The following is a 72,089-nucleotide window of genomic DNA, read 5'->3' on the forward strand; positions in this document are numbered from 1 at the left end:
GTGACCTCTGGAGCATTCCGTATTTCATGTTCAGGTCCTCATTGTTGACGCGCAAGACGTTGTGCTCAATTTTCTGGGCTTTCACGTTCACATTTTGCCCAGATAGCTCAGCTGCATTCTCTGTATATGCTTTCAGCATCGCTTCTTTCTTCTTAGCGCCTTCAATCTCAAGCTTATTCCTTAAAGTCCTTTCCTGCTCCAGCAACAACTTGATTTCCTGATTTTCTTTTTGCAGAATCTCGAGCTTGACTTCCATCTCATCTCTATTGTTCATCTCCATCTCTACTGCGGTGATGAAATTACCTGTTGTTAAGCAAACTGAATATAATTGTTCAACTGAATTAAAGCCACAAAAATGGAGTTCACTTAGATTATCTCGTTAAAATAGACGTGCAAGTCTACCTAATGTTAGCTTGCTACAAAACCTATTTCTGCAATGATCTGACACTAGCTGGAACAGTTCCTTCTGCCTTCTGACTGATGCTCTGATGCTCTGATGAATTCACCGTCACAGCTGAGACCTGCAAACTTCTAAAGCATCAAGGCAAAGATGATGTCATCAATCTGAAGGTTCCATTTGCTGATGTCAGCGAATGCATCAGCTGACAGGAAGTAAGAATGGACCCATGCTGTTGCCTAGCAACGCAATTCTGTTTAATACATAATATTAAGAAATGTAAACGATCAAAATGCTTTATTAAGTATAATGTATGTTTGTGAAAGAGACAACCAAAGGAAACTGGTGTCATGATTCTGTTCACGTCTCCTCTCTCTGTCCTTCACTTACGTGCTTTCGTTTTTTAACCTCCTCCCATTTACTTCACGGTGGGAGACAGGAGATAATAAGGGGAGAAAGGAAGCGAGCTCATTGAAAACCAACAAGATGCAGCCGTACAGTCAGCCTGGACAGTTTAGTGATTCACTGCCATCCCCTAAAAGCTGTTAAACTTGTCACTTTGTGTTTCACAAATGTAGGGCTTTGTCGCTAATGAGTTGTGGAATGATTAATCCCAGCATTAGAACTTTTACACAAAGTGAGCAATTGATTTGTTATGAATCTAATTAAAAACAGCTTCATCGTAAAATTATATAACAAACAATCTGGTAATGTTAAAACCCTTTTAGTACAAGTAGTGGGGCAGATAACAGCAATGTTTCAGAAGAATCGTGCAAATGATGATACAAACATCAAATTTGGCACACTTGTTCTCCAAGTGGTACTAATCAAATCTGCCTGATTGGCCAATTGAAAATCCAAGATGGCGGCCATTTTCCAAGATGGCCGCCAGATTAGCCACCCGAAAACCGTAATAAATCGGCACATAAAGGGTTAATCAAATTTTAAAGGTCATAAATGGATGCGATAATTTAAGACCTTTAATTTGATACCTATTTTATGGGTCTACGACCACAGGAAATACTTTAACCCATTGGGAACCATTGTCGACTTTTGTCACCATGAGTATTAGTCTCTAGGGGATTGCAGAAAAATATATAACTAACAGTTCCACAGTTACTTGAATGTCACTGTAGCTACTCAACTGTAGTTACTTAAGTATATTATAGTATATTGAAACGCCCTGGTGGCGAAATTCGGTACTGCACCTTTAAGGCACCATTTTGCGCGACATGTGTGTTTTGAGTAGACACAAAATGCAGAGAGCACATGGTGGCAGCCAGTTCTATCAGCCACACATCGTTTTGGTTTAATTCGGAGTAGATATCTGTGACTGTGAGTACTTACAAACTGACTTGTGTGTGCCAAGTGATGTGTTTCAAAATTGTGGTTAATTGTGTGTTATTTCAATGTGTAAGCTAAGCTAAGCTAACTATGCTATCGGAAATTAGCTAATTCATTCAATTACTTTTTACACTATCATACAGGAAAGTGTCTATTATACACGTACAGGGTGGTAAAAGGATAAACCCTCAACCCTGAACGTCATACTGACCATGGACACAAGTGCTACTGTAAAATCGTGGAACACTGACTGGACCAAGTGCTGCCTATGTCAGGAGATTAAGAAAGAAGATCTAAAGTCCCCCCAGGGCAATCCTGCCAGAAGAGGCGATGATGGATATATGAACTTGGCAACGAATATTCCTCTGTTTCACTCACTCAATGCACTACCAATCAAGCTAGACCCTGCAAGACTTGACGAAGGTGGTGGGATAAATGAAACCTTAAGACAAAAGAAGGCAAAATATCATGAGAGTTGTAGGCTTCTATTTAACAACACAAAGTTACACAGAGCTGAACAAAGATCAACCCCTACAGGTACTAGTGATGAGGGCGGTAGAAGTAAGATCCCACGAAAGGTCCAAGAAGCTAAAACACAAGAATGTTTCTTTTGCGAAAAAGGAGGGGAGCTTAGAGAAGCAATGACAATGCAAGTGAATAACAGAATAAACGAATGTGCAAAAACACTCAGTGATAGAAAACTCCTTGCCAAACTAAGTGTAGGAGATGTCATAGCACAAGAACTGAAATATCACCCTGCTTGTTTGGTGGCATTGTATAACCGAGAACGAGCCTACCTAAAGGTGCAGGAGCAAGAGAAAGCACAGGAGCACTGGAAGGAAGCATATCCAATTGCTTTCTCCGAACTAGTCACCTACATTAGTGAGATGAAAAATGCCAGTGATAGTAGTGATCCACTCATATTGAAGCTTGCTAATTTGACCATGCTTTACAAGCAGAGGCTGGAGCAGCTTGGTGTTGAATCGCCTGATGTTCATCCTACTCGACTCAAGGACCAGCTGCTTTTTCACATTCCCAAGCTGCAAGCTCATCACCAAGGACGAGATGTTATGCTGGCTTTTGAAAATGATGTGGGCTCAATCCTCTCACAAGCATCCAAGTACGGTGAAGCGATCCACCAAGCAAAAGCTGCTGGGATAATAAGACGAGATATGCTACATCAAAAGTCAAATTTCAGCAGCACCTTTAACGACACAGACCTAGAACAGGCTGTGTGAAGTAAAAACTTCTTTGCAGCAATGTTGAGCGCATCATCAAATGAGGGAAACTGGATTCACCTGTCATTTACACTGATATTTATTGAGAGACAGACAATTACATACGGCCGGGAGATCATCCTAGTTTCACACTGTCCTTGTGCTCCACCAAGGTAATCTCTGCCCCAAAAGACACAAAACATCTCACCAACACGAGGAGAGGCGGGCTCCCAGAAAGCCCGCGTATACCTAATTAGTAGCAGATGTGAGACAATGGTCTACTTGTCTCAAAGAGATCCAGACAAGCCTCAACCTACACAGGAGTCTTTGACTGACTACAAGCAGATGTTTGCAGTATCACAGATTCTATAAAACAATAAGAAACTCTATAAACAGATCAGATGAAAATATTCTCTTACAGATTCACCCTTTTATCAATCTATTGATAACCAATTAACATTAGTCTAAGAATATTTCAGTCAATACTTAAAATCAATAAGCGTCTTCAGAGTTGGGTGGGCTCAGATACATTCATTACATTAAAAATAGAACAAGATTGAAAAACACTTCAATCACCATGATTGAACACAGTCAATCATAATAAAAATCATCTCTCTTCAGTGCTTGGCATTTTTGTCAAAAGGTACAATAATAAACACATGGGAATACAACAATATTATAGCAAAATATATGTTTCAAAAATAAGATATTTTATCATTTATCACTCAGTTAATCTCATTCATCAAACACAAATTCTAAATCATCTTACATCTCAAAGATTTACTTTAAGGCAATTACTTATTAAAACACAATTAGAATTTAGGATTTATAATAAATCCAATTGAGGTATAAATCAGAATCATGAGAGATCCAGCTAAGGTTCCTAGTTAAGGTATAAATTCACAGTGATGAATCGATCAATCTGTAATCTGTAAAGTTACAGTGTCCTCAATCTTTAACATTACTTTACGTTTACTTCATTACGCTTTATTCAAGAGTAAGGCATGATATTTAATTAATTACATTACTTCAACTATCAATCATTATGTCATTTCAAAATCTGAAGGGAAAACTAAACAATTCTCAAAATGTTTAACAATCTGAAGAATCAAACATTTTATTGTATAACGACCTGAAAAGGAAAAAATCAAAACATCTGTTCTTTATTCAGAGCATCAACTGTAATCAATATCAAAACATCTGTTCTTACCTGGTAATGATTAAGGATAGTAACATTGTCTGTTATAATATTAGAAATATCTTATTGTTCAATACCTTATAAATCTGAAAATATCAATTAATTAATTAGTTTAGTGTGAAAGTGTAATCTGATAAAAATATATTTATCACCACTATTTAACACATATCTGTTCATTGGGAATACAAAAACAATCATTAATTGTACATCTGTAATCATCTGGTCATTCAATTCAAATGTTATCTTTGTACGAGAGCTAGAAGACATGTTTTCCTCCTCTCTTTATGACACAGAATGTCTGGTGTGTAAAGGCATCCTGATACTGTAGATTAGCACTGAGGTGCTGATTGGCTCAAAACTCTTCTTCATCAGAGCGCCATAACTCAATTATCTGTAGATTAGCACTGAGGTGCTGATTGGCTCAAAACTCTTCTTCATCAGAGCGCCATATCTCAATCCCCCCCAATTGCTCTGCTTTTGTGGCTCAATTCAGTGAGCACTTTATGATCTCCCAGTGAAACAGAGGCTCATCTGCCTGTATTCCTTCTGCTATCTGCTTGAGAGCAGTGCACCTGCCTATGCCAAGTGGCACATCCAGATGCCCCCCCCGTGATGGGAGAGGTTATGAAAACATCTGCTCCTCCAATGAAACATGGAAACCTTGTATGACGACCTCTGAAACCATCGCTCGTCCTGCGAGCGAAAATGAAGAAGCATCCCATCTCATCAGAAAGTTGAAGATTAGAATCCTCTCATCTCGAACGACCTCCTTGCCCGTGGATAAGTTGCTCTCTGCAGCCGCAGAGTGTGATCCTCTCTCTCTGACCCTTGGCCTTCAGAGCTCTCCTAGTTATTGGGTTAACACTTGATAGGGATGTTTTCCTGAGTGCAGACAACTCAAGGTAATGGATTAGCACATTATCATTCAATTACAAAAATAGGATAGGCCCCCTCAGAATGATTTGGGAGCCTTCCTGAGACATGCACATTATAAATGTAAGGTTTGTGTTAGTCATTTAACATGCAAGAATCATATACTCATCAGTCCAAAGCAGATAAATGTTATTTTAAGTTAAATGTGAGCTAGTCCCTGTGGAATAACCCTTTCTCAATGATTATAAATGTTATATTAATTCACCATTTACCGTTTGATCAAGGATTAGTTTATCAGAAGTACATTTCCTCTTCCATAAAACATAGGTTTGAGAAATGAATGTTCCAATATGAAATCAATTGCTCAATTTCTCAATATAATTTGACTCTTCCCTCCCTTTTCTTACATATTGTCACATATGAAATAATAACTTAGGAGTCTATCTAAGCATGGTATTGTCTATATAAGCTATTAATCGAGAAAACTCAGTCAGTATGCAACTCGCAAATATCTCTCCTCCTTCCTATCCCTCTTTACTCACTTTCCCATCTCTTTCTCTCTTATTTCTGTTAGATATGAAGGAAAAACATACAAGTCCATGTAAGCATCTGAGTTACCACCGTTACCAAACGGTGTGCCGCGGCACACTGGTGTGCGTGAGGCAAATCCGGGTGTGCCGTGGGATTTTGTGACAACCATACATTATTTTTTTCAATATACAACTACACAAAAATAATCATTTATTTTTTTAATTTACTATATCAGTACTTTGTAGGTTTATGTACGTAATCTGCGCGACTTGCGCGTCCACATCTCCACGTGCAGTGCTGCATAAACATGGCTGAGTCAGCGATAACTATCGAGGGGTGGAGGTATGCCCATTATTTTTATATCACGCAGTCTATTCTTCTTCTCTGTCTTCCGGTTGTTGCCTGTATTAAATGACAAATACACACTACCGCCATGGATTTGATATGAACGAGGCGGCAGTTAGCAGCTAGCGGCTAGCTAGTAATGATCTAGTGATATCGGTAATATTAACTCCATTTAATACAACATTTACGGTACAAGATTCAATCATACAGCCCATGTAGTATGACAATGAATTACAGCAAACATGTGCAATATATCCATTATTACAGCTCCGTGGGATGGCAGTAAGACGATATGGATCCGTTCCCATTGTGCATCCATGGGTAAAGATAAACGCAACTCACATTGGTTCCTCATACAGCATCTCTGTAAACTACGTGTATTCACTGAATTCCACTCTCTGCCTTTAACGCTCGTTGTAGCTCCAAAAGCTCCAGCCAGAGCCTGGCTCCAGCACCCTCCCTGTGAGCACAGTGTGCTCTGATTGGTCGGGACACGTAACATGAACGTGCCGGGCTGCGCGGTCCCGTGGATTAGATGCGCGTTCATAATGCAGAGGGAAATAACTCTCAGAATAACGTTATTAGCAAATGTTTTACAACTTGAGGAACGAATGTTTTTTAATAAGGGCTATACAAGTGTTCATACTGGGTAGTTTATTTAGTTAAAAAAAGTATCCAACGAGTTACAGACCACTCTTTCCCCATGTAAGTCAATGGGAAAAGTGTTTTCGGGCCTGGCAACCAAACCGGAAGTGTAGTACCGCCGTTTGGCCAGCACGAATATGTTCATCTGAGTCCGGCGCACTTCCTGGGGGCTTGTCTACCGCCGCCTGCTGGTAAGGAAAGTTATTGCCACTCACGCATGCGCAGTTTGTACGTGCTCGGCGAGGAAAGTAACGAGTAAAGTACCGAGTTACTTTATGTAGATAGTAACGAAGTAGTGTAATATATTACATTTTTTTTTTTAAAGTAATACATTTATAATTTGTAGTTCCGGACCATGGACAATGCAGCTTCCTTGCATTGACAGTTGTCTGTGTTGAATTTCTGCTGAGTTTCTTTTGCCTCATTTTCTATTTTGTGACCTGTCTGGTGTAAATGAGTGTGTTGCTGCTTTGATGAAGCCTAATTTGATAAAGTTTCAAATTAATTTCGGAAATATTTCGTAATATAGTTGTCTTTGTCACATTTTATTTGGCATTAGTAAATAATTATGCACATTTACAGATACTTTACATAATATGAGTGATAACACGTGTTATAAGGGCTATCTTTTCACAATAGGTGTGCCTTGAGATTTTTTACTTGTCCTTTGGTGTGCCTTGGGCACAACAAAGTTTGGGAACCACTGGCATAAATGATAGTGGGCGTCTGAGGGTGTCATTACTGAGAAATGTCAAAGAAATTCAAAACCTTACATTTTAAAACAGGTTTGCATTCCTCCACTTAAGGTGACGTTATCATTGGAAACAATAAAAACGAACTATTTTGATGTAGAATTTATAAATTGAATCGTTAGAGCAGAACAAAATGGTTGTATTGTAGCCTGAGTTCCGTGCAGCCCTAGTTTCAACAGGTGGAAACATGGTCCATATAATGTGAATACATGCAGAAGTAGACAGTAAGAGGCCCCTGACATCAGGTCTATTTGTTAAAATAGTAGGGGCTCTTCACTCTGCATAGCAGTATGAATAGCCTTAAAAAAACAAACAACCCACTCCGTGGTAACGAGAGTCATATTTCTGACCCATATGCCCTAAGTGAAGCCGTTAGTCTCATCTAACTGACCCAAGGGTTGGTGCTGGTGTGACAGTTCCGAGAGCAGAATTCCAGCTTCCGGTTCATGGCTCGGTGGGGGGGAGCAGACCCACGTGAGACAGTGTCAATGGCTGTATTGTTCAGTGTGAGGAGCGTCCTTCTCTCTGGGAGCAGGAAATGGTGTCCATTCTCGGACCAAACCATTAATGTCATGTAGAGCAGCCATAGCATCTCTGTGACTGCACTCAGCCGGACTGCAGCAGGGTAGAACTGGGTGACTCTTAGTGAAGCTGTCCAACGCCATTAGACAAAATGGAACCACGTGCTAACAAAAAGACACAGGGTCATAAATGTCTCTCTTTACCATTGGCCTGATCATAAACAAATTAGTGGGAAAAATGTGGAACACTAATCCATCATGTGGAATGTTGAGTTAATTTAAATAATTACTTATGGGTTGAAATCAAATTAACATTAACATTAGAACCAAAGTCAGTTAACAAATTTGACTTGCACAGATCAGTAATCAATACACCATTTTTTTTAGCTCCGTGATGAAAACGATAACAGGCAGGGATGCAAACTTGTCATCAATAAAATATTATTGGGGTATGGACAGGGTTGCTAACTTTGGGTACCTGGCTGGAGTGAGATTTTGATATCATGGGTTTAATTACACACATGCGCACGAAGTGACTGCTATCGTGTCCGTAGCGGGACCTTAGCATATATTTAGGATATATATATAATATATATATACAAATACACAATATTGGACACAGACTATAAAGGGCACACAGTTTCATTAAATAATGAAAGTCAAACACATGTTTGTTTCCACTGTTTTATTGTGTGCCTGTCGCGATAAGCAACTTATTGACTTATCGGCTCCCGAGTATTTGTGTTAGATAATCTATGGTAGGGCTAACCCATACAGTGGTGGGGCTCAAATCAGTATTTGAAATGTAATTACATACACGCTATATCGCCCCCCTTGTCAGTGAAACGCCACGCGTGAGGTTTAGAATATTTCCCTGTCTCAATCCAAATTGAACTGTATGAAATTAAAATAAAATAAAAACATTTGTCTTGTAGTAAATAAAAAGGCGACCTGGAGCCAATCCTGCCATTTCCTCACAAGTGAAAGAGTTCACATGCTGAAAACCCAAACCCCGCAGGGGGTCTGGGGGGATTGTCCCCCAGGAGATTTTTTTGAAATACTAACATAAAATACACATTCTCTCTTTTAGAGGAAAAAATAAATCCATCTATAACTACGCGACATATTTAAATGAGGCTGAAACTGCTGCTCCTCCCATAGGGAAGAGGCTGTGTGAATTACTTCGAATTACTTTGAAATTACCCCATTGTTCTTTGTGTCAAAATGGAAGGTTTCTGGCTAACGTTAGCTTAGGTACTCAGATCTTGTTCTTGAGTACAAGTAGAAGTACCAGAGTGTAGGAATACTAAGTTACAGTAAAAGTACTGCATTCAAAATGTTACTCAAGTAAAAGTATAAAAGTATTGTCATCAAAATATAGTGAAAATAGCGACAGTAAAAGTAGTCGTTGTGCAGATTGGTCTATTCCAGAATACTATATATGATATGTTTTATAATGATTGATCATGAAAGTGTTCTCAAAGCTGGTAAAGGAGCAGCTAGTTTGAAGTACTTTGTATACTGCATACGGTAGCTGGTGGATTCACTCCAGGTGGAACTAAAGTCTGATTCAACACTTGATTAGATTTCGCATCATTCATCCACATCTGAAAGTAACTAAAGGTATTAAATACATGTAGTGGAGTAAAAGTACACCATTTACCACTGAACTGTAGTGGAGTAGAAAAATAAAGCAGCAAAACATTTTAGATACTCAAATAAAGTACCAGTATCTCAAAATTGTGCCCAAGTATAGGACTTGTTAAGTTTATGAACTTAGTTACTTTACACCAGTGGCTATACAGATAGAAAGACTAAGCCTTGCACAGAGGCAGGAAAAGACATTTTAAAAATGCTCAAAAGTTCTGCCAAAAAAAAACTGACTGCTGAAATTAGATCTTCCTTTGTGCTGTGGTCATAAAACCTCCAATGGGTCGCGCCGTGGTCTGCTTCAGATTATCTTCTCCTTCCAGAGGTCACGCCTGTCTCTGACCCCGTGTCTTGCGTTTTATTTTATTTTCTTCTTCTGCAGCACCAAGCAGAGTATAGAAAAGGATGTTGAACTATATTTAAAACTGTAATTGAACTTCAACTCATATCCATTATCTGATTCCAGTGGCCAGTTGGAAACAGATAATGACAAAGTTTTCATTTTGCATCAATCGTGCAAAAAGGTTCAATCACCATTGTGTCTAAGTCTTGTCTTATCTGCTTTGTTTCGGAATGTGTTCAATACATTAGGTTATTTTATTTTCATTATTACCATACAATACATAGATTAAGAATAAATGAAACAAATAATACAACATTGACCTATTTGAGCAGACAGATGACCCGCAGTTATGCCTCTGAGGTTCCCGGGTGTAAAACAGAGGCTTTTTGCTATTTATTTTCCTTTTGCGGAAATTTAGATTCATTTTACCTTGGCTGTGGACTGATTAATGTATTAGTTGTTACAAAAACATGCACAAGACGGCAGGTATACAAACAAACACGAAACAATTATACAAACAAACATGAACCCGCAACAAATATCAGGTGACAGCTAAACTCATCCAGTTTAATTTTAATCCGAATTAGGGAAACTTCAGCGGGGGTAGGGAAATATCAGTACTTATTTTTACTTATTGTTTTTGTATTTTAATTTATTTATTTATTTTTTTATTTTTTTAAACAAAATCCAATTCAATAATCCGTAAGTTTATTAAACACAGTGTGAATGTAATATTCTGCCACCACCCTTCCCATTTAATAGCTCAATTTAGTTCTTGAGCTTATGGTGTGATTAACAAAAATACAAGTCTGTGTTGTTAAACATTAATTCAGTTGATGAGAAATAAACTACCTTATTCTCAATCAAAACCACTATGCAAATGTAGTGGTAAAACTGCTCAACCGACCGAGAGCAGAGATATTAATTAATTTAATTAATTCTAAGAACGGAATCTGCTGAAGAGTAATAACCACATTATTCTCAATCAACAACCACTATGCTAATTTAGTGGTGCTCTGCCCTCCCCGATCCGGAGAGCAGAGACTTTTAATGAATTCAGTACCCTTTATTTTAACAACAGCCAAATTCAACAACCCCTCAGTTTATGAAACACAGCGTGACGTAATATTTCGTATCACGTTTCCCGTTAATAAGAGTTCTGTTTAGTTCCAAAACTCATAATGGTGCGATTTAAGAAGATACGACACTGTGCTTTGTTTATCCCCGTGTGTGCTGCTCCCCACAGGGGGGGGGGAGGGGAATTACCCACACCCTGCACCCCACAGCAGCAACAGGAACATTTCGAGGCGAGTTGATTTAACTGGTTAAACCGTTGAAATCTCCAGAATTCGGCGATTCGTTTCAGTACAAATCTTTACATTGCTTTTAAACCGAAGTTCCACATTACTGATGCCCTCTTTAAGGTCTCTCCGAATATTTGCCGTGCACACACACAGAGGAAACCAAAAATATTGCATCTATCTGTTCCACAGGTAATTTTATACCGTCAATCACAGAGTCTGGCGAGGCAATGTCAAAATATAGATTTGAAATTACACTCACCAGCTCGACGATTTGTTGGTAACCGTTCGCGACGCCAATTGTGAAGTAAAAACTTCTTTGCAGCAATGTTGAGCGCATCATCAAATGAGGGAAACTGGATTCACCTGTCATTTACACTGATATTTATTGAGAGACAGACAATTACATACGGCCGGGAGATCATCCTAGTTTCACACTGTCCTTGTGCTCCACCAAGGTAATCTCTGCCCCAAAAGACACAAAACATCTCACCAACACGAGGAGAGGCGGGCTCCCAGAAAGCCCGCGTATACCTAATTAGTAGCAGATGTGAGACAATGGTCTACTTGTCTCAAAGAGATCCAGACAAGCCTCAACCTACACAGGAGTCTTTGACTGACTACAAGCAGATGTTTGCAGTATCACAGATTCTATAAAACAATAAGAAACTCTATAAACAGATCAGATGAAAATATTCTCTTACAGGCTGTACCACCATCACTGCTGCAATTTGTATGTATGATCGAACATGGTGCTGACATCAAGTCCCAACTTGTGCATGGAGCATCGAAATCTGACCTTTCTATATCGCAACTCCTACAGTACAACTGCTTTGCGAAATATAAGGAAGGAACGGATGTCCACAGGCATTCCAAGGACCGTGAGCCACCTTTTGCAGTCTACCTGGGCCTGTATGTGTTTGCCAAGACGAGGAAGAGACAAATCATTGAAATGCTCCATGAGAATGGGCTCAGCATATCATACGACAGAGTCCTAGAAATCTCAGCACAGTTAGGAGAAGCAGTTGTTGCACAGTATGTGCAAGATGGAGTAATCTGTCCCCCAGTCTTGAGAAAGCAGTTGTTCACAACTGCAGCAGTGGACAACATAGATCATAATCCGACTGCGACCACAGCTCAAACATCATTCCATGGTACAAGTGTGTCCATTTTCCAACATCCAAGCACTGAAAATGCTGGCGATGAACGTGAGCCGCTCAAACTAGAGTCAGAAATGAAGGTTAAGAAAGTACCAGAGCTTCCAGAAGCATACACCAATATTCGACCAGCATACATCACGAAAAAACCCAATCCTCCTCCAGTAGCAAACCAATCTTTACCAGCACCCGAGTCGATCTGGTTACACTTGAAGGAAGAATATTCTTGGTTGGAGGAAGTCTTCCTCACTGAGGATGTGGCTGATGCAGTAAGCATCACATGGTCAGCCCACCATGCAACGCAGAAAAGGAGCCATCCATTTGAAGTGAGTATTTCAGCGATGATGCCTCTGTGGCGAGATCAGGCTCACTCTGTTGCAACGATCAAGCATGCCATGGCGAAGGTCCGTGATACAGTGGCTTTTCTGAACCCAGGGCAGACACCTGTCATTGCTGCTGATCAACCGTTATATGCTCTGGCAAAACAAATACAATGGAAGTGGCCCGAATATGGAGAGGACAAGTTTGTGATCATGTTCGGTGGACTTCATATAGAAATGGCTGCACTGAGATCGATAAGAAACATTACTACGGGAGAGTGGCTGGACCAGTGCCATTGTGGAAGCAGAGGTGGCCTCATCTGGTACAGCAGAGTCTTACCTGTCTGCATCCAGTGTCACCAGGACAAGACAAGCACACCAGATCACTGCATGCAGCTTGTACAAACTGATGAAGAAGGCATACCATGATTACCGCTCTGAAGAGTCTTGCATATCAGATATAACCTTTGAGGATTGGTGTGAACAACGGAGGAAAGAGAGTCCGCAGTTCCAGTTCTGGAGTCTGGTGCTGAACATGGAGCTCACCATATTCACCCTGATCCGCTCATTCAGAGAAGGAGACTTCAACTTGTACCGTGAAGCACTTTCAGAACTGGTGCCTTATTTCTTTGCAAATAACAATGTCAACTATGCGCGGTGGATCCCAATTCACCTCCGAGATATGATGTCACTTGATGCCATCCACAAGTCAAGAAGAGAATACTCTGGCCTGGCGATCGACCAAGCACACGAGCAAAATAATGCAGTGATCAAAGGTGACGGAGGAGCAATTGGGTTGACAGAAGACGCGTCAGCACTTCGTAGGTGGATGGTCGCTGGACCCGAAGTTAGTCGTCTCGTAGCTGGATACGAGGCCATGTCTGGTATGAAAGATGCCACATATAGCAGCAGACAACACGAGCAGACAAGGAGTGCCCAGAAATCTTTCTTTGCAAAGGTGAAATCACTCTCTGCAGTGATGCAGGAGATGGGCAACCCATTCCAAGAAGAATCAGCCGACCTGCTGGTGCTAGACACGAAGAACATTGCAGACCCAACTCTAGCTGAAATGGTAGCAACACATCACCGACGGGGCACAGAGCAGTTCCAATCATTCATGGAGGGGCTAGAGGATGAAGGTGAAAGTGCTTTTTATAATCCGATCAAGAAAAACCTTGCTTCTTTCTTCAAACAAGAGCAGGCTAAGGACATTTCTAAGGAGAAAGTCCTGAAAGATGACTGTCAGTTATTCTCGCGACTGTTCATCTCGTGCCAGAACAGGCAGTGTAACTTGCAAGAATTCTTCAAGCACGAAAATCAGTCGCACCCTGCATCTCTCAGTGATAGCGGCAAGCTTCATACGTGTCAGAAGTCACAGCTGGTTGAAATTCTTGAAGCGCAAGTGAACATCCCAGACACAGAACCAAATGGAGATGCAATCATCATTGATGGCTCAGCACTTATCAATGCCTTACCTCCACGTACTTCAAAGACATTTGATGACTATGCTAAAGAAGACATAATCCCAAAGGTTGAATCCTATGGTGCCAGGTACAAGCGGGTGGACGTAGTCTTTGATGTGTACAAGAAGTCAAGTCTGAAATCTGAGACAAGGTCGAAAAGAGGGCAAGGAATCAGAAGAAGAGTGACAGGGACGAGTAAGACACCAGGTAACTGGCAAAGCTTCCTTCGTGACGCCAGCAACAAGACTGAGCTGTTTCACTTCCTTGCGGAAAAGATGTGTGAAGCAGAGACGACAAGCACAGTAATTGTCACAAAAGGAGAAGAAGCCATTAGCAACACAGGGAAGTTGCTGGATGCTGTGTCCCCATGTTCTCATGAAGAAGCTGACAGTCGAATATTTGTGCACGCCAGGGATGCAACGACTGATGGGAGCAAGTCTATTATCATTAAGGCTAATGACACGGACGTGCTAGTCATAGCAATATCTGTACTGCCATCCTTACAGGAACTAGGTCTTGAGAAAATGTGGATTGCCTTTGGCCAAGGAGCCAAGATGCGATGGATTCCAGTCCATGAGGTAGTTTCTGCAATAGGGCTTGAGAAAGCTAGAGGGATCCCATACTTTCATGCGTTCACTGGATGTGATGTCGTGTCTGCCTTCCGTGGGAAAGGGAAGAAATCTGCATGGCAGACTTGGAACGTATTCGATGATGTTTCTGAAACATTCACTAATCTCAGCCAGCATCCAACATTGATTTGTGATCTTGACCTGCAGAAGCTGGAGAGATTCGTTGTCCTCATGTACGACAGATCAAGCGCAACCACTGGTGTGGATGAAGCAAGACTAGATCTCTTTGCCCGCAAGCAGAGGCCGTACAACTCAATTCCACCAACACAGGCAGCGCTCAGAGAACATGCAAAGCGTGCGGCTTATCAGGCTGGGATCATCTGGGGCCAGGCAACCATCTCCAATCCAGACACGAGCAGTCCCGCTGAATGGGGATGGACACAGAAAGGAGAGACATGGCAGATATGTTGGACAACACTACCCCCTATTGCAGCGAGCTGTCGGGAACTGACGAAGTGTTCCTGTAAGAAAGGTTGCACAGGAAGATGCAAATGCTTTCAGTCAGAGCTCCCCTGCACATCACTCTGCAGCTGCATATGTGAACAGTAGCAGCTGGAGGACCAGTGGCATGGTATAAATAACTTTGAACATTTGCTAGCCGGGGTAAAGCTTACGTAATAAAAAACAGGCAATCTGGTGGCCTTCTTGAAAAATGTGTCAGTGTGCTTTATTAAAACCCTTTGAGACCCAAAGTGCAAATAGTACTCATGGTGACAAAAGTCGACAATGGTTCCCAATGGGTTAAAGTATTTCCTGTGGTCGTAGACCCATAAATTAGGTATCAAATTAAAGGTCTTAAATTATCGCGTCCATTTATGACCTTTAAAATTTGATTAACCTTTCTGTGCCGAATTATTACGGTTTTCGGGCGGCTAATCTGGCGGCCATCTTGGAAAATGGCCGCCATCTTGGATTGTCAATTGGCCAATCAGGCAGATTTGATTAGTACCACTTGGAGAACAAGTGTGCCAAATGTGATTCTTGTATCATCATTTGCACGATTTTTCTGCAATCCCCTAGACTATTAGTTCAGTTTCCATTGTCGCATAAGACTGATCCAGATAGCTCCTGAATGTTTTCCTATCTGACCATGGCTGTCCTCTGTCTCTTGCTATCTGTATTTTGCGCAGTATATCTCTGCTCACGCTGTTGCGTCGGCGTGTTCTCCTGCGTGTTGGCCATGTGTTGCACTGGAACACACCGCCAAGACTTCAGCCGAGCATGTACGAACTGCGCATGCGTGAGTGGCAATAACTCTCCTTACCAGCAGGCGGCGGTAGTGTGTATTCGTCATTCAAAACAGGCAACAACCGGAAAACAGAGCAGAAGAACAGACTACGTGATATAAACAAACAACAAATAGCTGTGCTTTAGCTTCACCTTAGCATGTGTTCTTTGCAGGTGTTTGTTGAGGTTTGATTATGGCTGATTTTAGTAAGTAACGAAGTAACGCGTGTCGGGGCAATGTTAGTAACTGTAGTGTGATTACTGAATTATAAAAGTAGCGCGTTACACTACTCCGTTACTGACAAAAGTAATATTATTATTACTGTAATAATATTACTTTTGTCAGTAGTAGTGTAACGCGCTACTTTGACTACTTTTACTACTTTGTAACGCGTTACACCCAACTCTGTATATATATATATATATATATATATATATAAATGCAAGCTAGTGTTTATAATGCTGCTGAACTTGTTGCTGCTAGCTACAGTACAGTACAGTACAGGTTAATTAAATGGTTCGCTCGTCACGCCAGGTATCACATGACATGAAATGGAGCAAGGTCATTGGACAGACAAATTACAAATTAATTTAGGTTGCTTGGTTACTTTGAAGACTGCGTGAACCGGTCAATACCATTGGGTCCCCAACAAAAACAATTTTTTTTTTGCATGGGCCCCTGGCCGGCTGCACTGTCGATAGTTACGCCACTGACACTGTACCACACGCACCTACATTTCTATTTCGTATAAGGCTTCGCCCTCTAAGGCTTTCTCTATTGGGTAATCCCTCTGCACGTGTGCAGCACTGACAGACTTAATCCACGCCCACCTATGACGTGGGCCCCACCTACGGACCCACTTCCGTATTTAGGAATTAGTCCCTACAATAGGCGCATTCACACTGCGGTACTTTTCCCACAAAGGTTCATGTGAACTTAGTTCATGTGAACTATTTTATTGCGTTCACACCAAAAAGAGCCGGTACTAAAATTAGTTCATGTGAACCTTTTTACCCCCACGAAAGTCCCTGCTAGAGAGCAGGGACTTTCGTGCGGCTCTCTTGTGAGCAAAGAGCTATATTTCTGATTGGCTGGGCGGATTGCAAACCACGCCCCGTAAACCTCCCAAAAAGTTTTGTGAAGCCGCCATTTTATTATCCTCGCATTAGCATTATTAGCATTAGCATTAGCCCAGCGCAGAAACGCAGAGAGACTAACTTATGGCAACACAAAATAAAACATGGGAGCGGTGGAGATGAGGAGGTGTCGGCGTTCTGGCGATTTACTCGGAAGGCTTCAGTAGAAGCTGCTGGGAGTCCCAGCAGCTTCTACTGAAGCCAGTCCCCAACTCCGGGGACTTCCGGCCGGGGACTTTGGGCGGCAGTATACGCCGTGAAGTGGTTTGCGGCCTGCCAGTAAACCCAAAGCAGAAGAAGAACAAGTGACGTCAGCGGCTTCATTTGCCTAATCCACCCCCAGGGACTTTTTCCAGTGTGAACGCGATCTGTACTTAGTTCATGCGAACTAAAGAGTTCACATGAACTAAGTTCACATGAACCTTTGTGGGAAAAGTACCGCAGTGTGAATGCGCCTAATCTGCTCCCACTTTTCTTCAGCACTCCGTTGCAGAAGCACTGTACAGGCACAAGCTCTTTTCAGAGCTATTTACTAGAAAGCAAACATTTCCCCCTGGCCCCATCCTCCCTCTCCTCCGGACGGGGGAGACAGGGCGGGGCTCGGTGTTAGCCGACATATGAGTTACGACCGGCTGTGGCTGGCTCGCTCCAGGGAGGAAGCGGCTTTACACAGACGATACAGGTGAGTCCTGCCGGGGATTGGAGCACGCAAACGCGGCTCTCACTCCCCAGGTGTCGTGCACTCATTGTGTCCGTCTCCCTCTGGCCCACAGACAGCGGAGAGCGAACGCTCTCGCGGCTGCTGCCGGGGATGATTGGCTAGTCCAGGAGTCTTACTCTGTGGACCAAGCCCTTGATTATTGGATCCGAGTGGCGGGCAGCAGTCAGGCGACTCCTTCCCCTCCATTCACGGATCACCATGTGGTTCCCCCGGCCCCATCCTCCCTCTCCTCCGGACGGGGGAGACAGGGCGGGGCCCGGGTCCCTCTATCCGCCATCTCGGCTCTGCCGTATAGGCGGTATTCTCCAGGAACTCCCGGAGATCATCGCAAAGGCAGCCGCCTAATGAGACCTCCCCGTTCCCCCGGTTCAGGAGAGCTCTCCTCCGGATGACATAAGCGGCTGCCTGTCGGTTATTAGGCAGCAGGGCTCGCGGCACAAACCGGCTGTCATTAAAACCTGTCGGTTGATTAGACAGCACGGGCTTGTTTCCTATGTCACAGATATGCCTCCACACACCGTTCATTCCTCAAGCGGGTTTGAGCGTGAATGCGCCTCAATGTCCGGTTTACGAGCCTTCTCCTAAACGGCGACATGATGAGAGCCGCTGTGCAATACAGCGTGTGGAGGTGCAAGAGCCGGCTGTAACCTGTCAGTCAGCAGGCATCAGGGCTCGTGGCGCAAGCCAGCTGTATTTAACCAGGCGGTTATTAGACAGCAGGGCTTGACGTTTAAACCTGATGCTCCTAACCTGTCGGTTAGCAGGCAGCACGGTTTTTTTCCTCTGTCCCAGATGTGCCTACTCCACACGGTCGTAATGAGCCCAGGGCTGTTATTACGCACTGTGTGAATAGCACTGCACACACCTCCGCTCATTCCTCAGCAGGTTTGAGCGTGAACGCGCCTCAATGTCCAGTTTACGAGCCTTCTCCTAAACAGAGACAGGATGAGAGCCGGTGTGAGATGCAGCGTGTGGAGGCCCCCTCGCAGCTTTTCGGTCCAGGCCCCTCTTGGGTTGCTTCACGCGACGCGTGTGTTCGATGGACAGATGGATAATAATAAGCAGCAAGGCCCACCGGGTAAGCCGGCTGCCCCTAGCCTGTCGGTTATAGGCAGCATGGCTCGCTGCATAAATCGGCTGTCTTTAAAACCTATTGGTTTTTAGGCAGCTCGGTTTTTCTCCTCTGTCCCAAACCTACCTCCTATACACGGTCGTAATGAGCCCACGAGTGCCATTATTACAGTGAGGACAGCACTGCACACAGCTCCGCTCATCCCTTAGGGGTGTTGAGCGTGAACGCACCTCAGTGTCCAATTTAACACTGTAAGCAATTGCTGTTATTTTACAGCCCATTTTCAACACTAATCTACTGGCAGCCCCCTAACCAGAATGTTACTGTGAATTATTTAATTGTTTACAGTAATGGACTGAAATTGTTCAACAGTATGAATACTGTATAATTTCAGTGTATTGCTGGCGTCTCTGCTGCCAGTATTTTACTGTTAATTGAAAAAATGCAGCAGTATACTGTATTTTATTTTTACAGTAAGAGGCTGTGAAGTCATTTCACAGTATGAGTACTGTGGTATTACAGTGAAGTGCAGGCGTCTGTGAAGATACTGCCTGCACTTTACTGTTATTTGACAGGAAAATGTGTTACAGTGGACATAATGAGAGCCTGTGTGAAATGCAGCGTCTGGAGGGCTCTGGCGTGGCTCGTCACCATGACAACCACAGCACATCCAGAGCAGGTTGGCGCGCTGAGTGGCGGCGCGTGTGTTCAATGGACAGAGGGAAGATAATATGCAGCAAGGCTCCCCGGTTAAGCCGGCTGCCAATAGCCTATTGGTTACTTGGCAGCATGGCTCGCTGCCTAAGCTGGCTGGGTTTTTTAACTTATCGGTTAATAAAACAGCAGGGCTTACTATTCAATCCGTCTACCTTAAACTTTTTGGGTTTAGGCAGCACAGATTTTTTCTCTGTCTCAGACGTACCTCCTACCCACGGTCGTAATAAGCCCACGGAGGGCCATTATTACGCATTGTGTGGACAGCACTGCACACACCTCCGCTCATCCCTTAGTGATGTTGAGCGTGAACGCGCGGTTTACGAGTCTTCTCCTAAACGGCGATATATTGAGAGCCTGTGTGAAATGCAGCGTGTGGAGGGCTCTGGCGTGGTTTGCCACCAACCACAGCACATCCAGAGAATGTACACCCGGCGCTATCAGAGTACTGTATGGTACTCAGGGTGGCGGCGCGTGTGTCTGATGGACAGATGGATGAGCAGGCGGATGGGCAGAGGATAGTCTCTGCAGTTCGCCTCTCCCCCCCCCCGCAGTTCTACGGGATACAGGGAACCCTGTCATCCCGGGAACAGTGTCTCGCGCTCCGTGCAGAGCGGCAGGAACTCTTGTTAAAAGAAAGCTTTTTTCCAGGGTTCCTCATGGGGAAGAAATCAGGGTTTTCTACGGGGGGAATGAGACCCATCCTCGATCTGTCAGTGTCCAACAAGGGAATGGCCTTTTCCCATGCTGACGATCAAACAGGTGCTGGAGTGTTCACCAGGGAGACTGGTTCACATCCATAATCCTGAAGAATGCATTCCTCCACATAACCATCATCCCGAAACACAGCAAGTTCCTGTGTTTCTCATTCCTGGCTCCACGCACTTTTTCAAAGTGGGTGGAGACGGTTGGAGCAGCTACTCAGAATGGGGATGAGAGTGTTATTTTACCTGGACGACCGGCTGTGGCAGGCTCGCTCCAGGAAGGGAGGAAGCGGCTTACAGATGATACAGTTCGTATCTCATCTGTCAAACCTGGGTTTCATTATCAACTGGAAGAAGAGCTGTCCTCGTCCCTCCCAGGTTATCTTTTTAACTGGGAGTGGAATTGAACTCAGCCCGCATGAGAGCGCGACTCTCACAGCGGAGAGGGGAGAAAGTGACAGCTCTCCTCCGGCGCGTCACACCCCGCGGGGCGGTGACACCCCTCTCCGTGATGCAGCTGTTAGATATGATATCAGCTGGTCACGTGGTGATTCCCCTGGGTCTCCTTCATAGTGAGGAGACTCCAGAGGTGCTTTATTCGCCTGTGCATCGACCCCGTGCGTCAGAGGAGACGCATGGTGTACATTCCTCCTTCCGTGGTTTTGGATTTGACCTACTGGAAAAATCTCCACGTCCTGTCAGTGGGGGTGCCCCTGAGCAGAGTGACGTCACACACCGCATTGTTCACAGACGCATCTCTCGCAGGCTGAGGAACGTGCATGTCGCAGGCAGTGGGGGGACAGTGGATGGCTCACATGTCTCTCCATATAAACGTGCTGGAATTACTCTCCGTATGGAAAGTGCTCCAGCACCTCGTCCCGTTGCTGTACAATCAACATATGTTGATTCAAACAGACAACAAAGCAGTGGCGGCCTACATAAATCGCCAGGGAGGTGTTCGATCAGCGCAGCTGCTGAACACACATCCTACACAGCCAAATGGACAGCGTTCCGTGTGGTGTGCAGGGAAAAGCCTGGACCCCGTTGGGCCCCCTGCCTCGTGCTGTCGTTCCTCCAGCTGTTGCTGGACAGGAATTGGCTTATAGCACGGTAAAAACATATGCTGCTGCCATTTCATCTTGCCACGTAGGTTTGGGGTCAGCACGGTGTTTAGTCACCCGCTGACAAAAAGTTTTCTACGGGGAGCACAGAGACTCAGACATGTGTCACGCGCTTTGGCGCCTCAATGGGTTTTTGGCTTTAGTGTTACGCGCACTGAGTAAAGCTCCATTTGAAACTTTAGATCAGGTCCCCCTAAAGTTCTTGTCAGCCAAAGTAGCTCTGCTCTTGGCTCTGACATCAGCTAAAAGGGTGAGTGATTTGTCTGCTCTCTCTGTGGCTCCGTCATGTCTCCAGATCCAAGGAGATGGCAGCTCAGCTGTTTTGCGCCCAAACCTGGCTTTTATGCCAAAGGTGATCACAAGCTCTTTTAGATCGAGAGTGATACCTTTGGATGGCTTCTTTCCTCCTCCTCACACATCAGAAGAGGAATCCACATCTCATCTCCTCCGTCCTGTACGCGCGCTGTCATGCTATATTGCACGCACGGCTGCTTTACGCAGTTCCCAGCGTCTGTTTGTGCATTACAGAGATCGCTCAATAGGGCAGCCTCTGTCGGCACAGTGCCTGTCACACTGGCTGTGTGAGGCTGTGTCACAGGCGTATTTCTCCTCTGGGTTGGATCCCCCGGAGAACATCAAACCGCATGGCACCAGAGGAATTTCCTCCTCCACGGCGTTGCACGGAGGAATGACAGTGGAAGATATTTGCACTGCTGCATCTTGGTCTTCCCCCTGTTCTTTTATTCGTGTTTATTTTGAGGGATGTCTCCCATTCCTCTCTGACACACTCAGTACTGAGTGTCCTGTCAGAGTGAGTAATGTCGGGGACTCAACTGCGTGCCCTCTCTCCTGCCTGTCGGCACTTAGAGAGCTGCCCTTTTCCCCCTCTTTGATTGTTTTAACAAGTGGGACTTTGGTCTCTACTTTTTATAAACGACAGGTAGCCTATTTAGCCTACCTTCTTTCCCGTATGGAGAATATGCATTTTTTAAATGCTATATTCCCTGGGAATGTGATGCTCCATTTACGCATGGCGAAATGGACATGGGTTATTAATTGAGTAGGTGTGTTTTTGTGCTTCTGGTAACGGACGGACCAGTGGGGCGTAGACTACATCCTGCTTCGCCCTTAACCCAATAGCGATAGCCTTAGAGGGCGACGCCTTATACGAAATAGAACTGGGGTTACGTACTGTAACCCAGCTTCTATGAGTATAGGCGCAGCCCTCTAAGGTTCGGGCCCCACTGGCTCCGCGAATAGCTGAAGAAAAGCTGTTTGTGTGGGAGCAGATTGTAGGGACTACTTCCTATTTATACGGAAGTGAGTCCGTAGGTGGGGCCCACGTCATAGGTGGGCGTGGATTAAGTCTATCAGTGCTGCACACGTGCAGAGGGATTACCCAATAGCGATAGCCTTAGAGGGCTGCGCCTATACTCATAGAAGCTGGGTTACAGTACGTAACCCCAGCTCCTAAAGCATATCATATTATAGGCCTATATCAGGATACAGCCGTTGTGTAAATACACAACGGCTGTCTAAAACCATTTAGTGCTTTATTATCATGTAAAGCACTAAATGGTTTTAGACAAATATTGACTCTTTGTTTACTGAACAGTGAGTGTTGTGCTAGTTACTGAAAACCAGTAACTAGTTACCATTACTAGTTACTTCATTTCAAAAGTAACTCAGTGTGGTGTCTAGACAGTTGTGTTAAGTTAATTTATTTAGTTCAGTCCTTTTGTCTTTTGCCTTGTCTTGTGATTTCCTGTTTTATTTTGTAGTAACCTTTCCCTCTCGTTTCAGAGCATTCCTGCCCTGGTGTGTTTTTCCCACCAGTGTGATTGTCAGCCCCTCCCTTAATTGTTGCCACCTGTGTCCCCTTACCTAGTGTGTATATATAGTCTGCGTCTCCCTTTGTCTTGTGTCAGTTCGTCTTGTCTCGTCAAGCCTGCCAGTCATCCCTTGATCGTGTGAAGTATATTTTTGATAGTCATGTAGATGTTTTTTGGTTTAGAGTTTTTGATCCTCCAAGTGAGCGTTTTGTATTTGACCTTAATTAAAAGACCTTGTTAATTCTAATCTGTTTCTGGTGTTGTGCATTTGGGTCCTGAGCCTCGTGACATTCTTAACAGTACGAACTGACCAAAGAATGGACCCAGCCGACCCAGAAAGGTTCAGAGCAGCTCTGCGCTCACAAGGCACGCTTTTGTCTCAGCATGACGATCAGCTGAAATCAATAGACCAGGGAGTGAGAGAATTGAGTGGTCGTCAAGAAAGCTTCCAAACATCTGTGAACAGCCAAGTAAACCACCTGGCAGATCAGCTTGTTCGTGTCCTTGCCCACCTGGAAGCTGGATCTCAAACTGTTTCCGCGGCTGCACCCCTGCCTGAGGCTGTGATCCAAGGACCTACTTCTTCTTCATGCTCTCGTCTCGCATCTCCAGAGAAATTCTCCGGTGACTCAGGTGACTGTCGTCCTTTTTTAGTCCAATGCGACCTGCATTATCAACATCAGCCTTCTGCTTTTCCAACAGACCAGTCTAGAATAGCTTTCATGATAACACACTTGACTGGTAGAGCAGCAGCGTGGGCTACAGCAGAATGGGCTAGAGACTCTCCCCTTTGCAGATCACTCGGACTGTTTACTGATTCCCTTAAAAAGATTTTTGATCGTACAGCGCCAGGGAGAGAAGCGGCTAAAGCTCTAGTTCAACTCAAGCAAAGAAATCAAAGAGTGTCTGATTATGCCATAGAGTTTAGGACAATAGCAGCAGACAGTGGCTGGAATGATCTGGCCTTGCTGGACGCCTTTGTAAATGGACTTTCAGGCCTTGTCAAAGATCACTTAGTCCCATTAGATCTTCCAGAAGATTTAGACTCTGTGATTGCTCTGGCTATACGAATAGATAATAGGCTCTGGGATAGACAAAAAGAAAGAGAACATCCTGCAGTTCGTTCACCAAGCTCCAGGGGGCCTCCTCGTGGCATCCGGATGAGGGAGGATTCGTTTCCAGGGGTCTGGATCAAGCCTCCTTTGACAACGCCATCCACCACATCAGAGGAACCCATGCAACTTGGCCGAGCAAGACTTTCACTGGAGGAGCGGGAACGGCGCCTCCGCCAGGGCCTGTGTTTCTACTGCGGGCATCGTGGACACCTGATGGCCGCTTGCTCACTAAAAGACGGGGCTCCCCAGGCAAGAGGAGGGCGCTGGTGAGCCGACTAACTTCTGACTACTCTCCTCGTACGCTGACTCCTATCCAAGTAAAATTAGGTAAGAAAACCTTAACACAGAATGTTCTCATTGATTCAGGAGCAGACGAAAGTTTTATGGACTGGAATTTTGCCAAAAGCTTGAACATTGTCACCATGCCCTTAGCTCAACCTTTAAATGCCAGTGCCCTTGATGGAAGATTATTGTTTCAAGTCACTCACCACACAGAACCCGTCCAGGTTATCATAAATCACAACCACACAGAATTCATGACATTCCATTTATTCGACTCCTCACAACACCCTATGATTTTAGGCTTCCCATGGTTGAAAAGACATAACCCTCACATTGACTGGCGTTCTGGTAGGGTGAAGGGTTGGGGAAGAGAATGTAATCATACATGTTTGGTTTCACCAGGAGAAGTTGAAGGGCTGTCTGTAGGAAGGGTTACTTCAGGTAGTGAGGTGGAGACGAAGGAAGTAACTCATGACCATGCCTCTGACTTACCAGACCTGCCCAATGTTCCCTCCTGTTACCACAACCTGAGGGAGGTTTTCAGTAAGACTCGGGCCTCTACGTTGCCTCCTCATCGACCTTATGACTGTGCAATTGACTTACTACCGGGTGCCCCCATTCCCAAGGGACGTCTATACTCAATTTCTGGTCCTGAAAGACAATCTATGACGGATTACATTGACTCATCTCTGAAGGCGGGCCTCATTCGTCCATCGTCATCTCCTGCTGGCGCCGGATTTTTCTTCGTGGGTAAAAAAGACGGATCCCTCCGACCCTGCATAGACTACTCTCCCCTGAATGATATAACGGTAAAAAACAGGTACCCTCTCCCCCTCATTTCCACTGCTTTTGAACTGTTAAAAGGAGCTAAGATCTTCACTAAACTTGACTTGAGGAATGCCTATCACTTGGTCAGGATAAGGGAGGGGGACGAATGGAAGACTGGATTCAATACCCCCAGTGGCCACTATGAATACTTAGTAATGCCATTTGGGCTAACTAATGCTCCTGCTGTATTTCAGGCTCTTGTGAATGACGTGCTCAGACAATATTTGAATCATTTTGTGTTTGTCTACCTGGATGATATATTGATATTCTCTCCTGATGAAGAGTCCCATGTTCAGCATGTCCGCCAGGTCCTCCAAGGCCTTCTGGAAAACCAACTATTCGTGAAGGCGGAGAAATGTGAATTTCACAAGACCACTGTCTCATTCCTGGGCTTCATCATTGCTCCGGACCAGGTCAAGATGGATCCAAGCAAGGTCAGTGCTGTCGCAAATTGGCCCACACCCACCAACAGGAAGAAGGTACAGCAATTTCTCGGTTTTGCTAACTTCTACAGACGTTTCATAAGACATTTTAGCTCCATAGCTGCACCTCTCCACTCACTCACCTCAACCCATGTTCAGTTTTTGTGGACTCTACAGGCCGACAAAGCTTTCCAGGAATTGAAAAGACGGTTTACCTCTGCTCCTGTTCTCATCACTCCTGATTCACTACGGCAGTTTGTGGTGGAGGTGGATGCTTCCAATGATGGAGTTGGGGCTGTGTTGTCACAACGTTCAGCCAAGGACAGCAAACTTCACCCATGTGCTTTTCTGTCACGTACGTTAACACCTGCTGAACGCAACTATGATGTAGGCAACAGAGAACTTTTGGCAGTCAAAACAGCGCTTGAGGAATGGAGACACTTTCTGGAGGGGTCAGAGCAACCATTCATAGTCTGGACGGATCATAAAAATCTTGAGTACATCCGAAAAGCTAAGAGACTGAACTCACGTCAGGCAAGATGGGCTTTGTTCTTCACTCGTTTTAACTTTTCCTTGTCATTTAGACCCGGTTCACAAAATGTCAAGCCAGATGCACTCTCTCGTGTTTTTGATCCTGAACCCTCGGCAAAGGAACCAAAGCTCATCCTTCCACTAAACTGTGTGGTTGGAGCGGTAACTTGGCCAATAGAAACAGAGGTGAAACGAGCTAACGGTGAGAGCCCGACACCTAGGGGTTGCCCCCCAAATAGGTTGTTTGTTCCTCAAACTGTGCGTCCTAAGGTCATTCAATGGGCTCACACCTCGCTGCTCACCTGCCATCCTGGGGTAAAAAAAACCATGTACGTCATCAAGCAACGGTTCTGGTGGACATCTATGGAGAAGGATGTCAAGGAGTATGTGGCCGCCTGCACCATCTGCACCAGGAATAAGACCTCTTCCAGGCCCCAGATGGGTCTGCTCAGGCCGCTGCCTATCCCCAGTCGGCCCTGGTCCGACATCTCAGTGGATTTTGTCACCGGACTGCCAGAATCCAAAGGTAACACCACCGTCCTCACGGTGGTGGATAGATTCTCTAAAATGACACATTTTATTGCTTTGCCTAAACTGCCATCGGCCAAAGAAACGGCTGAAGTGTTGTTGCACCATGTTTGTCGTCTCCACGGTTTTCCCAAGGACATCGTGTCAGACCGGGGTCCTCAGTTTGTCTCCCGTTTCTGGAGGGAGTTTTGCAGCCTCATCGGGGCCTCTGTCAGCCTCTCTTCCGGTTACCATCCCCAATCAAATGGACAAACGGAGAGACTGAATCAAGAACTGGAAACCTGCCTCCGGTGCCTGGTGTCCCAAAACCCAGCTTCTTGGAGTAAACACCTCACGTGGGTAGAATACGCCCACAACTCATTGCCTACCTCTGCCACCGGATTGACCCCGTTCCAGTGCGTCTACGGTTACCAACCTCCCATGTTCTCAGAGACAGAGAAAGAAGTCATGGTTCCCTCGGCACACGCACTGGTCAGGCGCTGTCATGGTATTTGGGCTTCAGCACGTCGGGTCCTCCTTAGGACTTCGGCCCGCATGAAAAAAGCGGCTGATCGGCATCGCCGTCCTGCACCTGTGTACAGACCGGGTCAGAAAGTGTGGCTATCCACCAGAGACTTGCCCCTGAACGTAGTCTCTAGGAAGCTGGCACCAAGATTTGTAGGCCCATTCACTGTGGAAAAGTGTATTAACCCTGTGTCTGTTCGTTTGCGCCTGCCTAGATCACTCAGAGTCCATCCAACATTCCACGTAAGCAAACTCAAGACGGTCAAGGAAAGCAAAATGGTTCCCGCTTCCAAGCCCCCCCCCTCCTCCCAGGCTCATTGATGGAGGTCTGGTCTACACTGTCAAGCGTCTGCTGAAGGTCAGAAAACGAGGAAGGGGTCAGCAGTTTTTAGTGGACTGGGAGGGTTATGGACCGGAAGAGCGGGAATGGATCCCGTCTAGCTTCATCGTGGACCAGAACCTGATAAAGGATTTTTACAAAAGCCATCCTGAACTCGCTGGGCCGTCCGGAGCCGTCCGTAAAGGAGGGGGTACTGTGGTGTCTAGACAGTTGTGTTAAGTTAATTTATTTAGTTCAGTCCTTTTGTCTTTTGCCTTGTCTTGTGATTTCCTGTTTTATTTTGTAGTAACCTTTCCCTCTCGTTTCAGAGCATTCCTGCCCTGGTGTGTTTTTCCCACCAGTGTGATTGTCAGCCCCTCCCTTAATTGTTGCCACCTGTGTCCCCTTACCTAGTGTGTATATATAGTCTGCGTCTCCCTTTGTCTTGTGTCAGTTCGTCTTGTCTCGTCAAGCCTGCCAGTCATCCCTTGATCGTGTGAAGTATATTTTTGATAGTCATGTAGATGTTTTTTGGTTTAGAGTTTTTGATCCTCCAAGTGAGCGTTTTGTATTTGACCTTAATTAAAAGACCTTGTTAATTCTAATCTGTTTCTGGTGTTGTGCATTTGGGTCCTGAGCCTCGTGACATTCTTAACACTCAGTTACTTTACTGATTACTTACACCAAAAAGTAATGCGTTACTGTAAAAAGTAACTTTTTCGTTACTTAAAAAAAGGGCTCCCATTAATGCCCTTATAGCCTTCCTTTCAGTACTGTTATTGCATTGGAGAATAATACAATCTGTTGATCAACTTGACATGCATTATATGCAATCTGGATTGCATCGATATTAGCTGGCTTTTAATTTTTGTATATTCTTTCTCCAGGTAGTTGGAAAAAGTTTTCCGTCCCATATGCCGTGTGCCGCCCGGACATGGTATCATGCTAACTAGCTCCCTGAAAGCAGGTGACTCCACTGTAGCAATAGCCTGCATGTGTTCTACAACATACCGTGCAATGGCTTTATCGACTTTTCCCTGGCTAGCAGTCCCTTGGTTTAAATCCAGCCGCTGTTGCTTAGGTGGAGGTGGAGTGGCGTCGGCTGAGTCTGGGTCTGTGCCGGTCTTAGTTACTAGCTTCGTCCCAGTATGTTGTTTTTGCAGATGTTTTAAGAGATTTGAATTAATGGTTTGGGCAGTAGATAGGCTCTTTGACCCGCCAAGACACAACTTACATTTAACAGAAACGTTCTTTTCTTTGTGCTCGACAAAAGTTAAATAGTGAGAATATCTCCAGGTGGAGAAACTAGACTTGAGCTCCGCCGCCGCCATGATAGTCTTGTTAGTAAACAACACAAACACGCCCACAGCCCATCTCCGCATGTGACACAGGAAGTATTTAAGTAAATTTACTCAAGTACTGTACTTAAGTACAGTTCTCATCTGTGTTCGCCGGGCTGTTGACTATATAAAAAAACTAACGCAGTAACGGAGTAACGCACCATGTAGTAACGGTAACTGAGTTACTGAATTTACAAAGTAATGCCCTGGAGTACTAGTTACTGCCAAAAATAACGGCGTTACAGTAACATATAGTGATATATATTATACACATATATTATACCCGAAAAACAAAGAGGGATTTTACAGAGCTACAGCGTGAACTGGTGGAGAAAGAGATCGTTCATGTGGAGGTGGAGACCGCACAACTGAGAGCGGAACATGACAAAATTGAGCTGTAGAAAGAGAAATTAAGACTCAAAATTATAATTCTTAAGAATCAGCAAAGAATCACTGAAGAAGACAATTTGTCATTCACCATTCTCTAATCATATTTGTTGTACTTGTTTTTATCTCAATTTCATGTTAACAGTTCTCCAAATGTTGTTATCTAATGTTCTTGTGTGTGTTTTTTGAATAAAATAGGCTATAAAACGGCCTAATGAAAATATGTGGTCACAATGGGAGCTTATTGAAATGCAATTGCAAAAAAACAGCGTTCATATTACAAATATACAGGGCTATATGTTGTTTATTATGTGATTGCGGTTAACTCGTCCACCGATATCTTCACGGATGCCAGGAGGATTTTTCTGCTTCTTCTTGTGTTGGGAAGTGAATATAATTCCTAAGGCGGCGCTGGAGAGCCAAGGAAACCTGTCTAATAGCCCGACATGCAGTTGTGCGATGAACATTAATCATGTCTCCCACAGTATTAAAGTAAAAATCTGAGCGCAATCAGCACCTGCAAGGTTAGGGAGAGCGCAGCGTTTCTGTCTGATCCGTTCTGTTGTTGAGGGGAGATCTCCTCGATTAAATCAAAAAGGGCTTGTCTGCCGAAACGAAACCTCTCTATCAGCTCACTGAATAGATGTCCAGTGGGTTTGTTCGATCACGGACGACTCTCTCGTCTTAATGCTCTTTCGTTGTTACAACATGTAAACAAGACACACTGCCATAGTTATTTTCCTTCTTGCCTGTTTTACGTTACTATGGATACTAGTCTCTCTTTCCGATTTACGCCTGCTCCATACTAGGCGTAAAAGTTACACCCGGGCGCAACGCATACAGGGTGTCTAAGTCTAAGTGGTGCACTAGTCATAACACTAGTCATAACTTTAGTTTGGTCTTAACCTTCGGTTCTACGTCGGACGTAGAGTTACGCCCAGCTGGTGCACTCCACTCCAGGGGCCTACGGAGATCGGAGGCCTATCATGAGCCAATAAAAAAAAAAAAAAGTTTTTTATTTCGGATGTTTTTAAAAAAATAAACAAAGTCTTGGCTTTCAGAATATGAAACTTTTATTTCCAAAATTACACGATAAATACATTTCTGAAGCTTGTAAAGGGAAGAAGACAGCTCTCCCTCGCCTGCTGTTCTGCTGTTCCCTTCCCTCCGCTGAAATTATGAATGTGAGGCGTATAGTAATCATAGATAACACGGCAGGGTCCGTTACAGTTTGTTTTCATCTGGTTTCAAATAAACAAAGTCTTGGCTTTCAGAATATTAAACTTGTTTCGGCAAATTCAGGTGATAAATACAACTTTGAAGCTTGTAACGGCATAATTATAAGCGGAGAACGGAGTAACTTGACGTCACAGCAGGCATAACAACAGCCGGTGTTTCTCGTGAGTGTTTTCCCTGGGAAACAAACACAATACACACAAACGCAAAAATACACAAACACACACATGTATACACACACACACACACACACACACACACACACACACACACACACACACTCGTGAGCTTCCCCCAGACCAGTAATCCAGACGAAAATATCTTCCCTCCGTAGTATTTTGATCATTTGCTCCGCTAATCAATCAGATCGATGGATTCCAGAGATTTTTCTCAAAAATGACGACTCCGAAACAGTCAGTGGGCACCACTTAACAGCCAATCAGAATGAGAATATGTTTCACATGTGACTTATTCAAATTGAGAGTGATTGAGTGACAGATGAAGGTTGTTTAGGAGAAAATGTCGGAGAAGAAAAAGTTTGAGAGTGGCGCTCGGAAAATGAAATTGTTGAGGGAAAAGTAGTTTCGAGACAAGCAGCTATTACAAAAAATGCCGAAGCTTACAGGTTATTTTAAACCTGTAGGCCAGGATGAGGAGGAAGGACAGATGAGTTCTGTACCGAGCGGTAGAGGTGCCGGCCACGGGGCCTCGGAGCCAAGTAGGCCGTCTGGTTCTGATAGCGATGGAGTAGCGGGAGAGGAAAAACAGACAGGAGGGACATTATCTGTTGGAGGAGATGGAGAGGACGACGAGGACTTGCTACGTGGAAGGGAGCCAACGGCAACCGGACAAATACATGAGGGAGGCCCGATACGTCACTCATCTGGAGGAGAGGACCAGGCGCGCGTCGAGCAGAGTGGAGAAGTGCGATCACAGAGGCTGCCGAGGCTATAAATGACTTTGATTTGTTGTTTAAATAGGGGGCCTACAAAACCTATCAGCCCCAGGGCCTGATGGCAGGTTAAGGCGGGCTTGCACATAACATAAACTGTTACAGATTTATAATTGTATCATTCTTGGATTTGCAAATCATGGTCTGCTTTATTCCAGACCATAATGTTGTAAATCAGCTGAAGCTGTGTGGTTACTTGTATTAATGCCAGATGAAAAACATATGGACTTCAGTATAAAAAGCTGGCTAGCGAACAACTATCCATAACCCAGGAACGAAAATAAAATAAACTATTAGCAACACAAATACTTTTCTTTCTCTCTTTATAGTTTTCACTCACCATGTACTTTCCCATACAACTTACTGCATCCTCCATCATGTTGCAAGGCAAGCATGTTTTCTCCGAATAGGGTTAACGTTAACGCAAAAACAAAATGCAATAATCAAAACAAAATGCAAATTCAAAAGTGTAAGACAACGACTTGGCATCATGTTGCAAGGCAAGCATGTTTTCTCCGAATAGGGTTAACGTTAACGCAACAACAAAATGCAATAATCAAAACAAAATGCAAAATCAAAAGTGTAAGACAACGACTTGGCTAGTTTAATAAATGATCATGCTGAAAATGAATACTCTGTTTCTGATATAATGTAGCCTTTTGGCTCCTTAATTCCTATGTGTCCATGAGACCCATGTATGTCCTACTCATTGTGGTGGTCCCTGCTTTGCAAGAACAGGAAATAATTCCAAACTTTTGAAACAAAACTTTACTCTTCTTCCAACATTCTTGGTTCATCTTTAAGATACTTAAAGAAGTTTTCCAGTGCTTGCCATGTTCTGACAGTGTCCGGGGTCTTGTGTAATCTGCTGCTGCCTGCTGTGTGACTGGACTCTGAATGTCACTGCAGGTTCTGGCTGACTGGCTTTTACTGTCGCTACTGCACTTCATTTCTAAATGTTTGTCTTGCTGGCCCGGCCATTGATTTCCTCTCCGTCGGTCTTTATTACTCTGGCTCCCCTCTAGTGTATACCGCAGCCACACACACACACACACACACACACACACACACACACACACACACACACACACACACACACACACACACACACACACACACACACACACACACACACACACACACACACACACACACACACACACACACACACACACACACACACACACACACACACACACACACACACACACACACACACACACACACACACACACACACACACACACACACACACACACACACACACACTCACACACATCTTAACCCTCTCCTTCCCCTGAGCCTTCTGATCCACATTGACTATCCGTCTTCGTTTAGATCCCTCTCTGTTCCTTATTAAACCTGTAAAGGCTTGTCTGTTGTGCTTTCCACACTCATTCTTCCCTCCTGGTCACCTCGCTTTTTGTTTCTTTCTTCGGCCTTGGTCTCCTTTGCTGGAAAGCAACAGAGAAACAGAAAGCATCACAATAGTCTTATGATTATGACATTAAACAGAAACATATTATATGAATCTAAGGTTAAATTGAGACCACTCTTATACTTCTTTCCTAAATATTTCATACATACAAGGGTGTCATTTTAAACAGCTTTATCAATAAAACAATTGTAAAATAAAGGCTTTGATTAGCCTCTCTCCAAACCCTGCTGACTGACAGTCAAAGAGTGAACATGTACAACTCTGACTACTCTGACTACTTTGATCTTTTTTTTCCTGCCCCCAGCATTTGGTTTCATTTGAAAATTAGGTTGCTATAGCAACACCTAATGGAATAGCTTCCAATTTGACTGACATTGAAACATCCACCAATTTGAAGGAATATAAGATGTTGTTGTCAAATATGGACACAAATATTTTACATACCCACCAAAGTATCTTGTTTTACTGAATTTTCTTATTGTTACGTGTTTGTGATTATTGATTAGTGATTTCTTTGTCATTTCAGTGTGAGTGTCTGTTTTCTTTAAATCGATGTATACCTCTGAATTCAGTTTCATTGTTTTATTTCATTTTCATTATTATTTTAATTAATTTAAAAACCTTTACATATTTTTATATATATATTTGGACTCATATTGATTGTATTTGTTGCTTAACACTGTTGTCACATCTTCATGTTCCTCCAGGAAAAGCCTCTAAGATCAACTGTGGACTTAAACCATTGTTTAGTGTTTCGCTCTATAGGCAGCACTCTACACCTAAATGTATTGTGATGGCAGAAGAAATATGTATTTAATAATACTGAAATAGTGATAATACCAAAGCTATCATTTCCTTATTCACTACACATTAGTATTGCTACTGTGATGAAGTCCAAAAGTAGTAATAAAGACTTTTGTTTTGATGTGGTGCTTACAATAAATCATTCACTTGTTGATTAATCGGGCACAATGTTGATTTTAGACAATGATATGGATGTTTATTTAATAAGTGTGTTTTATTTAAAATATTGAATTATTAAGAAGTATGCAGAGACAATAGGGGCTGTGGTCTCTGAAAAATATCATAGTCCCCTGCTGGAGTTTATTCCTATTTTTGCGGGGGCCTAATGTTCTAGCATACCCCTGCTATTCTTTCTGATTTGACCCAATGGTCCACAATGGACTCTCTGTGCTGGGGCAAACCAAAAGCTACAAAAGCTTTTGAAGATATTCAAGAGAGATATCAACTTGTTCCATGTGGTTACATCAGCAGAAACAATGAGATTCCATAACTCTGTATAAAAAACATTATAAATAAAAGTCTAGGCTAATAAATTAAATCGGACTTTAAATCCTCATAATAATGAAGCAGACATTATAACATTGTGTACTATTTAATGTATGGGTTGATAACCAAATTACTTTAAAAAAAAACATATAACCACATGAAGTTGCTGGACCAAAAACGAACTAACTGTCTACAAAGTATTGTAAGTATTATAAAATATTGTTTATAGATTTTATAAATATGTATGAACCATTTATCATGGTATTATAAATACTAATTGCAACTCTATAATAATTATCCATTCATCCAATAAATCTAAAGACAGTTTTCAAAATAATTATTAACCATAAACAAGATTAGACAAACAGCTCCATTTGTTATGATAATCAATGTTTTATGAGGAATTTCTGGAAGCTTTACATGTTATAATTAACCACAGCCATGTATTTAAAATAAAGTATAATTATAGCATAACTAAATAATTACCATTATTAATGATAATTAATGTGAGTGTGTGTAAGTAAAAACCAATGTATTATATTTACCATTTATGAATAAAAATGCCACATTCACAGACAGTACTTCCGTGACACGCATCCATCTCTCTCCCTCTTGCTCTCTCTCTCTCCCTCCCTCCAACAACCAGCACGTGCCTCGCCACCACCTGCAGAACCGTCTGCAAAAGTTTCTCTGGTAAGCTCATAACTGATCGACATATTTATCAAACCGATCGCTAATACTCCGCTGCCATATATCATGCATTAACGACATGAATGCGCATCAGTGGGAGCCGCGTGTGCGCGCTTAGAGCTGGAGAGGAGCGCACCTCACCTACATGTACACATTGTACTCTTGATGTAATCATCTGGGAAGTGAACGTCCATGCAGCGCTTTGCATTTTTGTCCATTTAAAAAGTCCATACAAAAAAAAGCTTTAATCAAACAACGCTGAAGTCCAGAGGGTGAAAACGTTTTTGAAAGGTAAGAGGAAAAAATTGCAAATATTTGATATAACTGTTTGAAAATATTTAACAGTAAACGGGAAACCTTAGGACAATAAGGTGCCTACTTCTTACCACAGACCCCTTCATTAATGATTTATGCAGTAATTATCCCTTCTGGAAATGTTTAACCCGTTTTTATTAGGCCTATAACAAATTAGAATGTATTGTCCTGTCCTTTGTGAGAGTAGAGGATCCACTGTGCAGGAGGGATGTACTATACAGAGAGTGCAAGTCTGCATTTCGATTTATATATGACTAGTATTGAATAATAATAGGGAAGCAAACTGATATTGCTTCATACCTATCCACTTTCACTTTGTTTGATTTCAGAACCTTGAAAAGTTCTCTATAAACAATTGAGAAAAACACATTTTGTGAAGTATTTATAGAAAAATTGTGTAATTCTAACATGCCACACGGGTACATTTTCACACACCACAGGATGTTCCATCATATCGCACCTTTACTCTCCGTGGATTTGGTTTTTGATGGTGGCTCACAACCACTGCAATTATAATCTTCACCAATGCCATGTTCTGCTGCTGCTCTGTATTCACGGCAGGATTCAGACTGTTGCTGAGTTCATGATGCAGTCCATGGATTATTTGTCCTTGAACTTTCAGCATCTGCTTTGTGCATCCACTGGCCATCTTTTCTTGTATTTTCTCATTTGTTTTTGTTGTGCTGCCTGAACCTTCCTAATAATCTACACTGAAAGCCTAAAGTGCAGGTTTATTTTAGGGGGGTCGAGCACAAGCTTTTGTACTGTTTGTTGTCTATGATTGGAGGCCCTCCCAGGGGTCCTCCAGGGCTTCAAAAGCAGCAATCACATGAATGCAACGTGTAAAATCCTTTTCCAGCTGCAGTTCCTCCGATGACCACTAGATGTGTTATCCAATAACACTATCATTTACTCCAAAAATATATCATTATAATTGTTTAACACAATGCATTGCAATTGAGGGAGAGATCACTTTTGAAAATGTTAAAGGATTTGCATTTACAAGACCAAAAAGTAATAATTATGAAGCTGCATCAATGAGCACTGCAGGTGTGGCGGATGATTAGCCAATCAGTGTTGTGTGGCTGGATTAATTTAGTTGACAAGCTGTGTTCCCTTGACTGCATTATGGCCCAACATCATAGTTTGTTTTTACTTTGCTATGGTCGTCTTTTTGCACGTTGGAAGACAACATTGTCGAGACATTACACTCCATTTCAACTCAACCAGAGGGCGGATTCAAAGGTCTGGACAATTCGACAATTCCACTATAAAACCCCAGGAAAACCATTATGTTGTCATGGCTATGCCGACCAAAGCGCTGTTAGATTCAGGTGGTTACATTAGTCTTTAGTGATTAGGGAAAATGATGCCCCCCCCCCCCACAGAAATTGGTTAGAATGGTCCAATGTCAGATTGTAGATGGAAACCTATATTGACAATTTGTCTGACATCAGGTGTCAAGCACTGAATAAAGTATGATTTTATCTTTTACGAAACGTTTTTTTTCATATGGAATGCAGTTGGAGGTCAACCAATCACAGAGCTTGAGAACTAATCACGGGGTTTGTCAAACAGAGCACATGGTGTAGTCCTAAACGATAGCTGGGGATTCTGGGTAGTGTAGTGTCTTCTGCCATCCTTTACTCCGAAAAAATATTTGTTTCTCCAAATCGAAGGGGAAAAATACAAAAGCATTGCACACAGTTTAAACCAATCAATGTTGTGTAATTAACAAGGATAATCTGGTGTTTTTTAGTCGATGAGTAGTGCAGATATCACTGTAAAATCAATCGACAGTAAGGGGAATACTTACTTCCGGGTGTACAATTCTCCGTTATCCAATGAGAATGGACGCTCACATTGCCTTTAAGGGCAGCCGACACAAACGAATGCCGTGCTTCCATGAGCGTCAAATCCCGCCGCAGATGGGAATACATTGCAATCAGTTGAAAGCTATTTGCGTCCCTTTATGAAGCTGAAGGATCCTAGGAGCGTCACAACTGCACGCCACGGGACCCTGACCAAACGTCCTCCTGGACGATTATGGAGTGAGAGTGTGTTGTGTTAGCCTATCAGTTTTCAGCCTTAAATTGACAAGGTTGGCTGCTGTCTGCCTGAAAAGAAATATTGGTCCTGAAATATTGTGTACAGTATATACTGGTGGTATGGCTGATGGTGGGATGCTGCAGTGACCCAAAGTATGAGCCACAGTTTTAAATTTCAACATGATTTACTGTTAGGTATGAGATAAAATTCTAAGGATTCATCTAATTACGGCAAAACGTCAATTTTTGTGCTTTCAGTAGCTTGCAAAAACTCACCAGCATTTTTCTCTAACAGAAATGTACTTAGATGTTAGGGAGCATGTTTGCCTAATTGACATCCTGTGACTCTGGTGCTTGCTCATCCAGCGTTTTGCTTCATGGGCTCGTCCCTGAGCAGGCAACTAAAATAACATCTTCAAAGCTTCTCTTTAGAAACCCAAGATTGACATCACAGATGACACATCAATGCTTTTCTCTCAGTCTATGGGTCCCTAATAGAGGAACATGAATGATGGATGAGCAAACTTCACACTTCCACTAGGACATTTTGAAAGTTGAAAGGGTGAAAATCTGCCAAAAATTATGCAAGGCAGCATAACAATTATTATTATTATTCTCTGGTGGGGGTGGAGGTGTTGAAGAGTTTCAGCCAGTCTGTACAGCTTTTTCTAGATGGACTCTTTGCTTGCTTTCTTAGAAAAAAGCCTTTAGTTTCTGACTGTTTAGATTCTTTACTTTCACTGAGAACAGTTCCTGTTTTTGTTTGTCCACAACAGCAGACTATGGGATTTATTTTAAAAGGAATGAGATGGGAGACCCTTTGTGTTGCAACACATAGTTTGTGATTTAGAGCTTGCCTTATCAAATGTATTTTAAACTATTACAATCTAGTCAAATCTTTCCTACAGGAATGTCAATGTTAATATTGTATCAAAGGACAGACAGCTGCACTGGCAGAGAATGTATCCAGATGTCACACTCCTCTTGCTGTTAATCTTCAACACATTCTCACTTCCAACTATAAGGCTGTATGGATCCCTCTAACTATTGAAGTGTCAGGGACGGCGTGTCTATTTCGGTTTCGGTACTTGCGTAGTGTCATTTCATAATAAACACATTTTTTCAGGATGTTTAGGCTGAGGCAATACAACAACTCAGCTTAGGAAAATATTGTGGTTGATGTTAACTTTTGTGAGGAAGTTTGGGTTTAGGCAAAAAAACAGTTTGAATAAGGTTGGTGATTGTTGACGAAGTTGACGATAACTTTGTAAAACGAGTTAAGCTGCCTTTACATGAGCCATCGTAAACTGCTCTGCTGGCTTTGTTTTCCATAGAGAAAGTTACAAACCTAAAGATTGCTGTATGAAGCAGCACAGGCTAAGAGAACATCTCTTATCATGTGAAGGTAGCTTCATGTGACTTATGTATGACAAACACATGGCACAACATGAAGGTTGACTTGTAGTTTTACACCCGATATAAACACTGGTCTATTGGGTGTTTGTCTTCATGTGTCCTTCTGTTTTTTAGGAACCAAGAAAACAAAAAAAGAACCAAATTGGGACCAGGTCCAAATGATTATGAATCTCATCAAGTCCTTGGAGGTTTCCTGTTCTATTACCATGGGTCTTTGTATGGTTTGTAGCTTAATATGTGTAATACCACTTTGGCTATATAAGCTTGGATCACGTTTATTGCCTGAATAATCCTGAGATCTATTTCTGACATGTTCTGATTGCCCCTTTTAGTGTATATACATGTTTCATTTTGTGTAGGGTCCAACATTTTGAAGACCTCCATTGGACATATTTTGGGGAAAATGTTCACCAACACTTGTAACTTCTCCTCCAAACTATGACAATAGGGTTTGCAATTGCCTCCCAAAGCAACCCATAGCACCTGAACCCTTCATCTGCAAAATATTGCTTGCGAAACAATCACCATTTGAGGTTACAAAAGATCCATTCTCACAATGTCTAGCTTGACACAAGTGTCATGATTATGTCAGGTATTTGTCAGTAGAACAACTTGAAAAGAGGATGGTTTGTAGTTTTAAAACTGGGCTCCATAACAGACACATTTTCTAATTCAAATCTGATAGTGTACCTTTGTCAATGAAATGTGGGCAAAATAGTCCTTTAGTAATACTGTTGATGGGATTCCCTGCTGTTCTTCTGTTATTAGCTATGAAGTGGATTGTTTAGTGCTCCACAGTTTTGGCTACATCTTGCAGAAAATCTATGAAAAACCTAACCCTACTGTATGTCAGTGCTAACGGGGATTTTCTCTTCTGAAAGACTCTGCTTGTTGAAATGTAGGAAGTGAGTTCAAGGAGGAAAGCAGCCGCTCTGCTGAAATGTCCTCAAGCAAGGAATCGATTCCCTACTTGTTTCGGATCTTTCAGCTTTGAGACATCTGCATTGTGCATTTCAAAGCATGAACCAGCACAAGCCATCGCACCAACAGGGAGACAGTTGGATGGATGAAACATGCCCAGACACTGTGACCACGATGCTAATGACTCACAAGTCTGTCATATCTCCTGTGAATGTTCATTCCTCATGTGCGATATGCAACTCTGCATATCAGAATATAAACCTGTGTGTGTATGTTTGTGTGTAAGCTTGCATCCTTCATGACATACAGGCTCCTCTGCAGACCAATGGAAGTTACACACCTTTTTTTTTTTTTTATTCCTTGCAAAATCCTCTCAACTGTTTGATCCATCCCTCTACTCCCCCAACACACACACAAACACTTACACACATACACACTCGCCAGCTTCGCCATAGACTTTAGAATTCACTGTTGCCATGGCAATGGACTAGAGCACGCTCACTCGCATCGCCTGTTCTTTTCTATTGCTTTATATCGCTCTCTGTGGAGAGGCAGACCAGCTTCTCTTGTTTGACAGGGGGCTCGTTTCCTCCCGTCGGCATTAGGTTATGGATGTTTGTTTGTTTACTCAAACATATATTATCATCGTCATGTAGAAAACATTGTTTGTGTAGGAGATGCTTCTGTGCAAGAGCATCCCCTGGTTTCTAAACCCATGTCACGTTATTTAATCATATCCATCCTTTCTCCCTCTTTCTCTCACTCTTTCAAATCTTCTTTTGTTTTGCTTCCCTTTCTGTCACTCCTCTCATTTGCTCTTTACCCCCCTCCGCCTCTTTCTTTCTACTCTCAGTAGCTAAGATGACTGCCATGACAATTCAATGAGAGGAGAGGACACCAAGTGAAGTATCGCCCCCCGCTCGCTGGAACAGAGAGGAGTGCTCAAGTTACAGAGAGGAAGAAGGAGAAGAGGAGTAAAAACAAGAAGGGATAAGAGGAGAGGGAGAGGCAGGGGAGAAGTGCGAAGGATAAACGGTGGATGGAGGCGGCTCGGACCGGGGCTACGGAGCGCTCTTCACCGACGAAGAAGAACTGCAGCAGCAAGGGGGAGAAGCGATGGAGGCAAAAGGCAGAAACATGCCCTCAGGTAACACAAACACACTCACACACACACATACACACACCAACACTTTCAAAGTGATGCACATGTGGATTTGTATATGCACATACATGACACATCCAAACATGATTACAGGTATTTAAGAAACATTCAAACACACAAATGAGCACATGAAAACAATCTTGCAGGAAACCAGAAACACACACACTCTGGAGTGTAGATGTACAGAGGTCTGGATTCAGAGGGCAAGTGGCGTTGATTAATCTGCCCCAGCATCAGTTTTAGCGAGCTAAACGTTTGCTTTTATGTAGAATGGACATCATTAAAGGGAGTGCTGACATACTGGATAAGCAGGTATGACATTTAAGAGCACATGTTGTTTCAAATATTTATATTCAGTGATGGCATAAATTAAAAGCAATTGCAATACTGGAATATTCTGAAATGGCTTTTGGTGTTCATGGTGTTGTTTGGCTCTGGAAAACAGATATATTTATTCATTTCAAATGCAAAAATCAGCCTTGATTTGATGTATCCCATACATTTTTGACGAGGTTAACCAATCAGTATCAAGTAAAATAATAAATGTCACGTGTTTTATTGTCTACACAGGAAGAAACTGCGTGTTGGTATTATTTGTTATAGCAGGAAATATTTGAAGTGGGAACATGGAGGACACATGTTGCTGCCATGTTGTATTATACTGTTCCTCATCTCATCATGAAACAGCGAGGTAAAACAAAAGAAATCCTTGATTGTGTCTATGGATAAAACAATGCGTGATATTTCACAATAGTATATCAATTGAATTGATTAGAATGTATTTGACTGATCGAAAATTTAAAATCTAAGATTGTTGTCTTTATGAAAGTTCTGAATTCAAATGTAGATGAAAGATAAAACATTCTCTAAAATAATACATTTTAATATTCCGTTTTCAAAATGAGCTGTTAATTTCGAGGTAGACATTTGTAATCTACAATTAACGTATGAGTATTTGTTCTGCCCTAAACTAGAAAGATTCAATGGTAACAATGATTTTCCTCACCATCTCCTCTTTTTAACAATACTGCTGTGCAAATCAAATCAAGCAACAATGTCTTACTGATTATTATTACCATAACTCAAACATTTTTGTTGTTAAATGTTTCTTTTCACAACCAATACAAAAGAATACGTTAAGATAAATTGCAAACACAGACTTATGTATAGAGTATGTAATAGAAACTAACGTGCAAAATCAATCAAAAATAATGATTGCCGTGTCCTTCAGTGTTTTTTGGACTAACCCTAGGAAGGGTCAGTTTCAGGGTCAGATTACTTGTGGTCTGAGTTTTTGTGTTGCCATAGAAACATCCTTCATGCCAGCGGATGTACTGAATAGTTTAACCCACACTGGGATTAATATTCTATGTTCGATCAATTGTTTACATTAACCTACCTCTTATATAATGCATTTACGGAAATCATGTTGCTAAATACATTTTAATTCAAATAGTTGAAATCCTATTGAGGCACTACATGGTTAAATAGAACCTCTGCAGATCTCTCCGTCTCCTTAGATGTTTCCTGAAGCACAACATATGTGTTGTGTTTCAATTTCCCTCTTGTCGGCCCTCTCACTGTTCACCTCTCAGCTTCTATTTATGTCTCTTATCTCCTCTTTTTTTCTTATTCCTCCTCTCACCTCTTCTTGTCTTGTCATCCACTACGCTCTTGTCTATTTGACCCTCTATGTTTGTTAATGTGAAGGTAAACCTAAAGACCCTGCAACCGTTTATGTCTTGCTTATCTGCATTTGCCTTTCGGTGTTTTGATAATTGTATTCATTATTCTTCATACCTGCAACTTGTCGATTTGAAAGCATTTTAAAAGTGAGTCATTTTGAACTGCAGGTTTTGACAGGAAGGTCCAATTTCAGATGTTCCCTCCTGCTGAAGGAACCCACCAATCTATCAATGAAAGGATTACATTTTACATTTAGGAAACTCATTGACAATTAGGAATGTATGTCTTCAAGATGTCCATCTTCCACTTAACATTGTTTGTGTAGGTATATTTAATGTTATATTTGTTGTTGATACATCGGATTGGCATTTTGTTTCTCTGCTGCGTGCTTCCAATTTTCTTCTTCTTCACAGCTTTAGGCCGTCACTCAAAGAAAAGTCACTAGCTCACACCACTCACACACAGAAAACCCATAGGGGACAGTAGTTCTATTATTGCATTAATAGCATATCCGTTAGGTCCATGAATGAATTGTGAACAGGGTGGCATGAAACCCTTGGAAATGGACGACTTCAACAAAAGCTTTTAGTTTTCACATATAGATATATACATTATGTTCTTATTTGGCTGTCAGTTCTCAAAATTAATTTGTAACCTGCATGCAAGCACAATGGTTGTGATCAGTGATAATCAGAGGATGACTATGGCGTTTGAATGGGTAAAAGAATCAAACTTGTGACCAAAATATCACTCATTACAAGTGATACCTGAGACTGAAATCAATACAAAGAGTATACATCTTGCCACAGCTTTCGCTCAACAATAATCTTTCAGAAATCCATGTGTAATTTAAAGATCTAAAGTATTATCATGTGTTCTGGTATGTACTTTAGATATCTGATATTCATGTATTTTTTCTTCTCAGATATTAGTTTCCTTCCCCGTCCAGCACTGGTGTGGTGTGAGCGGGGCATCCAGGTGCTGCTGACCACCATGGGGGCGTTTGCGGCCTTCGCCCTGATGACGGTGGCCATCGGTACAGACTACTGGCTGTACGCCCGTGCCTTCATATGCAACAGCACGGCTAACTCGTCCCAGGAGGACTCCAACAACAAGGACAAGAAAGACCCAGGGGCACTCACCCACTCTGGTCTCTGGAGGATCTGCTGCCTAGAAGGTAAAGCTGATTGTGTGGACCCCACAATTGGGCAGAAAATACGTGTGCTTGTCATTGGAGGGTCTTGTGAAGGTCAATGTGATCATCAGTGTGATTAGAACAGACATACATAGGTGTTCTCTTACTCCCATTGCCCTACTCATTTGTGTGTTTTACTGATTTGCTCTTGATTTGGATATGAGGTCAGTTATGAGAATAACATCTCATAGTAAGTAAGGTGCAGGCCTCAAATTGTCACTTCTGCATGAGTTGTTGATGGTTATATTTTTTCAAACTTATGACGCAGTGAGACAGCAAATTATAACTTTTTGGCATTGTTGCGAACTTCAAATAAGAACATTTAAGAACATGTATAAACATTATCTGTACTTTGCTTCATTTTTCCCTCGTTGCGTTTTTGTTAACAGACAAGCAGAAATAATTACACTCATTATATATTCAACTTAAAACTCACAATCACAATGCCCCTGAATTCATACTTGAGTGGTGGCTCATGCAGTGACTGATAACGTGGTTTCCTTGCATTACTGAAGCTGGCAGACAGAGCACACGCAACACTCACATATGCAAGATGAGGCTTCCATGACGCAGGTATCTATTGTACGGTTATCGTGTTTAAATTAAAGGTGTGATCATGTGCATTTCAACACCAGTTCAAACCGGAGAGACGTGATGTAAGAATTACATATTTATTGTTTACACGTCATATGAATGAAATGATTGCCATGATAATACAACAGGAGAATGTAATGGTGTTTTGGCGATTAGGCCCCCGGTTTGCAGGATAATCATTCAGGAGGGAAAGCACCGCTCCGATGAAATCCCCGGGGTCTAGACACTGGTGGTGGTGATGAGTAGGTGAGACCGGTCTGAAGGAGGAAGGTTTAGCTTTGTCCTGAAGGAGACGGGAGGCGAGAGGGGTGGAGGCGGGTTGCGTGTGATCATCTGCAATGACAACTGACAGGGAGGAAGAGCAGGTATTTAAGGCATTTAGCATGTGCAGCAATTGGCTGCTGAGGCGTGACGCCCTCATATTTAATGAGGGGGGAAGGGAGCCATAGAGTGACGTGTGAGTGACTCGAGTTAGGTCTTCCTTATTGAACTTGCGCTAAAGCTTTCATTAAAACAGCATTAGGACAGCATTTTTTAACTGCCTTTTCCAATCAAATCAACAACAAAATGTTGTCAATATCCATCAAATGAAATGTTTAGTTTACGCCACCTTTTACATCTGAAAGACCCTTGTTTGTGATATGACCTGAGTTGCCACGTTGTCTATAGCGAAGGTAACAAAACATTGACCTCTAGTTGTATCCCTCCAAGCTTTTTAGAAATCATCCAAGGTGTTAGAAAGATGCTCTGCCCTCTCAACCCAATCTGCTGTCCACTGTGCAAATTGTGGATTCCTGCTCCTAATAGATTGTTATTTCTGTCAAATTGATGTATGTCATAGTATGTCTTGAAAATATCTTATAGTACCTCAGGTCTTTTCCTGACAGTTTTTTTTAGCCCAATCATGTGTTTATACAAGGCTGAAATATCTCAACAAGGATTACCAAAAATTGGAATGCACACACATTCATGGTCCACTAGGGTTGAATCTTTCTGACGTGTCCTCAAGGACTGGTTATACTCAGACTTTTCCCCTCACCACCTTGAAGCTGACATTTGACCAAAATATAAGAACAATCAGCCTTAGCTGTATCGTTGCGGATTAGCATAAGATACTGAACATGGTAAGCAATAAACCTGCCAAACTTTGTGATTTTGAGTATGTTAGCAGGCTAACTTTAGCATTTAACTCATAGAGTCGTTAGCACAGGTGTACACTTTTAGTCCACAACTATTTATCTGATTGGCCAGTGCAGAAGCATCATATTGAATTCTTCTGTTCAATAACGTTATGGTCTTTCTTCTTTTCATTGTCCCCTTTTATATCTAATGTTTTGATTTTGCTTCATCAATTTGTCTGTCTCTCCTGCCTCTACGTCTGTTGAATTTGTTAATTCTCTCTATTCATTGTTTTTCTTGTCTTCTCGTTTTTTATTCTACCATTCTGGCAACCTTGTATTTCATCAATTATCAGCTCTTCCTTGTGAGTTGCAGGTTTTTCTACCTTCTTCTCACCCTCTTCTCCTCTTCCGCTCTGCCTTTTTTCAGGTTTGAAGCAAGGTGTGTGTTCCCAGATAGATCATTTCCCAGATGATGCAGACTATGACCAAGATTCTGCAGAGTATCTGCTGCGTGAGTGACATACACATACACACACAAACACATTGAGCCTGCAGTACACACAGTGTGCGCACACATCTCAACAGAACACACCACACACACATGCAGTTTCCATCACACATGGATACAGAAAGGACAGAAGGGGATGGTGGGCGGACATCAATGCACGGATGTCAGATTCAAGCAAAGTGTTCCTGGAGGTGTGTGTAAATGTGTGTGTAACTCTGTGTGCATTTGTCTGTGTGTGTGTGTGTGTGTGTGTGTGTATAAATGCCCAGGTGCATGGGGTTGGGAGTCTGGGGGTGTACAGAAAGCTTTTTCACAGATGGATTGAAAGAACAGCCTTCACTAATGGATTATTTTCAGCTCAGGATTCTGGTTTCACATCCTGCTTTCATTGTGATAGCAAATCCTGTTCGTACAGCCCTGAACCTGTTGGTTTACCAACTGTATGCTTCACAATCCATATATCATAAGAAGATATATATTTATGTGAAGGAAGCTGTGATGCTACCTAAGATTTTTGTGTCTGTATTGTTTTGCAACATTGACTGAATTAAATATCTTAAGTTTTTTCAAAGTTTTTAAATTTATTTTAATAAAATTAAATGTAATAGGTGGCTTTGGATGACAAGCTTTTTGTTCGGTCCAAAAAAAACACAAAAGCTTTTAAACGGGCAATTATATTTGAGAAAATAAGCTAAATATCGAGGAGCTCTAACCAATTTGTCATCAGCAGTCATCAAAATAGCTGCAGATGTATGATATTTCCATTGATTTACATATATTTTAGTCAACTAATAATTGTGCCTCTTCTTTTGACTTACATGATAGGACTAAAAGTTCAACCTCATTGGAGTAGGTAATAATACACTTTTGGTTAAGAACCACACACTAGGGATTTGCCCCCTAAATCACCACAAAACCCCAAAAGCTCAGAAATCTTTCCTATCAGCTACTTATCCAGATAATCAATGAAATATGCGGAAGACTCACACACGAGCCACAGAGCCCCTTTCCGTTTAAAAACAAATGCAGAGAATAATAATAATAATAATAATAATAATTTTTTTTTTTGTTTGTAATTGTTTATTTGGTAGGGACATTGCACATTAATGAACACTTAAAACAATAAATGTGCCAAGCGTAAATATGCCGGATTTAGCTTTGAGCTACTTTCCATCCGCAGTCCCTCACATAAAACATTTAAGAAAATGAAATTTACAAACATAGCAAATACAAATACATGAAATGCAAGAAAAGTGCAAAGAGCAAGAGCAGAATACACAAGTATTTATGACATAGCAATACATTTGCAACCTCTGTATGACATGTCTGACAGAAGTTTCTTTGAGTATATGCTTATCATTGCAGTATCTTCTCTCTTCAGAGGCAAACAAAAGATAACGCAGCTGGAAAAGTCACCTTGAAAACTTGAAGACTCTGCTTTTTCCACATGTTCCTGCTAGAGATATAACTATTCAGCTGCAGCATTTTAATCTTTTATAATGTTTCGTACGGTATCACTACTGCTTTATGCACGGATGTCAGATTCACTTTAAAGTTCAAGGTGTCTGCAGATTAGAATAAACTACTTTAGAGTAGTTTTAGGTGCTTGAGATTGTCCTGCTTCCATCTATTATAAAATCTATAGACTCAAACACAGTTCACAAAGTATTCTAGCAAATTAACATTGCAGTTCTGTTAGGTTTGGGGACTTGCATGGGTCAAAAAAAGCCTGCTTAGGGTTAGGGCTGGACATTGTGACTTTGGTTGCATAATATGGCTCCAACCTCCAAATAATTTTTTTATAAATTACGTAATATCGCACTTTGGTTAAATATTCCTTGCCTCTTTTAACCTGTTTAGCCCTGAGCCTGTTTTTCAGGTCTCAGGCTCGAAAATGACATTCCCAGAACAAATGACCATATCTTCCCTTCTAAAAGGGTTAAATTAATAATCTTTTTTCTCAAAGTAATGATAAACCTGTGAGTTGGATGTAGAAAAGTCAGAATCAATATAGATGTTTTTTATTTTAAAGAAACTTCAGATTGAACATAGTAAAAAACTGTAAATTATAGTGTCCGTCCAAAAAATATTTGTTACTTATAGTGAAAATACCCTTGGATGATGGGTTAGTAGACTAAAAGCTTTAGGAATCCAAAGTACAACATATAATAAGTACCCTGTATCAAGATTGAAAAACAAGTGAAATTTGACCTTTTTCGAGAGATTTAGCAAAAGAAAAACACTTCTGGGGTAATTTGGGTGGATTTTCCATATCTATGGCCCCCCTTTGTCGATTTTGCTGATTGACATCTCTCTCTGACCGTTAGAGCCAATAGAATCGAAGGGGGATTTCCCCACACACACACGGTAAAACAAAAAGGTGGGGGCTTCGCGGACGCAGTTTTGCATGAGAGTGAAGATATAGAGCTTTTTTTAACCTCAGCACAAATGCAATCCCAAAAGTATGGAAGTCAGCTTATGTCTTGCCTTTGCTAAAAGGAGGGGAGGCAACTATTTTAAATAACTATAGGCCAATCTCTAAATTGTCAGTTCTGGCGAAGGTGCTCGAATGCCTAGTGAGTGAACAGGTAAAGGAGTTTTTATGTAAAAAGGTTTCAGAAAGAAACATAGCACCATCACTGCGACAATGATAGTGGTGAATGACATTACGAGTATCTTAGACAATAAGCAGAGTTGTGCAGCTCTATTTATTGACCTTTCCAAAGCATTTGACACCGTCGATTATCGCATCTTAAAGCAGAGGCTAGCCAGTATAGGCATATCCAGCCTTTGGGAACTACCTCTCTGAAAAGTCCCAATGTGTTCACTTTGATGGGCTCACTTCTGAGTGGTTGAACATTGCTAATGGTGTTCCCCAAGGTTTTGTTTTAGGTCTACTTTTATTCTCCATATATATCAACAGTTTAGGTGAAAATGTCGATGAAGCTACTTTACATTTTTATGCGGATGATACCGTGATGTACTGTGCAGGTCCCTCCATTAAGGAGGCTGTTGTTAAATTACAGGCTGTTTTTAACATTATTCAGACTCAGCTCGCTGAGCTTAAGCTTATTTTAAATGTTGATAAAACCAAGGTAATGCTATTTTCTAAAGCTAAAAAGACACCAGAGCCTGTTTTGGATATTGTAACTGCGCAAGGAATAATACTTGAAATGGTTGCCTGTTATAAATACCTTGGTATCTGGCTTGATGACTGTCTCACTTTTACATTTCATGTAAATAACCTGCTTAAAAAGCTGAGGGTTAGACTAGGTTTATTTTTCAGAAACAAGTCCTGTTTCTCGCTTGAGGCCAGGAAAAGGCTAGTCACTGTGACTTTTTTACCTGTGCTGGACTATGGTGATTTGTTGTATATGAAAGCACCTGCCTATTGCCTGAACAAGTTAGATGCCGCCTATCACAGTGCACTGAGATTTGTCACTAACTGTAAAGCACTTACTCATCACTGTACCCTGTATGCCAGGGCAGGTTTGCCATCACTTACTGTACGGAGGCTCAGTCATTGGTACATGTTCATCTATAAAGCTTGGGTAAACTCCCGTATCTGTTCACTGATAACACAGAGAGTTGCAAGCAGCTATTGTCTGAGATCGCATGATGAAGTATTGTTAGATGTGCCAAGAGCAAGGACTGTCTTAGGTAAGACAGCTTTTATGTGCGCAGCGCCACTTGCTTGGAACAGTCTACAGCTACAATTGAAACTGAGCAATTTTATTCCTCTGCATGTTTTTAAAGCAAGTCTAAGTGAAATGCTCTTTGAAACTATGGGTATTTGTAAATGTTGATAGGTATGTAAATGTAGCTTGTAAATATGTTGAATGATATCCTCTATTGTTTTATGTTGTTTTATGTTTCATGTGGAACCTAATTGCTGCAGGTCTCCCTTGAAAAAGAGATCTATGATCTCAAGGGACAATCTGGATAAATAAAGGTTTGAAATGAAATGAAATGAAGAGCTATAGCACTAGCTCTGACATCTGGAAACGGAAAAGCAGGTTTATTGCTTTATGGATTATCAGAAATCATTTCAAAGGGACACAGACACATTGGATTAACCTATGGATTAACTTCAGCAGCGTTTTTATCGTTTTAATACCATTGAAGACCACTTTTGACCAGACTACGACACAGGTAAACCATGTTAGCGTTTTTAGCTACCTAGCGCCACATGTTTTGATGTCTGTTCTTGTTATTATCTCCGCAAGTTCGTATAATTGAGTGATAATGAGGGTACCCTTTGATTATGTGTCACCTCACGATGTGAAACAATGTCATGGATCTGCAGAAAAGATACATAATAAGGTTTTGTGAGTGAATTTCGGTACTGTAATCTGTTAGCATTTTTCGCTCGTTGCTAATTCAGATGCTCAGCGTTAGCATTGTGGGTTTTATTTGAAAAAAAAATGAATAATGATCAGTTCGATGAGTTTATTCCCGTTACATGGATATAAAACATTCATAGTTTATTAAATGAACATGCCCTCAGACACTGTTTCCTGCAAGATGTTGCGGCAGTGCCCCGGTCCCGGGGTCTCTCGGGCTTAACAGGTTTCCCCACATCTTTCAATTACTACCACCAGTTTTAAATCCAGGCATTCTGTTCAAAATGTGTTGTTCCACGGAGCCCAAATGACATCATTTTATGAATATTATGTAGAAAACTTAAAAATAGTTACTGTTAGAGAGCCAAGTTGTAGTGTCAGCTCTGTAGCACGTATCGGTATAGTAACACCTCATCTCCCAGGAGTTTCACAAGGCTGTTAACTTTGCACCTTCAAATGGTGTTGAACCCAAAAAGTCTCCTCACTAGTTGTACTTCATTTGAAACATATAGAATTAATCATTTTATTACACACAACAATGTCCTGAAAAAGTAATATTTCAGTACACACATGATGTGTTTCTGATAATGTTTTCTCCTGCAGGTGTGGTGCGCGCCTCAAGCATCTTCCCCATCCTTAGCGCCATATTGCTTCTGCTGGGTGGAGTGTGTGTTGCTGCCAGCGGCTTCTACAAGAGCAAAAGAAACATAATTCTAGGTGGAGGGATTCTCTTTGTAGCTGCAGGTAAGACTGCAGTTTATCTTGGTTTTGGCAGAAACCATTGTTCTTGTACTCATTGCTTTGAGCCATAGTTGAAAATGTTCAGTCATATTCCACTCAAAGCGAAATGTAATGTGCTTCTCACATACATTCTAATGTTTCAGATCTGCTTATACAAACATAATGAGAATGTGTATGTATGATATGCAGATAGATTTGTATATGGTGCCTGCGTCTAAACGGTATAATAAAAAAAAAACAGTTCCAATATCTCTGCTTGGAAAACAGTTTAATGAAGCTGCAGGTTAATGTGCCTCTGAGGAGCAATTATACTTAAAGACTTGTATATTTCCTCAGGCTTAAGCAATATCATTGGAGTGATCGTGTACATCTCAGCAGCTCTGAGCGACATCTCCCCCAAGAAGGATGAGGACAAGAAGTGGCACTACTCCTACGGCTGGTCCTTCTACTTTGGCGGCCTGTCCTTCATCCTGGCTGAGATGGTGGGTGTCCTCGCTGTCAACATCTACATCGAGAAGAACAAGGAGCTGCGCTGCAGATCTCGCAGCGACCTTTTCAAGAGCACCACTCACGCCGTTTTGCGACTGCCCAGCTACCGTTTCAGACGGCGCTCTCGCTCCAGCTCTCGCTCGACAGACCCCCCACACTCACAGGAGAACTCTCCCATTGGTACGTCCAAGACCTTCAGCCTGCCGCCCTCTGCTCCACCCTTCTCTGTGGCCACTCTGCCCAACCCGCACCACACCAGCAGCGGTGGAAGTGGAGGAGGCGGCGACATCTCCATGTACACCCTGTCGAGGGACTCCAAGCTTGGCAGCCTAGGAGGCGGCGCCCCACCACTGTATGGCACGGTGGATCGCGCTACCTTGTACCAGCTCCACAACTACTTCCCGAAGGATTCCAGTGGCAGTGGAGGAGGAGGAGGAGCGGTTATAAGCAGCGGCACACTCCCATCCCACTCCAAGTCCAACTTGGCGGCAGCAGCGGCTGTAGCCCAGAATGCAGCACCGCTGAATACCTCCACATCCGCCACCACACCAGCCCAGACAGCTCCAATATCTACAGCCACCATGGAGAGGGACAGGGGCAACATGGGGACCCTGGACCGACTGACGGCCAAAAGGGACAGGGATAGCAACTCGGATACACTCAACAGGAAAACTACGCCAGTTTAAAACTAAAACTCAAAGAGGAGGAATACATTAGTTGAGATGTTAGAGGTATTTAAGATGAAATAGGGAGAGTCTTTGAGCCTGGGGTATCTAACTGCCATAATTACTTACCAATATCATAAACAATCATATAACACCTGAGATTATATACAACTTCTAGACAATGGCTTTAAATGGTCATGACTTAAGAGGCAAAACATTGTTTGTCAACAATTTATACAGCAATGGTGCAGTGGAGGCTTCAGTAAAAAGGAAGCTTAATTATTTTACAACGTCACTCATACACAACTGGGATGTTCCCAATAACACTAGGTTCGGTGCAGCAGTTGGTTGTAAGTGCCTTGCTGAGTAGGTAGGGAAGCTCAGTAGTTATTTATTTCTCTCCGCTTCTACATTGAATCAGCTGCTGTGGGAATACAAACTACAACTCAAACAAGAAGAACCGGTACAGCTTTAGTGTTGTGAGGCGCTAGCAACCCTGTTTAAACTGAACTGAATCTAATGTAAGGGTTAGAGTTAGAGTTGTTTCACATCTAGACGTTCAGTTTAATCCTACAGACCAACAAATCTATGCCTTCTGGTATTATTTCCGGTATACTTCTTGAAACTTTAAAGCATCGTAAATAATAAAAGCAAAGAATGGCCAAATGTTTCAAGCCACAATTTTCTGTCACATTCCTGTTTTAAAAAGAACAGAGAGCCACAGACGGGTAGGTTACATTCAGCCAAGTAACAAACTGCTCAGTGATGACTTGATTGCCAATTCAAGGTCAACAGTAGCCACTTAACCTCGAGGCCCAAGAGTAGGATATAGCCATATTGAATCTACTGACCCTCATACACGCACACATGAGAAGAGGCTGACACACTGTTTATTTTTTCATCATACCTCAAAGTAATTACAGTAACAGATGGGCATTCTCCACACTCCAAGAGAAAGGCACTGCCATAGACTTCTAGATTCCCCTGTTCGCCTCCATTACACCACTGCCAGTTGTCACAGTTTGGGCAAACACCGTAACAAATGTCCATCTGAACAAGTTACTTTGTCTGGCAATGAATTGCTTGAGACTTGTATTAAACCTGTCAAATATTTGCTCTGTCCAAATGGAAGTAGACTGCTATTATTGATTCACTAGTTTTTGGTTCACTTGACAGTAGGAATTGCGTTAACAACTTACTGAAAGTTGTTGTCTTAAGTGAACATCCCTTTGTTTGCAAAAAGTGCAACATAAAGAGGTTTTCTTTAAAGGTATTAATTGGAGCACAGCTACAACAGAAACGTTTAGCAAACAGTTAATTATATTGCAAGATATTACTTAAAATGTGGTTTAGCTTTGGTTTGGGAGAATGGTTTCAAACCCAGATATTTCAATAGCTGGCCGAGGTATTATTAAATCACTGCAGAGAGTAGAAATGTTGCTAAATGCTCCTTCTATGTCAAAGGACGTACTTGTAAAGATGGACTTTTACGAGATATTTGTGAAGTTTAATTGCAAAAATATATTTCAGGTTTTGTATGACTGTTTATGAAAAAAATGTGATACCGAAGGCTACAAGGTAGCATCAGTTGAGTGTTCCTGCAAAGGGCTGCAACCAGGCCACAGGGTGGGGGTCAATTCAGTTTACACTCAGGGGGTGGTGTTTTAGTTAGAACTTAGCTAAATACTTAAATCTTGTTACGCTAATATGAAATATCAACCATATTATCCAACCAAGTTCCTATCTTATAACACAAGCACATAATGGATTATTGAATAAGTTATAAATGATCTCTATAAAAAATTCTAACAAAGTCAAATTTTGTGCGCAGCATATATTTTAGAGGCTTTAAGGAGAAAATAAACCTTTGTGATAGATGTACTGTGTGACATTTTGAATTGAAACCTATACACATGTCCTAAATCTGACCTTTGGACTAACAAACTGAACTCTGAATGCACTTTTGGACCAGTTGCGTTGGCAAGTTGAATTCAACCCTGGTTGAAGACAAGTTGGAGGAGGAGGGAAAGAGGAAAGAGCACATCTGCTATAGCTTCAGTTCCCCTTTCCTCCATCTCTCTTTTAGCTATAACTATCTACTATTTGACAAACTAGAAAAATAAATGTATTATGTATTATCAATCCATTTACTTCAACAAAAGCACATAATGTCTGTAAATGGTAATCCTTTGGTTGTCTTTTCATTCTCAGTGATTGATTATCATCTCTCGGTTTAATGAGATTGTAACTCCTTGAGTATTAATATCACGTTGCTGGTGTTTCTATGATCGTAATGGTTATTGCAGGGTATTTATACATTTTGAAATATTTTTCTTTTTGTAATTTTTTTATATTCCTGTTTTAAATTGTCTTTATCTTGCTTCTGTACACTAAAGTCAGTGGTGTTATGTGGAACGCATGTGCACAATGTGAGAGGGTGATCATGTGTAAATTCATCTTTACATCATGCTCCATTTTATTATGTCATCACATTTATCTGTATAGGGAGAGTTGACTGAGCGTGCATGCTCTTTTTCAGTAACACTCTGCTTCACCTCGCACTTACATTCACATTTTCAATGGCAACCGCCCAGTAGTCGCTGGTAATTTAGTTGCTTCCCTGGAACAACTGGGTGCTACGTGCCTTGCTCATCGGTACATTGCTAGTTGTCATATACTGTGAATGTTATTTCGTGTTTTATTGTTGGGAAATAATTTTCTTACTTATTTTTCGAAAATCAATTGTCTTTCTTGTCCTAGTTAATTACTCTTCTCTATTTCCATCCCTACTTTATCTTTCATTTGACATTTTCCCTAGCTTTTCTTTTCTTTTTTCTCTAAACATTACCAACGTAGCCTAATAATCAGTGTTTTTTAATGTTCTGACCAGTGTATAAGTGTTGGCGATAGAATGTATATTAATCCATTTATTTTAGTGGTGGTATGTATTGATATTGTTATATTGTTTCAGAGTTCCTACACCTGTAACGTTGGGCTATAAAGGCTTCACGCCTGCCTGTGACAAATTGTCAGTAGCCTAAGTGCTGGGACAGTGGGCTAAATGTGGTCTGTGTTGGTGTTGTCAGTGGTGTTTACATGTTAAACAAATGACAAAAACAAAAAGCATCAACATGATGCTTCTGAGATATGTGAAAAGTAAGACAAAAATTACTTAAGGCGTCCAAATCTTTTTTTTTACCTTTTGTAAAGTATATTTAAAAGTGGAGGTTCTGTTTCTCTGTTTTAAGTTCATATCCTGATGTGAAAAAAAGCCATTTTAAAAGCCACCAGCTCCTTTTCCCAACACTTTGGCCACTGACAAGAGTCAGACCTGAAACTCTTCAAATTGAAAACTAGTATTTCAAATCAGCAGACCGATACATTTAAAGGACCATAAGAAAAAGGGGAAGCAATACAAAATACTGATCCTCGCTAGTAAAGACAAAAAATACAAAAAGGTACATATATACAAATATATAGATATATTCATTAAAGTTCTATTTGAAAATGTGGTTTTGTCAAGTGAATTATTGAGTGAAAAAAATGAAATACAGCTTTGATTTTTTTGGTGCACCATAAACTCCAAGGTATCTGTCTACCAAGCAGACCCATATGACCATTACAAGAATGATTCATTCTGGTCTGTCAAATACAGTGGTCCTGTCCATGGTTTATTAAGAAGTTGACTAATGGTTTAACTAATGCAGATTTGAGTGAGTTTTACTTGGTAGAAGACTTAAGTGATTGTAGGCCATACTGTTGGTGTCACAGTCGGGTTCTAGGTCCAACTGCTCTCAGACTTTTGTTGAGACTGGACTGAGTTGTTGACGTGGCTCCAGTCAAAATGTCAAAAATAATAACGTGCTATGTTATTTACAACTTTTTTTCTTTTGAATACTAAAGTAATAAACATGAAAGATAATTCATAAGAACAGCAACGGCAAATGTTTCGAATGGCCCAAGGGTGCATTGCCTTAAATGTTGCGGCCGCATGAAATCATTATCTATTTTCCTTTGGTAAATGCTGTCAGGTACTGGGGAAAATCAGGACCCAAATGCAGAATGAGGAGAAGGTACAAGGTATAACAAAAAGTGAGCTTTAATTAAAAAAAACTTTTGACGATGAACAAATAAATCCATACATTCGTAGCAAGAGGAATATCCAGACCAGAAAAACCAACAGGAACCAACATGGACGGTGACAACAAAGACGATCGGACATAGAGCACAGGGGAAGACAAGACTAAATACACAGAAGGGTAATCACAGGACAAGACACAGCTGGGCAGGGGAGGCAGAAACAAAAGGGCAACAGGTGAACACAATAGAGGTTTCTCAATTCTTAAATGTCCCCTCCTCGACTCCTATCCTCGATACTTAGTCCCGCCCACAGGCGATGTGAGCGGAGGACTGAGGAGGGGAAGCAGTAGAATTCCTCTCCTCTGAGTGGTCATTTTAAAGAGACGTCCATTAATGATGACAGGAGGCACAGCAGCCCTCTGTCTAATGGACAGATGTGTTCATGATGACTTATATATTTACTTTGATTCATTGACAGTGTGGTATAATGAGACAACAACAGGCTACAGATGCGGACACACACACACACACACACACCCACACACACACACACACACACACACACACATATATTTATATAAATATATACAATTTCATAATCAAACAAGCAGGGCCGGCCCTAGACTTTTGGGGGCCCTAAGCGAGCTTTGGCTTGGGGGCCCCCCTCACTCTAGCGCGTTCTCACTTCACACAACACGGAACCAACTTTTGTCTTATGATGTTAGCATAAGCACACATATTGTATAAATAAGCATGTAAACACCGTGGACCTAGCATCCTGTAGGGGGTCCTCACCTCCTCTAGGGGGTTCCGGGGGCATGCTCCCCCGGGAAGATTTGTTTTTTTTAATATTGAAGTTAAAAGCATCAATCTGGTGCACTTTGAGAGCAAAATTAAGAGATCTATGGATACATCTCTCAACACCCATATGAAACAGAACTGTAAACAGATTTTTCTTTATGAATATTTTACAAATCACTCCCTTTTCAAACTGTATTCTTGTTTTGTCATATAGTGTTTCATAACTGTTTTTCATTTATTCTCTCTGGCTGTCCATCTCATAATGTTGACATAAAAACTAGCTGTCAATAGGAATATCATTCAGAATAATTATAATTTCATGCAAAAATCTGTCACAAAAAGAGGTTGCACATTTACATTCAGGTGTTGTTATGGCAACGTCAGTGGCCAAACAGCCACATTTACTACTGCAAATACGTTCAAACATGCTGTCGATACTAAAGCAGTGGCAACTATGCCACCATTTCAGCTGACTTTTTCTCAGAAATACTGCCACATAACATCCATATATTTCAGTGCTAGGTTGATGCTTAGCTAAGCTAACTATGAAACACTTTAACTGACAGGACTCAGGATCAACTGTGAGGTAAGGTAGCTTCTAGCTTTATGTCGAACAGTAAGTCAACATTTCCCAGAGAGCTTTCTTTGAAATCACCAGGTAACGCTAAAAAACATTACATTTAGATTGTATGACAAAGTGTTTATTTAATATATCTGGCTAGCTATAGCTACTTGCTAACGGTTTAGCTTACCCCCGCGATTCAAAGTAACGTCAACGTAGCTGTAATTTCTCCTGGCTCAAGTGCTGGCTCTGGGGTTATTGTGTGAACCACCAGTTGAGAATTGTCGTCTTTTTTAAGAACAAATGTTCTTATGTCCATCTTCAAAAACTCTGAGTCTGAGACTGACTGTTTATTTTAAACATTGTCCCAGCTCACAGGATAGGTATCTGTCAGCCAATAAGACAGATGTTTATTTCCATTCAACTCTCTGGTTGGTCTGGTGCCTTGCCTCTGTTGCATTCACTGAACACGGGAAATGACAATCCTGCCGTCCTCTCTAGTGTCATGATGAGGTTCAGGTAAAGCACGGTTAATGTATTATATAAAGTGACTCAATAATATAATACACGACTTTGAGAGTAGGCAATCTAGGCATATTAATAACATTAATTAAACATACTTATCACGGCGACGGTGTACTGAGATTTTGTTTTGCTAGGGGGCCCTTAGTGGCTGCAGGGCCCTAAGCGGCCGCTTATGTCGCTTAATGGGTCGGGCCAGCTCTGCAACAAGTATGAGAGCACTCTCATAATAACGTAACACAATCAGAGACTGGATATATACCCCCCGCCCCCCCCCCCCCCCCCCCCCCCCCCCCCCTCTCTGGTCGCTGAAATGAGGAATTGAAATTTCGGGCCAAAAGTTGTATTTACAAGTATTAAAAGTAAGCAGAGGAGACCAAACCAACTGCGACCCGTCTGTCCGCCCCATCTACGCACTGTACAACACACACCTACACACTGTACAACACACACACCTACACACTGTACCACACACACCTACAGCTCCTAAAGCATAATCAGGCTACAGCCGTTGTGTATTTTATTATGTGAAGCACTAAATGGTCTTAGAAAAATATCGACTCTTTGTTTGTAGATATCTACTAAACTAAAGCAAATAAAGAGAGTAGGCCTGTTATACTGAGTGATATATATTATACACACTGCTCTGCTTTCTGCACGGACCTCACAGCTGTTCTCTCTGGAAACATCGCGACGCGATAAAAGCAGTTTCTAAAATAATATCCAGGGGATGCATGCAGAGCTGTCATTGGCTGAGATAATTCCGGCTGTGCGTCACGCCTCCACCGTTCCCGGAAATGCATCCGCGGAGGAGCTGTGGAGGAACCATTCTTTCACACACAGTGACGTCACGAGCTACCCACAATGCAACGCGCGCCATATATATATATATATAAATACGCCATTTTCCTGGAGGTGCAAATATAAACAGCTAGCTAACGTAGCCAGGCGGAGCGCACTAGGTTTTTTTTCTGAATTAACGACCGAAGAAATCACTGCATGTCTTCGGATTACATCTCTGGACTTGAGGGGTGTGCTCTAGGTCGTTACCAGCGTAAACTAGAGCTGTGTGGGTTGTCGGATTGCCCTTACAGTCAGACTGCCTGCAGATGTATGGAAAAACGACCCTCGAAAATGGCCTTCGTCGATTTTGGCTGCATCTACGTCTAATTTCTGGAAACACCAGGTGAATACCCCACTTGTCACAATAATATTATCATGCCATTGCATATATGTGGTATTTTAGAGTTGACTAGATATTGATTAAGGCAATAGACTTTGATATTCTGCTTGCACCTCGCGTAAAATTGCGGATACCGGAAGTACGGTGTCGCCCTCGGCCCAATACCTGTATGTGTGTGTGAAAGAATCAGTGTTTCCTCGGTTAGAGCTCCTCCAGAGAGCCTCCTCGACGCTCGATCCTCGGTCCTCGATGTGCATTTAGAGAAATTAGATGTCCTTCAAAATGGCGCGCTGAAATTCATTTCCGGGTCACTACCGGAGGACCGAGGAGTGGAGGGGAGGGGAAATTTGAGTATTAAGAAACCTCTAATGAGATAATCAGACACAGAAGGGCAAACACAGGAAGGAAGACAAGACACAGGGAGAACAGAACTTCAAAATAAAACCATGACTAGACACACAAAACTAAAATCATGACAAATGATGGTTAATTGGACCCTAGCCGTTTCTCAAAGTCGAGGACGCTTCCTTGGTAGGACATGTCCTTCCGAGTCAGGTCCTTCAGAGGCTAGGCAAGAATCCTTCCTAGCATTCGGAGAATGAAGAATGGAACAGGCTAGCAAGTGTGGGTCATATGCAAGGCCCCGCCTTATTGAGCACAATTAGTTTGAAGACTCATAACTGATTTGCGAAGATCGAAGATGGACACGTTTTTGTTTTTGTCTTTTATCCATTAATTCTTTGAGATGGAGGAAGAGATAGAGCGGGAGTATCGTCGGCGTCTGTCTGCTCGGAGGAGGAGGATGTTCTAGTTAAATAAGTCTTCCTGCTTGCCTTCGGTAGGAGTTTTATTCTCTAATTTAAATCAAGTAAATGAAGCATCCATAATTACTCCATAGTTCATTTGTGAGTTATCATGATGGTTTAAATCACCCTTGGTAAACACACCCCTTTCTATTCCCTATATTTCATGCTTCCCGCACAATAAGCAAGCAACACTTTTCTTCCATGTCAATTTTGCAAATATAGTTTGTGCATGTTTGTAGTCGTTCTAACACTTATCGATGCGGAGAAAATGTGTAATCACATTTAAATTGTTTTTTTAATAATGTATACCCGCACACAAGCAAATTGCAAATTTGAAAAAAATAACCATTAACAATTAATAAATGTCAAGTAAACAGAAACTGCCCTCTATTCTTTATGTTGTGCAGGCCCATCATTACTGCATTATTTATGCCACCGTGCCAGTCTGTGGAAATCGGTCCGTGCGCAAAGAATTCTGTGTCATTTAATACCGAAATGTTCTGTAACGAAGGATTCAGTCCACGGTAGAATTCCAAGGATCCTGTACTTTGGAACAATCCTTCGGCGGGATTCGATGACGTAGCATCCTTGATATAGAGGCTCTGAAGGATCCTTCCTTGACATTGAGAAGCAGCCCCTATAGGCTTAAGGAAATAAGGAAGAACACATTGAACACTTTTTCCTAAGCATTGATCTCACTTATTTAGGAGCCTTCCTGCCTTCCCTTCTTTAGCCTTGTTAGTTCTAGGTCCTAGGCCAATCAGATCTCTGCATGCTCACAGCCTGATCACCTCATTACTCTCAGCTGAGCTTCTGTCCAGCCACACTTCATCCCCTCGTCAGATTAGTTTGTATTTAAGTCCTGTTCAGTCTTTTTGGAATCTTTGGCTCACCGTCTCCTGCATTTGGGTCCACCTTCTCCACTCTCCATGCAAGGCCGGATTAGTACCTCCAGGGGCCCCTGGGCACTGAGCGCTCATGCCTTACTCAAGGGCACACTAGTGGTGGTGTTCCTGGCGGGATTTGAACTCACAACCTTCTGATCTTTACCCTACCTCACTATCCATGATTAGACCATCCCTCACAAGATCAGACTCGATGGCCATCAAAGAAAGGGCTGAAAGTCTTTTCTGAGCCATGGTTGTCCTAAGTTCATTTTTGATGCGTTTAAGCTGTGAAAAGGACCTAATGACTTATCCAAGTCAGTAGGATATGACGAGGAGAGAATATTGGCCCGTCTGCGGAGATCAGTGTCATCACAGCACATGTCAAATAGGACTCCAAAGTGATCATGTATGTCTTTGTATGCATCCAGGCGTTTGCTAAGTCCTGAGAGCAACCTGTCAATAATTACATTGAATGTCTCAACCTGGAATTTTTTACTGCCAGTCAGTACCACCTCGTGCTCCACTGTCTCGTCATCAAATACTCGTCTTTTACCAACACGGTGAGTCTCGTGCTGGTATGTCTGTGTCACGCCGGTGACGGCCCGGGCAGATGTCTCAAAGTCCGAAAATGTCCCTCGTAGTGATACAATATAAGTGCGCAGCGATTCCAAAAGTCGCACAGCAGTCATTAGGTCAATGTCTTTCTTTTGCAAGCCAGTGCTCGTAAGCTTGAATTGGTGCAGTACAGTGTCCCAAAATATTGTCAGCAGAGCAGTCTCTAGTTTGCCAAGTTTGCCACACAGCGCAGAGGCCTCTCGCCGTGTGTCCTGACACTCTTCGTCATCAGCCGCCAACATTTGTAAAGCCCCTCTTATTGCAGTGTAATTCTCACAAAGAGCTCTTGTGGAGTCTCCTCTGCAGCTCCATCTTGTACAGGAGAGAGATTTTAGCGTCAGTATGATGTTTTCAGTGAACACTTTATTCCATCGGTGGGTAGAAGCAGAGCAAAAAGCATAAAGTGCTTGAAGTATATAAAAAAACTGGCTTGCTTCACGACAACTATTTTCAACACAGTTGACACCAACCAAATTCAAGGAGTGTGCTGCGCACGGAATGTAATGTATGAGTGGGTTGCTTTTCTTGAGATGAGCTTGCAGCCCATTATATTTTCCTGACATGTTGGATGCGTTGTCATAAGCCTGGCCACGGCAGTTTGAGAGATCCAGCCAGGGCCGCCCCTGGCCAACTTGGGGCCCCAAGCGACATTGTGAGATGAGGCCCCCCCCCAACCGACAGTTGTTTTTGGAAACAAAGTAGGCTACTTTGCAAATATAATTCCTGTTTATTATTATTATCAACACAGTTACTTTTTTATACAGTGAGGTAAATGGTAAATGTGCATGTATGTCGTTCAGTATGCGTTTACAGGTACGTCTGCATTTCCTGCCAAATACTAGCCTCAAAAAGATTAAAATATAATTAATGCAAATAAACTACTTCTACTAATAATAATAATAATAATAATAATAATAATAATAATAATAATAATCAATTCAATAATATAAATATATTATTTTATTATAATATTGTTGTAATATAGTCAAGACAAAACATGCTTATGACATGCTCAAAAACTGATATTTCTTAAATCTGTATTCAAATGTAGTTCCCTCTGTCAGCAATGTATCAACAACTACACACACATTTCTATCAGTATTTCTCTGTGTTGTGGTTGACATGATGATGACTGTTAAAAGTTTACTTTTTATTCATATATTTTTTCTTTTAATGTTTCTTTTATTATATTTTACTGTTTTTAAATGCCTTTGTCTGAATGTCTTTCATTTTTGTAAAGCACCTTGAATTGCCTTGTGTTGAAAGGTGCTATATAAATAAACTTGCCTTGCCTTGCCTTAAGGGGAGAGGCTGAGCGTCACCATGAAATGTGCAAATTGACATAAAAATGAATAAAAGGGGAAAAAATGCTCCATGTTTTTTAGGCTGTAAACTTTAACTGTTATGTAAGCCAACTAGACAGACAGTGTATCACTCTTCCTCCTGTACATCAGCAGATAAAAGGCATAACATACTTGAATGAATGGTAAATAAAGAATGCTGGAAATAACTGCATCTCCATTAGCCTGTATGCTATGTAGAGACTGCCTTCTTCATGTCCTGAATTGCAGCTGATGTTTTAATATGGCAATTGGCAATTTGACTTATACAACATTCACAAGTTGTATATTTGACTCATACAATAACCCACCTTCGAGTGATGCTCTAGTTTCTTCATGTTTTGTTTCCCCTTTTGCTTGCCCCGGACTGAAACTGTCTTTTCACCGACATCTATTCACCTGCACTAGTGGCCGTATCAAAGCCGTGATTGGTCAGATGTCGATTCATTGCAACGGTGTCGGGTTACACACGTGCTCCCCTTGTCACCTCTCACTCTCGCGGGGGGTGCGCGGAGAACTGAGCGGAGAACTGAGTGGAGAACTGAGCGGAGAACTGAGTGGAGAACTGAGCGGAGAACTGCGCACAGCAGCTGAGGCCCTCTGGGCGGGGCCCCCTGCGCAAGGCGGGGCCCCATGCAGCCTGCGTGATTGGCCTGTAGGGAGGGGCGGCCCTGGATCCAGCCCCATATCAATGACCATCTTCATCACACAGTCAGCCAGACTTGACCCAGTGTGACTGTGAATGGGTTCAAATCCAATAAATCTCTCAATAACTTTTCCTTTCTCACTCACAAATCGGAAAACAAAAGTGAATTGGTCGACGTGAGACATGTCAGGTGTAGAATCTACGATGACAGAGAAATACCTTGCTCGCTGTAGTTCTGTTGCTATTGCTTCCTTTGTTCTGTCACCCATCAAACCAATACACTCCTCACAGATAAGTTGATGACAAGTATGAAGTCCTACCATGTCCCTTCTGGCCAAACTTCTGCAAATTATCCTTTAAAAATTGATCAAACTGCGCGAGCAGCTCCAGGATTCCCAGGTAGTTCCCGTTATGTGCGGATCCTAAAGGTTCGTAATTTCCCCGGAAAGGAAGCCCCCTCTCACTCAAGCATGTAATCACCGCAACTACACTTCTCAATACATCCTTCCAGTACTGACTTTCTGTGTCGACCTGCATCCCTAGAGAAGCATCCACAGTGCCCATGAGTTTAGTGCGATGCATAAGTGAAAGTATGCATTTGATGTGCTCACGACTCGTCTCATGTTCCGTTATCCTCTCGGAATGCTTCCAATCACTAAAGCCGAGAACAAATGCATTGCTGTGGCTGTGAGTGGATAAAAGTTTGCAGGCAAAACAATAAATTGCTCCGATAGATGTAGAATAAATAATTCAATCGCGTAGAACGATTTCTCCATTGTGAAGCTGTCTGGTCAACATATCGTTGGTCAGTGAGCGTGTCCGGCCGCTAGCATCGGTCTCCCTCTGAGATGCTGGATACTTCGTTGCCCGATTATGAAAGTATGAAACCCCTTTCATCAAAGTCTCCTCCCGGACATTTCCAGTAATTAATCCCCATTGTGCAGGGTCCTGAGAGACACAGGGAACTTTCGATGAACTCGAACCTTCACCCTGCTCTGTGACGTCCTCGTCAGGCTCATCTTCATCTTTTTCCTCCTCTTCTACCTGCTGCGTTAGCATGCTAGGTTCAAGGCTAACATTGCTCGCTAGCTCAACAACATCCTCCGTGACCGCCGCCACTGTTCCTTGTGGTTGTTGCTGGCCTATTTTGTCACTTTTTGCTTTTTTGAAAAAGCTGTTTATTGTTGGCACATTTTTTAATGCAGCCGCCACTCTCTCTTCTTTTTATTTCTTTTCGCAGCCCCGCTGGGCGTTTGGCTACCGGCACCATCCATTTTTTCTGCTCACGTGACAAAATGTGACATGAGTGCGGGTGGGGCTGTGATTCGGCTATACACCACCGCCGCATAGTAATAAAGTTGAGCGCATACATAGTAAGACCTACAGTACAGAGACGGTTTAGAAAATATATGAATTTGACCCTATAGAAAAGCTGTGTTATTTATGGAGAAGAGTGAGTGTCATTTAAAACAATGTCAACAATGAGTGAGGTTGTGCTCGAAAAAAATTAAAATAATAATAATTTCTTTTTTTCATCTTGTCACTGAGGGCCCTCTTTGCTCAAGGGCCCCTGGGCTTGCACAGGTTGCCCATATGGTTAATCCGGCCTTGTCTCCATGACACTAGGAAGTTTATGAATCTGCAAAGATAAATGAATGTGTCCAGAAAAGATGATGATCACTGTATTGACCCTCCCTTTTATATGGTCCTTACTTCAGAAAAAGAGTCATGTAAATGGTTGAAGATAGTTGCTGTTTGCTAGTGTCAACATGTCAACACTGACAAGCATGAAGTGGCGGAAGATGGATGTTATGTCGAATCCGTTTTTGTGCATGGCTTGTCGACGTACTATCCTTCAACCTTTTCTACTGACAGTTATAATTAACAAACAACCATTGCTCTTACAGAACGATATGTGGATGGATAGATCCATAGATAGATAGTAGCATCTGAAAAAGATAATAATAATTTGTCAAATCCGACATAAAAATGGAAACTTTGACAGGCAGTAATTAAGACCTTGCCGTCTCTATTGAGATGTCTTCCTTGGAGAAAAACACAGGGAGGGACTGTCAGCAGCCTAGGGGTAATGTGACAGTTTTTAATCCCGCTGACAATAGAACCGCAGAGCACACTGAAGATGGTGATGTGTTTGGTTGAAGCCGTGAGGAATGTGATTCGGTGTCAAAGTTTTAATTAGTTGGCCTCTCTGTCTGGAATCGTATACTCTACCGTGTCTGCAGCCTCTGCAGTTCATTGTAACCCTGCAAAGACATAAGAACACTAAATATATATATATATATATATATATATATATATATATATATATATTTAGTGTTCAGTGTTTAGTTTCTTGTTAAATTGCTTCCCCATATATATATATATATATATATATAGAGAGAGAGAGAGAGAATGATACCAGTTCCTGCAAGAAACTAGAAATATGTTTCCATACTGTTCAAGTAATGATAATAAAAGGAAGAAATAATTTGAAGCATTCAAGAATTATCTGTGCCGGTTTGATAAAAAGATACAGTTTTTACAAAATACATTCACAAAAAGGACAGGTATTCAACTTGAAGAAAACAGATATCAGACCCGTAGACATGTTGGTCTGACATTAACAAATTGGGTTTCTGTATCATTGAAATCCTGGGCACGTTATCAATCTTGTGATTGGGCTACCTGCGGTTTCAAAAAGGTGGCAGAAAGACTTCAAAGGTTCCCCTATCAAGTGAGACATTAAAATGAGCTGTGTTATGGTAGTATTATAAAGACATATGCCTAAGGAATAATGTAAAAGAGAACAAGATATTAAAAGAGTAATATTGTGTAAATTATCTAAAACCTTGCCCAAAAGAGTCTTATTCATAGAGAATTTCAAATGGCAGATCATAAAGCAACATTGGTAATAGCAACAGGTGTTAAAAGCATACCACATTTAATATTATTATCTACATTCCCCGTATTTGATATTTTGTGAAGAAAAATTGTAAAATGTTTTTAATGTAAGTAGCTTAAATATATGATGAATGTTATACCAGAATCTCAAAGTGAGGACACGAGGGTGCCTCTTTGTTGAAGACGGATCAAGCATTTTACAAGCTGTATTATACAATACTTTATAAGAGGCTCATGTTCTCTCTAGAGAAAAGAAAATCCCCTTGTGGAAGATACAAATTGATTCTGTAAGTCCAGGCCATGACAGGATCAAGCCTATGTATTTTCAACATTTATAAAATAAATCAAGAATCCTGACAAAAGCTGAACTGTTGAGATGCAAATTAATATATTGGTTTCTATATTGATGAACATTTGAATTTCATAAAGGTTATTAGGTCTAGATCAAGAGATCTAGATATAACATGGTGTACTGCCTTGCTGTCAAATGTGTTCTTCTTGCAATAGTTAAACTGTTGTCAAAATGCAAACAAGGTCAATTATTCTTCTTCTGTAAATTGAACTCTAAAACCATGACATTTCAATAATGGTATTTCTGTTCGAGTTATTATCTCAATGTTTAGAATATGGAACGAGGATGCTGAGTCAGTGAAAGAAAACACTAATGGACATGAAAACAATGAGGAAAAAGTCAAAGAGAAAAAATAATTTCTTGGTGTTTGCAATGGGTCAGCTACCTTTGATGGATTAATGGAGCGCATCTGGGTATTATAATAATCCATTGCCCACAACACGGACAAAGAATGGCTTGGTGGATACAAGGGAACAGATAATTACATTTTTTCCCAGAACCTCCATCAAATCATGACCAATGTGACCATGTGACCAATTTCGAGAATAAGATGATAGCCCAATATAGTTTAACCCTTCACAGCAGTCTACACCGGCATTCCATGGTGCACTTGGCTCTCCTGTGTTATTATGTCTAAAGCTATAATCCCTGTTGTCACACACAGTAAAATATGATAATAGCTACCGCCTTGTGTCAGCTTTCATGAGTCAACAGGAGTCTGCCACCTGTGAAGACATGCTGCATTGTAATTTCCTCTCCTCATTCAGCCTGATGCTCGCAGTCCGGCTGTCTCACCTATAGGGCTCTTTGGTGGTAAAGAGCGCATGCCTGCAGTCTCTGATAACAGCTCCAGGCATGTTGACAGACGTCCTACAGTGCGCCGCTGGGGAGGTCTGTCAGTCAAGATTACGCTCTCATTTGCTCTTGTGCTCAAATCCTTCCTCACTCAGAGAGGGACATCCCACGACAGGAAGCCCGAGCTTTCTAAGCTAACACTGACTTTCATGAAAATTGAAACACACATTGAATTTCATAGTGATGGTTCGTACTCTACTAATATATTATACTCTATATACCAAATACTAGAATATCTGTTGTTATTATTAGAATATTGAATTCAACCTGAAACTGCAGGAACTAGGCTAAACTAGGATTTGACGTTTAACTAGAACATGACATTAACTGATAAATACAATCATAAAATCCAATACTTTTAAAGTGCTCCTGTATTGCAGAGGTTTTATTTCCTTTTGTTTAAACTTGTCACACCAGAAACAATCAAGGTAAATGGTTTCCTAGAGGCATTCTTTGTCATACGGATTCCTTTCTCAACAAAGATGTAAATTAATATTGCACTTTAAAAAGTCAAACCCCTATGAATTTTAAACTACAAAAATAATCCAAAGCGACTCATATTGTATGATTCCATTAATAAACTTTTTATTTGTTATTATCTTCCGTCTGAAGTGTGTGTGTTTAGGGGAGTGGCATTGGAGAGAAGCCTGAAGCTTGTTCAGGTCTCAGTTAATTTTAATGTAGTACGACATGGGTTGTGTATCGAGACTGATACAAACTACTGTAAAAAAAACAATGGATAAAGTCTAAAATTAGCATACATATTAGAAAAATACAAATATAGTGGGGATTATCTGCAATTTATGTAGGTGGTCCCCACAAGGTTTTACATTTATTTTATTTTAGGGTAACGCATGCAGTGGCCTGGGTTACTGTGATCAGTGATCATCCAGGAAATTAAAGTACACACAATGTCATGGAAAGTTTAATTCATTCAAGTACCATCAAGCCTTACGTGAAACTGCATGAAGATTATTAGAAGAAGGATAGTTTAATTAAAACCACAGAGAGTATTAACATGTACTGTGTCAATATACTGTACGATTCTTTCCTTCTATTGTAGGTCTGTGGTTAGAGCCATAGTTATTTATAAACACATCTGATGACACATGAAGCTGTATTTGTAGGTGCAATAAAGTCTGATTCAATACTTATGTTTCTTAAGATCTACGATGGTTATCTAGACATGTGTGGAACTCTTGATATCTTAGTTTAATGTGTTGTGGATATTGCCAAAGTGTGTAGTGTAGTGTAGTGTAGTGTAGTGTAGTGTAGTGTAGTGTAGTGTGTTGGAGCTGGACTCTGCTCTGTTTGAGTTGGATCTTTTAAATATCCGCCTGGCTTTGTGTTCACTGTCGAGTGACAAGTAAGGAGTGGCCAGGCCAACTAATGTCTCCCACACACTTCTGTTTTGAGTTTAAGCCATTCGAGCTGCACATATGTAAGGGCTTAATATCAGTTTCCGTTGAGTACACTCTTCTCTTGTCGGGTTGTTGGAAGAGTGTATTTTCTTTCCGGTGGATTGAATGATGTTGACAGCAAATTATTTTTGGTGGTCCTGCTGATGTCCAGGTCTGACTGTGAACCAACAGTCAATAGTGTAAGCAGTGATTATAAAAGCCTAACCTACAAGTAACTAAATTAACGTTTTTAAACCATGCTTTTGTGCAGAAGTCACATGAGATTGAATGTCAGTTAGCAGCTAAAGTAAATGTCTGGCGATCAGCCCCTTCCGTATATTTTTTCTCTCTCTGGTATTTCAAACATGTTGCAAAAAGAAAATGAACGATAACACCCCATTGCCAATGATGATCGTCTTATTTCTGAACATAGAGATCTTGATTTGGTATGGTTAAAGAAATACTGGGTTTTGTCAAATATGGCAGCTGTTACAAATTTCAACAAGATATGTTTCCGCCCCTGGCTCTTTGGTTTTTGTGCAACAGTTTACAGGAAATGTGTTGATGTTGAGACATATAGATGGGGTTAGGTTAGGATGTTAGCAGGTATAGGGAGTTGAAAACAACGGTAAAACACGTAGACATTCAGAAAAATACATAGTTTGAAGCTTGACTGATGTATTCCCTTGGTGCCATCAAAAAGAGACAAGATGACTGATATAAAATGGCCGACGCAGTGGCAGTTCAGGGCAGTAAACCAGTTTTTTTGAGGCGCTCTACTTAGCACACGATCAGTGTCCGATTATCCCCAGAGTTTCTTAGGCAGCACATCAAAATTAGTGACAGGGGCTGTGACTAAAAACCAACCTAACACGCGGGGGAGGAGGAGGAGGCAGGTTTTGTATCACAAGTTGTAGCTTTCTGTGCTCACTCAGATCCATTTCAGGAGGATTGATTCTCTGCGGTGGATTGGATAACGCTGGGAATGTATGACGTAAAGGTTCAGTTTAAAGCAGGTTTAGATTGTGCTACCACTGTGAACTTAATCAGGGTGTTCCCTTAGTGTTGTACCCTCCTGCAAACACAGGAAAGACATCATGTGTGTGAATGAAAATGAGTGTACACATACATGTTTGAACAAGTGAATTTGAGAGTCTTTTCTGTGCACAGCATGTCTCCAGGTTTGTGTTTCTTCTTCCATGTCAGTCCTATTGGCCACGGTCTATATTTAACCAGGAGGTTGCAGCCAAAACAGCATGGGAGACGCATCAGAGAGACGTGAGCCTGGAAGGAGGTCAGCATTGTGACTGAGATGTGCAGTGAGCAAGATAATGAGAACCAAACCAATAGTTTGTGGAGGGAGAGGGGGGCAGAAATCCTGAGTGAAAGCAATCTAAACACAGTTTGTAACTCTGTCAAAAAAGTTGACTGATGAAATTATTGATTGATGATATCACATACCTGTGATCTATTCTTTCATGTTGCCTTCAGATGCTGTCGGAAATATCAGAACTATGAACATTCAAAGAAAGTAAAGGGCCCTGCCAGTGGTCTGGCAGTCTAACTATGTACTGTATCGTATAACGGCATTTAACATGCTAGCCTACTGCAACATCCCAAGTTCAAATTTAGCCTGGACCTTCATAGGCCCTTTTCCCTCCTCTTATTTCCTGCTGCCCTCCACAGTTCTTATCGTAGAAAATGTACTTCCTTGAGAACGTTAATATGAGTGTACTATGACCATGAAGTTGCTGAGATATGAATGTTTTTGGCGTGAAGTAGATGACCATTGTTATAGACGAGTGGTTTCGAGTGGGTCACAGATGTGTGAGTGAAGAAAAAAAAAAGTTGAAAAAAAAAAATATATCTTCTTTTATTTTTTTGGGAAAAAAGTCAAACTTTTATTTTGAAGGCCCAATTTTCTAACGCTGTGCATGCAATAGGCGTTGGACTGGAAGTACTGGAGACCATAAACGGTATTGAAAACTTCTGTCACGTAGTGATCATCTTCTCAATAAAACATCTTTGCTGATGTTTTTTCGAGTCTTCCGGCCAATCGGAATCAAGATTGTTGCCGGAAGTCCCCACGGAGAATAACTTTGCGGTAGAACTATTCTTTATACATCAATAGGCGCTTTCACACCAAGTACTTTGCCGTACTTAGTTCCCAGTACTTAGTTCATCTGAACTCTTTAGTTCAGCTAATTCGGAACTAAAGAGCAGATCACGTTCACACCGGAATAAGTTCTTGAGGGAGGATTACGCAAATGAAGCCGCTGACGTCACTTCTTCTTCTTCGGGTTTACTTGCAGGCCGCAAAGAACTTCACGGCGTATACTGCCACCCGAAGTCTCCGGCCGGAAGTTGGGGACTGGCTTCAATAGAAGCTGCTGGGACTCCCAACAGCCTTCCGAGTAAATCGCCAGAACGCCGACATCTCCTCATCACTCCACCGCTCCCATGTTTTTTTTTGCGTTGCCATAAGTTAGTCTCTCTCCGTTGGTGCACTGGGCTAATGCTAATAATGCTAATGCCAGCAAATACAATTGTATTTGCTGGCATTAGCATTAGCATTTTGTGAAGCCGCCATTAATGGCAACTTCACAAAACTTTTCCGAGTTTCACGGGACGTGGTTTGCAATTCGCCCAGCCAATCAGAAATAGGAACCCCAGGAAAGGGGGGAAAAGTTCTCATGAACTAAGTTTTAGTTCCAGATCTTTTTGGTGTGAACACAAAATCCCAGGAACTATCGGAACTAAAAGGGGAAAGTACGGGGAAAAGTACTCCGGTGTGAAAGCGCCTCAAGGGTACAACTTCAGATCAAAATGAACACCTAATGAAATATGACCCCCGGTTTG

General features: G+C 41.8%; 1 protein-coding gene across 4 annotated transcripts; it reads left to right on the plus strand.

The window, feature by feature from the left end:
* The first annotated feature begins 34,956 nt into the window (after positions 1-34,956).
* Positions 34,957-55,791, plus strand: LOC117535293 (voltage-dependent calcium channel gamma-4 subunit-like). 4 transcript variants are annotated; one of them, XM_034199714.1, is made up of 6 exons: positions 34,957-35,079; positions 40,630-40,923; positions 43,550-43,801; positions 45,962-46,045; positions 50,989-51,129; positions 51,463-55,791. In XM_034199714.1, exons 2-6 carry the CDS (start codon positions 40,893-40,895, stop codon positions 52,299-52,301), a joined length of 1,347 nt encoding a protein of 448 aa, XP_034055605.1. In that variant the 5' UTR covers positions 34,957-35,079; positions 40,630-40,892; the 3' UTR covers positions 52,302-55,791. The 4 variants fall into 4 exon arrangements, with proteins under 4 accessions (XP_034055605.1, XP_034055604.1, XP_034055607.1 ...); XM_034199713.1 differs by lacking the exon at positions 34,957-35,079 and adding an exon at positions 35,086-35,367; XM_034199715.1 differs by lacking the exon at positions 34,957-35,079 and adding an exon at positions 40,239-40,381.
* Positions 55,792-72,089: the final 16,298 nt, after the last annotated feature.

The sequence above is a fragment of the Gymnodraco acuticeps genome, unplaced genomic scaffold (assembly GCF_902827175.1).
Source record: "Gymnodraco acuticeps unplaced genomic scaffold, fGymAcu1.1, whole genome shotgun sequence".
In the NCBI taxonomy this organism is placed as follows: domain Eukaryota; kingdom Metazoa; phylum Chordata; class Actinopteri; order Perciformes; family Bathydraconidae; genus Gymnodraco; species Gymnodraco acuticeps.

What these genes read in the sequence shown, in the direction of transcription:
- LOC117535293 (XM_034199714.1), top strand. Translation starts at nt 40,893, where the DNA reads ATGGAGGCAAAAGGCAGAAACATGCCCTCAG. An exon ending in AGGCAGAAACATGCCCTCAG is followed by an intron (nt 40,924 to 43,549) that starts GTAACACAAACA and finishes TTTTCTTCTCAG; the next exon opens with ATATTAGTTTCCTTCCCCGT. An exon ending in TTCTGCAGAGTATCTGCTGC is followed by an intron (nt 46,046 to 50,988) that starts GTGAGTGACATA and finishes TTTCTCCTGCAG; the next exon opens with GTGTGGTGCGCGCCTCAAGC.